Source organism: Eutrigla gurnardus (assembly GCF_963514095.1).
Source record: "Eutrigla gurnardus genome assembly, chromosome: 21".
Lineage (NCBI taxonomy): Eukaryota > Metazoa > Chordata > Actinopteri > Perciformes > Triglidae > Eutrigla > Eutrigla gurnardus.
In genome coordinates, this window is record NC_139932.1 from 15,378,192 (window position 1) to 15,439,139 (window position 60,948).

General features: G+C 44.0%; 1 protein-coding gene across 5 annotated transcripts; it reads right to left on the minus strand.

The window, feature by feature from the left end:
* Positions 1-25,034: 25,034 nt before the first annotated feature.
* Positions 25,035-60,685, minus strand: gramd4a (GRAM domain containing 4a). 5 transcript variants are annotated; one of them, XM_084039358.1, is made up of 20 exons: positions 60,358-60,685; positions 54,592-54,805; positions 49,045-49,165; positions 37,300-37,420; positions 36,332-36,393; positions 34,387-34,522; positions 33,840-33,865; positions 33,587-33,678; positions 32,782-32,873; positions 32,249-32,297; positions 32,057-32,128; positions 31,924-31,967; positions 31,724-31,833; positions 31,146-31,300; positions 30,921-30,938; positions 29,993-30,137; positions 29,746-29,839; positions 29,376-29,466; positions 29,199-29,267; positions 25,035-29,086 (listed from the first exon to the last, which is right to left on the minus strand). In XM_084039358.1, the coding sequence occupies exons 1-20, from the start codon at positions 60,384-60,386 to the stop codon at positions 28,976-28,978; spliced, it is 1,851 nt and encodes a 616-aa protein (XP_083895484.1). In that variant the 5' UTR covers positions 60,387-60,685; the 3' UTR covers positions 25,035-28,975. The 5 variants fall into 5 exon arrangements, with proteins under 5 accessions (XP_083895484.1, XP_083895483.1, XP_083895486.1 ...); XM_084039357.1 differs by having other exon boundaries at positions 34,387-34,525; positions 60,358-60,684; XM_084039360.1 differs by lacking the exon at positions 30,921-30,938 and having other exon boundaries at positions 60,358-60,683.
* Between the last annotated feature and the right edge of the window lie 263 nt (positions 60,686-60,948).

The window sequence follows — 60,948 nt, forward strand, 5'->3', positions numbered from 1 at the left end:
GTTTAGCTGAGGGGGAACCAGAAAGTGGGCGCTATGCCTCCGTGGTATATTGTAAATTTTATTAGACAAATTGATGAAATAAAAAGAATAATTGATCAATAATGACATAAGTGTTGGTGGTTAATGGTTAATATTGTGGGTAAAATGGTTTCTGTATTATTAACTAAAGTTGACCAATCCCAACTGAAGGCCCGGCTAAACAAGTAATCTTTTTTTACTCAAGAGCGAACTGCACAGCTCAACGTTTACTGCTGCTTCATAGATCCGTTTTCAGCGGAGGCCGTGTGGTGCTGTCCGTGGTGCTGAAGTAGTAGACGGAGTTGTAAGTGCGTTTTTTCTTGCCCTTCGGTCAGGTTCCTCTTGGATCTGTTATATATTGTAAACTACGTAGCTATTTTTTCTGCAAATAGTGCCGTTATCCTCCACTTTGACTTGATTTTTGTGATTTTTACTTCATAAAAAGGAAATAAATGCAATGGAATGGAGAAGGTTTTAAAAATGACGATTATTAAAAAAAACACTTGAAAACTTAATGCAGACTAAACCGGTCTGATGGGGAACACATGTGTTTGGGTTGGACTCGGGTATTACACAAGCACTTATCACCAATTTGGCGTGACTATTCTGTGTTAGTAATTTGAGCACCAGCCTGTGAAAGCTTATTGTGAAATCACTTCTTTCTTTTTTTATGTTTAAAGGAACCATTTTTCCTTATTATGTTAATTTCCAGTAAAAGCCAACACTCAATAGAAGAGACCCTTGAATCAGCATTAGCACAGCAATTAGCGGAGCTACACATCCAGCATCTTCTTAATCTCGCTAATCGTAATAATGGTCTGGAAGCGTTGCCGGGACGCTGCATTCACTTCACAGGAAGTTTATTCTAATGTGCACCGGGGGGGGGGGGGGGAAGCCGCTTCGCCCCTGGGTGCTACTCATTTTTGAACGGGGTCGAGTTTTCACGCTACAGTTGCATTAAAAAGGACACGTAGTTATACTTCTGTAAAAATAGATTAATGTCAAGCCGTCATCTTGGCGTGCTGCCAGTCTCTGGAGGCCTGTCAGGATGTCTGGGAAGTGACAGCCGTAAACACATCAACATGCCGAGGGTGACAGCATGACTCAACATCAGAATATTAGTGCTTTTCTCTCTAATAAAGCAGTGAAAAACATATGTTCATATGTCCAAATATTTTTGGAACATAGTAATGTTAGATTGAGGGTGTAGGAGCTATGAATTTGGAAAAAAAATCATCTTGACATTTATTGCCAACTCATTTTGACATATTTAAAATGTTCATAATAATTAGCATTAAAGTGCTTCATCAATAGACAATGATAACCAGGCAATTACAAACTAATGACTAATGACATGACTCGGTCAACCCATCATTCATAGCAGCGTTGCTTTGGAATCACATGCAAATGATGAAGAGTGTCGATACACCGTTAAGTATAGATGATGGGAATAAAAGCCGAGCTGCCAGCGAGGAGGGGCTCTAATAACATAATCAATACATACAGCAGAGGCGTCACTCAAACATGTCAGTTGGAAAGAAGGTTAGTCGACAAGTAATCAATAAGAAAGTCCTTCAAATCTGATGAGACATTAATATTTCAAAGTTGTGTCTCTGGGAGACGTCATGATGTAGACCTTCATCCAAACAGCGTGGTCACAATGGAAAAGTACTCAAACCAGGTGGAAACTACAGTAATACAGTAAAAAGGTCAATTATTGAATGTGTACTCAACCATAATGACATTTGTCATTTTTTTAAGGTATTTACTTTTAATGGATTGCTGTTTCCTGATTTTTTTGCACTTATTTTTGTGTGCTTCTTGTAATTTTTGTTGTATTTTTCTCCATTGTTAGCTTCGTTTTCTTTCCTCCTTATGTTGAGGGGCCTAGTATAAGACTGGGGATTTATTTATTTTTATTTTATTTTTTTATTTTATATGCAGACACACGAGACTTCAGAAAATTCAGATAATCTATATAATAAAAAATATAAAATAAAGTGCCAACCTCTCGAGAAACATTTAACTTTCTTTTTTAGTATTAAATGATAGTATGATATGAGTAAGTATGATATACAGTACAAGTATGTAGATTACTGGCTAATATCATTTGTGTGTAGTAAGTGATGGATTTGGAACTGTATTAATTACTTTTTCCAGAAGTAGTCCCGTTGTAAATCCTGGATTATGGATAGAAACGGAGGATGCTCTCATCTGGATTTTAATGGGGATGTCTCAAAACCCAAAATTATCTTTATGCCACTTTAAACACAACATGTTCCGACATAATGAAAATGGGTAATGTGAATTACTCCAAATATGTAATTAAGGAACCCCACCTCCCGACTCCTCATCCTCCCTGCAAAGTTGTGTTAGCAACACAAAGCACTAGCAGAGATGCATGGGGTGGGGGGGGTCATTACCTCGGCTAGCAAACAGGTATTCAAGTGATTAACAAGTAATGAGTCGACTGCTCCGGCAGAAACAGAGTCCCCCTGTTTGTGCACACATTGTCGTGCTGGACTTTGTTTTCTGCTCAGCACAGATGTTATTGTGTTCCTAATGGTGCTTGAAGTAATTACACCCTGTAATGTTACTCGCCGTCTAGTCGTCTCCGGCGAGCCTCAGCATGGAAGCTCAGAAGTGCCATACACAGACACCATTCTCCCCCTAAATGACGCCATTAGCCGGGATGCTGCCGCCGCCGCTCCGTCTTGTGCGGGAATATGAGGCACGCTTCGCCGGCGGCCTAACCGACTGCACACGAGTCGGTCAGTGGGAGCAAACACACAAGCAATTTATTAGCAATAAGCTTCGCATGACGCCAGCGTGTGTGAGAGAGAGACTTTGTTCTGTGTTTGATAAAGTTTTCAGCAAAGATCTGCATCCAGAATAAAGCATCGCTGTTGTGAGCATGTTAGCATCCTGACGTTAGCATTTAGCTGTATCTATACACCGTCTCAGAGCCACTAAACTCCGCCGCCATAGTCGGGAATATAATTTATTTTGTGCCTGAATATTTCTCAATGAAAATACGATTTTTAGCCTATTAGAGTCGGTTTGCAAGTAAACACACAAAGAAAACAGAAAACTGCATCAATCAGAGTTTATCAAAATCTTGATTTAAAAACGATTTATTTATGATGCCAAGCGAGTCGATCAATCAAAGTCAGTCCCGAGGAAGCAGATTCTTAAAGTTTACACTTTAAAGTTAAAATAAACTGGAAGACAGCTCCTTTTTCAACAAGTCCTGTCTGACCTTTAACCTTGCCATTCATATGGATGTTTATATTGCCTCCTTGAACGACGGGATAGAAAACTCTGGTGTCTCGGTGTCTGTCGAGCCGAAGTGCAGCACAATCCAATATTCATGCACCTCAGTGTGACTGAGATGATCCGTCCTCTCTCTCCGGTCTCCAATCATTCTCACCACCCAAAGTCTCTCAACCTCCCCCGAGGGATACATCTCCCACCTTTTTCTTCCCTTATCCGTTTGATGCCGTGACAACGTGTTTTCTACTTGATGACTGTGGATGATTGAGGCGCGTTGCTCCGGTGTCGGTCCTGCTCCGGGGGAGACGGCAGCAGGACACGGACAAACAAAAACACTGTCACCTTCTAAGAGAGGGGTTCAACTGACGTTGGGGGGATGAGTGTGAATGCCTGTGTGTGTGTGTGTGTGTGTGTGTGTGTGTGTGTGTGTGTGTGTGTAGCCGTCTCCCCCGGGGGGGGAAAGGACATCTTATCTCGGCGGCGTCGGGGTGAAAAACAGGCCAATATGTTGGTGCAAAGATGTGCCGTGGGTGAGAACGGATACGAGACCTTTCTGATTTACCCGCAGTGACAAGTACCATAGGGTGTCCTACTTCAGCGCACAAAAACCAGCCGCCGCCGTCCGACTCTGACATGGAGGCGGAGAGGAGAAGGGAGTGATGGCGGAAGGGAAGAGACGCTCTCTAGAGTATCATAGCATGACATGTTTATCCGTGGCAGTGACAGAAAGCCAGCTGGACAAACAGAAAGTGGGCGTCGAGAAGACGTGGATGGGTCGTGACGTCCGGCGTCTCTAAAACAGAGTTGACCAACTCACTAGAAATCTGTTCATTTAATTAATTGTTGCTGTTCTTTATAACTTTTTTTTTTAAAGGTTGCATAAAAGGGCTCAAGTCTGCAGTATATTTTTTAATTTTCTGCGGGTATGTTCAGACAGACGGTACAAGAAAAATAAAGTCTTTTTTTAACATTTAAGCATGAAAACATGTTCTTGTAGAAACCCCAAATGCAAGAATGAAACTGAAAATTAGCATCATATGTCACCTTTAAGTTAAGTTAGGATAGCACACATGATAGAACAAGCAGCCAGAAATCAGTTTATCATTCTGGACAGAACGTCTGCTTCTCCTTTGATTGAAATACAGCAAATTCTGTTTGTGCAATTACATGGAGGGGATATTTTGTATATACACAACAAACATTTCCTTTGCTCGTCATGTCAAAGAGCAGACTTATAGACTTAAACGATCAAACGCCAGAGAAATCAGATCCCACCCGAGCCTTCGAGTCTCTGATCTGCTGCGTCGGGAGCTTCACTCCATCCGTCCTCAACGTCCCATTCATACAAGTAAGTCATCGCTTCCGACGGTGCAATTGTGCATCTCCAGGGAGCCATCGACGCCGCTTTAGCATCACCGAGCTGCATTCACAGCCCTCCTTCCTGATAGGTGGAGAACATCAAACCGGCGCCCGTGTACCAGGAAACAAGAATTACACTTCATTTGTATTTCCCATAAACGCATTCAATGGTGCTCTCGTAAAGAGAATAGATCTTTTTGAGCATGTGAGATGGAGCCATGTCTTCCAGGCAGCTGAACTGGGAGGAAGTGAGAGATGGCAGGTCCTTCAGTGCCCCCTTCAGGATCTTCCCTGCACCTCCAGCCCCCTTCTCTCTCTCTCATCTCTTCAATATCTTATGCATTTGTCTCCCCCCCTCCCTCTCTTCTCTCTTTGTTGGAGTATTTGCCAGTGGGCGGGGGGAGGGGAGGGGAGGGAGGGGGGGCATTAAGAAACAGCAAACAGGCACGTCGGGTCTGCAAACACTGGCTGCGTCTACAGGTGGTGCAGAGCTAACAGACAGGAATCATTACATTGTTCCACTCACAACGCCGCCGTTCCGCTGGGGACCGAGCCGCCGCACACACTCGCAGATGGGCACACACACACACACACACACACACACACACACACACACACACACACACACACACACACACACACACACACACACACACACACACACACACACACACACACACACACACACACACACAGCCTGAAATCACATATGGTGTGTGTGAAAGAGCATAAGCATGTTAATGCATGCGTACAGGTACACACACACACACACACACACACACACACACACACACACACACACACACACACACACACACACACACACACACACACACACACACACACACACACACACACACACACACACACACACAGGAAGTGAGAGTTTGTCAGGGAGGATTATTATTGCTTTGTCTCAGCCACAAATAAATCAAATGTACAGATGGAGGAGGTGGAGGAGGGAGGAGGAGGAGGAGGAGGAGGAGGAGGGAGGTAAAAGCAAAGACGGCGAGCTATGAGTGAGGCAGGGACAAACATAAACCTCCACTTGTTATTGTACCTGAGGCCAAAGAGTCCCCTCGCTCTGCAGCCTGGCTAATGGAGCGACATTCGCCAGCAAATTTCACCGGACACATTTACATTTGCTGCCACTCTGACCTCGTCATAGCACATCTCTCCCTCATTTGTCCCCTACGTGTCCATGTGTGTGTGTGTGTGTGTGTGTGTGTGTGTGTGCGACCAAGGATAATGACTGCATTGATCAGAGACGTCCCCAATGGGTGGTCTTGTTCCGTCAAGGCTGAGAGGAAAAAGAGAGAGCAGGGCCAAGAGAGCGGGATGCCCTCTGTCGCTTCCCGCCTCATCGCATTAGCCAATCAAATATCCATCTTTGGCTGTCGCCCTTCCTGCTCCATGCAGACTATCAAAATCTAATCTGCTGCCCCGTTTTTATCGCCTGTCATGTCTCCGTCCCCTCCTTCCTTCATCATTCCTCGCTCCGGCTCCCGAAAAAATAAAATAATAAAAGTAGCGTCTTTGGCTCCTCGCACGAGTCGGCTCGGTGGCTGATTTACACACCACACCGGGGGGTTGAGGAGGGGGAGGGGGGGGGGGGATACTGCATCCACCTTTTTGGTTATTCAGGCGAGTTACCCAGACTGACTTGAGTGGGGGATATTAGACCCTGCAGCTCCTAGTGCCACATACTGATGGGCAACATATTAAAAGGTAACGCCTGAATAATGGAGAAACGGTGAATGTTTCTAGAATATGAGCTCTGTCTGCAGCAGGGATTTAGAAGATTAACTTGTATCGAGTATTTCAACAATAATCATAATAATAATAGCTGGCGTAGTTGCACTGCTGTTTGATGTGCACCTCCTCACATCCTTGTGTTTTTGTCTACCGGTTTGCGACGCCATTAGAGATCGTTGCCGTTGGAGACGGAACGAGGAGACGGAAGACTCAAAAGGCCTTTTTAGAAACGCGTCGAGGGGAAAACATCCTCGGTGCAAACTTTCTGCTCGCCACCATCTCTCTCTCTCTCTCTATCAAAGACACAAAGTGAAAGCTACCAGTCATTACATGGAATCATAATATGAGAATATATGGGAGACGCTGAATATTTCTAAACTCTCACAAAAAAAATGTAAAGAAATTTCATATCAGCCTTGTAGCACGCTAACAAATGACTTGGTTAAGTTTCTAAAAAACATTTGTTTGTGTCAACGTAAATAAATACTTTCTGACGTAACGTTACATAACAATGTTATGTAACATGCCTAAAGTCGACGTTTGCTTTCCCGCGGGACACGAACAGCGGCCTCCTGGATGAAAGTCCCGTGTTTGTTCTCATTTGTTACAATCATGACCCATCAGCTCGGTGGACTACGTCACCCGCTCTGACTGAAAAAACGACGTTCAAGTATCCGTTTGCGGTAAAGTACGATGCTAACATTTTCCCCCAGCGACTGGGTTGCATGAGCTTTTTCTTCTTTGCGTCACTCATTTCTAGAAGGCTCTTAAAAACAAGCTGGTTTTCTATTGAACAGTTTAGCTCGTTGAAAGGAAGATGAGATGAGGACTCAGTAAGAGGCTGTGAATGCGATCGCAGATACATCTCGTTATTCTATCGTATCGTCACGGCGAAGTTATTCAACACGATTCCTTTCTCACGACACTGAGAATAAAGTTGTATGTGGAGGATTTAGGCATCTCTCTTGTCATTGGGAAGGAAGAGGAAGAAAAAATAAAAAAATAGGCGCAACACTTTGAGGTCTGACAGCTCTGGAGTTCCATTAAGAATTCCTCTAAATTTACAGTGAGAGCAAACCGCCACAGCTTGCCGCCCACAGAAACAAGGCAATCACTCACCTCAGCCCCTCTACGCAGCCAGCCAGCACACACACACACACACACACACACACACACACACACACACACACACACACACACACACACACACAAAGACAAATGTTCGCACACACATGCAGACGGATTCAGACTCACACACACACACGGCCAGGGGAGAGTGCAGATGATAGTGCTGATGATTTCTTGCTGCTGACAGTTGGCTTCTCCTCTAAGTCCCGTGTGTGTGCGTGTGTGTGTGTGTGTGTGTGTGTATGTGCGTGTGTGTGTGTGTGTATAAGGATCCGTCATGGAAAAGGTTACGCCTGATGCCAGGGCAAACAAGAGGCGCCGGATCCGGCCGCAAACCACCAGCCAATCTAGAATCCACTTCACCTCGGAGACACATCCATGTTAAGGAGAAACTCACACATATGGCTTGTTTGACGCACACGGAGGGATGTCATATCTCCCCCTTCCAGCGTGACAAACACACACACTCCTTCCTGCAGGTCAGGCGGCGTGAGTCAAAGGTCAGCATGCATCTCTTCCCGGGTGCTTAAAAAGGACTTATTTAATGCTGATGACATTCAGAAATATTGGATGTTCTTTGGTTTCTAATCTCTTCCTCTGAACTCCCAGAAGGAGCATTACAGGGTCATTAAAACTCATCGCTTTATGGCACGACGCCTGCAGGAGATGCGGGAGGAACCCAGCGTTTTGGCGTCGGTGATACGTTTCTGACATTTTGTGACTCGGACAGTCGCACAAAAGACGAGGAAGACAGCCGTTTCAGGACGAGACGATACAGGTAGATGTCTCCAGCCTTCTGGGCGGATGTCTCCCAGCCACGCATGAATATCAGACGGCCTCTTGTAAATCAAACAGAAGTGTGTTAGTGGGCACAGAACAGAATTAGGTGGGAAAGGGCAGATAATAAATTGAGTCTATTTTCACAGCCAATGCCAAACCCCCCCCCCCCCCCCCCCCACGTGAGAAGATACAGGGAGAGTACTACACAGGAACCTGTTAGACAGGCCTAATGGCTTCGATTTCTCTCACCTCGGTCTTCCTTCTACACACACATGCACACACACACACATTCAATAAAAAGGGTAATAATGAGCACACGGAGAGTTATAGTGCTGGTTTGATCTCATCATTTCACATTCCTTCTCTCTAATGTTACACTCCGCTGACATGCGGTTACCACACGGCAACCTCCGGCTTTAAGAGTACTCTCTACTGGCCATCAGGGGGCGACTCCTCTGGTTGTAAAAGGAAGTCTGATTGCATGGACATCTATATATGAGAATATTACTATTATTATTCAATCTCTAGTTTCTTCTTCAATACAGCAGGACGTTCAATTAGTACATTATGGTTCCGTTTAGAGTCGAATAGACGAGAAAGCAGCGTATGCTTTATGGTTCGTCTACCTTGTGACTCGCAGGTCACTCGTCGTCTGGGTTTTCAGTTCACAAAAAGGTTAATTGGAACATTTTTGTTGCCTGAGATGTCTCGGCAAGTTTCCCTCCAGCCTCGAGGCACCGGAGCGGCAGCCCACAAACCGGCGGGTGACCTCGCGGCGACGACGTCCACTCCTCACGTAACGTCACGCTAGAAGAGACGCACTAGTGCGGGAGAAGGACGCGGAAAGGAAAAGATGGAGCCTTGGGTTGTAATGCAGCAGACGTGAAGGGGGAGGGAGGGGGAGGGAGGGGGGAGAGAAGGGCGATACAGGTGAGAGAGAAAATCAACCACCTCTCACAGAGACAATCAATAAGCTCTCTTCTCAGTCTATTTCCTTTGGGCTGGCCTGGATAATAGCATTGTGGCAGAGCCGCCCGTGTGTGTAGCCTGGGAATGGGCTCAGGGTGACGTGATAGTAAAGTATGAAGCCAGCACTGCCCTGGGACTCACACTAATTGTTACTTTTGTCATAAAGAGGACGGAGGAATCGGAGAGAGGACTTCCAGGCACAATGTCAGGGGAGTTTGGCTAAAGGCAGATGAGCAAAAAAAAAAAAAAGGAGCAATTACTCATTGGGTTTGATTTTTCTATTCGAAGCACGGAAAAACACTTTGTGATATTTATGTATAGGATACAGAGGTTTATGTAAGGACGAGTATGGGATGAGGTCGAAAGTTTGTTGGAGACCTGAAACAGCGACAATTTTTTTTTATTTTTTTTTACTATAAAGTCTGGCATTTTACAATATAAAATAGCCTAACTTTACAATATTAAAATACGATTTCTTTTAAAAAACACTATAATACTGTAGTTTCATAGTTTTGTCTTATTAACATTCAATAATATTACAAATTTCCCCGCTTTGGAGCTAATAAGGATATTTTATCTCATCTTATTTTAACATGATTCAAATTGAAATGCGTTTCATGAAACAGGTCTGAAGTACTTAAACTATAAAAAAAGACAATTAAAAAAACTGCATCCAAGAATACAAATGGAGGAAAAGCATCTGCTTAAAAGTGTAAAGAGCCCGTGCCCAAAACGCTGGAGAACTGCTGTTACTGCTATATATATATATATATATATATATATATATATATATATATATATATATATATATATATATATATATTTATTGCAGCTGTAGCTTCTTAAAAATGAAAGACAGATGGAAAGTAAGAAAAGTAAACGTGACAGCTGCGACCCAGGCGTCGGCATGCAGCCTCTTTCATGGTCGACACTTTATAAGAATGTTTTTTTTTGTTAATGCAACAACCCCTTTTCTCAGCAGAAGGCCATGATTAAAATCTCATCTCGTCTTATAGTTTCCATGCATCATACGCCTGCCTGTCCCTCTGAATCTCCACCAGGAGCACGAAATAAAACCCAGTGTGACACATGGGGGATGACGAGGGTGGAATTTCCACTCCGGTGCAGGTGAACCCGGTGATTCATTAAAAGGAACCAGCAAGTCAGCAGGAGTGCTGTGGCGAGGAGGGATACTTTGAGGAGAGGATGGGGGGGGGGGGGGGGGCAGAGCGGAGGCTGTGGTTTCCATCCATATGGTCGGGCCAGTTGGTCGGCGGGGCAGCAGTCAGGTCTCAGCCATCACAAGCTTCACCACGCATGACATCACACACCTGAACGTGCACCCTCGCAAAGGGGAGATGCAACAAACATCACATCACGGAAGCCTCGTCGGATTTCACAACATTTACAAAAACACCAAACAGGAATCTCACTCTTTGGATTATGCTACCGAAAATCTATCAGGTGACTTTGGGAGACTTTTCCAAAAGGTCATTTCTGGCTTACGACCGAGATTTCGACCAGAAGACAGTCTGTCCTAGCCAGCCGCTATTAGCTTAGCACAAAGACTGGAAACGGGTGGAAACAGCTAGCCTGTTAAAGATGGCAACCTTTTACCTCACTTTTAATTAAAGACATTATTCGTCAGCAGTATGTTTCCCGTCTTTGTGCTAATGAACTGCTAGGTTTTGCTTCATATATTCATATGTTCTCATTTATTGGCAAGAAAGTGTTCGTATTCGTGACAGTCTGCATGAATCAGTTTCTCCAGCTGATTGATGAAGGTCACTATTGGATTATTCAAATAAAGTTATCATCATACCGTTACTAACGAGGCACTAATAGTCTTCTTTTAGCCCCAAAATAACGAAGGAACTCTCGCCAAATAATCAATTCTAACGATAAAACAAATAGGACTTCAGACATCAAGATGCCCTTTAGTGAATGTCTCCTTTGATGAAATCCTGATCACTGGGTGGCTTACCAAGGCCCAAGACCTTCTGGTCGTCACGGCGACTGTACAGAATAAAGGTAAAAGAACCGGCGTGGTCTTCTGCTACGTCATGCACCATGTTCTCGCTCCCCTGATTGTGACTAATAGTATTTTGACAGAGCGCCCAGCTGGTGCATCAACAGTGTGGGGTAGCGCATCTGCTATCCCTTTCAACTTCAGCCTGACCTGTCTGAGGGAAGCTGACACACACACACACACACAAATACACACACACACACACACACACACGTACAAACACGCATGGCGGGAGCCCGCCGTCCCACGCAGGGCGGCTAAGCGAGCGAGCTAACGGCCCGTGACCACGTTGTAATTATGAGCCGTCTTCTAATTATGGAGCCGAAACTTTGATTTTTCTTTCACGGCCGAAAGAGGCGGAAAGATTCCCGGAGACGAAGAAAGAAAGGAGGGAACGGAGACGGGGAGAAGGAGCTGCAGTCCTCTCAGCAGGCCTTTTCCACGGGGGAAAGTGGCAGCGAGCCGCCTGTAAAACAGAATCATTACGCCGTTAACCCCCAATCCATCTTCATTTGGTCACGCTGTAAGGAACTATATCAGCGAAGAAGCTTCTCCAAGTTGACTGTGGAAATGGGGTGGAGCGAGGGCTACGACCAGTAAGCATCTCTCTCTCCCCCCCGTCCTCTGTGGATCCGTGGTTGGGGGTCGCGCCAACGAGAGGTGACTCGTGGTGGATTGTGATTTATGTGGCGGCGGGTTCGGGTGCGCGGGAGAGAAGATGGATCCGAGGCGTGACCGGAGGAGACAATCTGATTACAGCCTTCTAGCTCCTTTCATCTTCATCTTCAACAACTCGCCGCTTCACTCGCTCTTTGGACCCCCCCCCAACGCCATGTCGCCATGGTAACCTGAAACCCAGGTGAGAACCTGATGACCATGTGGATGCAGAACCCCGTCCTCAGAATGAAACTCCCGTTTAGAGAGAAGAAAGAAGAAGGTCGTCTTGCATTCAGCATGGAGAGAATTTGAAGAAAAGTTTAGAAGAAAACCAGGATGTATAGTTTGGATGGAAGTTGTAGGCCTGTCATGTAATCAGCCAGTAAACAAGACTAGAAGACATGAAGGTTGCGAGGAACATGCAACCAAAAAGATGGAGACATGTCTTCAGGAATTTGTTTCATGCAGAAATATTTCCACCAGGAGTTCATGACGCCAGAACTTTTTGGGCTAAAGTGTCTCCAAATCCTATTTTCCCAAATTCCCATCTTCAACTCTTTTCCGACAAACCACATCATGAGCTTGAAATTAATTTTTGCACAATTTAAATTCTATTTCCCTATACAGCTTTTTATAATACGCCATGCTGACGGCCGAGACAGCGGAGCATTTAAAACATCTGGACATGTTGAATAAGCAATGAACTGCACGCAGGCGACGGTCAGAAACGGCATATAGATGCACACATACATACATGCAGGTGTGCACGTGAGCTGACCGAGCCCTGGTGTGTTCCAAGTCTGCCACCCAGTGGTGAGATGAGGTACTGAGAGGTGCAACTTTCCTCATTTCTGCATGACTTTTTAAAATTACAAAAGATGATATCAATTTGAGATGATTGGCAAAAATGCACAGTCCTGCTTTCACTCTGAGGTGGGACGAGAGAGGAGGGGAGGATGAAGCTGGAGGAGAAAAACAGCCGATAAAGCACCTGCAGGCGAGGGAACAAACGGTTTAAACACTCGAAGGCCAGCAGCCTAATACACATATTTACATTGGTGCAGACAAACGCTGACGACCAGAACGCAGGCCGTAATGATAAAGGTAAGCAGTTCTGTGCTCTTCCCTAAATCACAACACGGACGTAAATATGAGGAGTTGATTGTCTGGTCTGCAGCCCGGGGGGAGTAGTGAAATGTTGGGCTTCTCTGGATTAGATCATTCATCACCGTCATCAGTATTGTGCGTATTACGGGGCTGCAGAGAGATGTAAAAAGTAGCTGACCACAGTGGGGCAATCTATTCCTGACTAAGGCTTTGTCAGAGACACAAAAGAGCAAAAAAAAAAAACCCTGCTTAAAGGTGCTGGGGGTAGCAGTTTTAACATCAATAAATCATTATCGCTGTAATTTGAGACATTACAGGCACTTTTAAAATGAAAGTTACAGAGTGCTCCACAATCAAAGGGCGTTAAACACCGACAGCGGCGAGATTGAAACAGAATGAATGAAACGGAATGAGAGAAGAATTTGTCAGAGGGATGAAGAAGCAGAGGAGGGAGGGAGGGAGAGAAATGGAAACAGCAGCTCTGTGTCGGGGCTTCAGAGGCTCATCTCAAATAAAATGCAAGAGTTCGAGGGTTCAACAACACAAAGTATTACTTTTGTTTCTAAACTCATGGTTGCTAAAATGGTAGAAATACATACTTTCTGGGTGAAAAGGCATGACTAGAAAAGTTAATTATATTGATGCATGTTATTATATTCATTGCATTTGGCATTCGAGCCAAACTGAAGCCAAGATGATATTTCTTTTTTTAGGAGACAAAGTCGGGAACAAAGTTTTGCTTGTAAAAATGATAAATTGTGTTTCTGGAATGCAGGTTGTGTTAAACAAAGTGCAGAAAAGTCTTCTGGGGGGATGTTGGCGGTAATCCGTTCTGAGAGGGAGGATAGAAACTTTGTGCTTCAGAAAGTAGAGCGAGGAATCAGCGTTTGGAGAAAAACCACAGGGGACCAGATTCAAGTTGGTCAGTGGGATTAAAAGAAGAATTCTGGGTTTGCTGTCAGATTATCTGACAGTAATCGTCAGCACAGTCGCCAGAAAAAAAACACGTTGGCATCGCATGTTTCTGCAAACCACAGAGAAAGAGCGATCATTTAAAGTGACGTCAAACAGACACACGACTTTCACCCTGGAGACCGTTGTTCATGTCCCCTTTGAAACCAAATGTAAGACTTTTTAGGGTGAAGGTAAAAGGTTGTTGTCCATATATGGTCGTAACATTACGTTAGATCGTTACATTATCGTTTGAAATGCAAACAAACCAGCTGCTTCATACGTTTCTGTGAGCGGAACTGCAACATTTTTTGGGGGGCGGAGTTAAGAAACGTCCAAATTCAACGTATCCTGTTCTTTTGCAGTGTTTAATCAGAAGCTTCATGAAATGCAGGGAATTATATTTAGTTTGGAGGCGACTTTTAGCTTCATTGACTTCAACATTATCACCAAAACTGATAGTATTCTTTTTGCTGATTCAGTTTTAATACATGCTGAATTCAGATTTGTCAACCTGTCCAACGTTCACACTTACTATTATAAAACCAGTAGCCAAGTTCAGAATTCATATAATTGTTCCACATTATATTCTAACAGATCTTGTTTTTTTCCCCTCCGAGCGATGAAAAATGAATTGAACAAATATTAAAAGAACTTCCAACTGGTTGATAAACATCCACACAAATGGCTCGTTACCCGCCGGCCTCAGCAGAGAGCCGTGGACTCGATTACTTCCACCTTTTCCTTCCGTTCTCGTTTGAATGTGACATGAATGAAAACCACGTTGATTACCTCCAGCTCTGGTGCAGCGGCACAGCCCTCCAAACTCAGAAGGACTTTGTGTAATTAAAAATCCAGACAGCAAAAAGCTTGGGAAATAACTTTGAGTGTCAGGACGGAAGAGAGGAAAATGAAAAAAAGGGGAGGAGGGAGGGGAAGAGGAGGGGGAGGAGGAGGGGGAGAGAAAACTAAGATGGACAGCGTTGGATGGAAACCGAAAAGACTGCAAAACAGCAGTGACGGATAACTTTCACTTGGCACTTGAAAAATCACGTTTATCATCGTTAAACAAGAGAAAAAAACAAAAAACAAAACCTCCATCCCTCAGCTGGAGGAGATCAGAGTACCAGTTTCATTCAGGATGGCTCAGAGAGATTAGGTTTTACTTGAACCTTGAAAAGAATATTTATACTGAAGGGAAATGCAAATAAATGTGGAAGTCTTTTTACCTTCTATGACAGCTTCACCCTTTTCTCATCCGTGTCCATGTAAATGACTGTATTGTCTGTTTGGAAGGGATTTAATGTGTCAAGATTTGTGTCGTGGTATTCTTTTTAATCATTATTATTATTTATTTCGCTCTCAATTTGTTCCATCATCACCTGCTGAGCACAGATGGATTCACTGCCTGCAGCCAGAGCCAGGATTTTAATGAATTAAGGCAACAGGACTCAGTTAGAGTGAGATGTTTCCTTGTATCCTTGTGATTTAAATGAGTGAACTGCCTGCATTCCCACAAACAAATGGCTTACGTAATGGGACATTTATTAAAAAAAACAACAAATAAAAACGCTAATGGATTATTCAGCTTCCAATAAAAGGCCCAAAAAAGGAAAACAAATCTAGACATTAGAATGTCTGTAGTCATTAAGAGGAAGTAAGACGCCGAGGGGCAGAATACACACTATAGTGAATTTCAGCCCAGCAGCACATCAGAAGAAACAGCAGCTAAGGAGGCGTGGCTTATAACCGTCACCTGGTTCAAACCGGCCAATAGGAACAGAGATGCTTAATGAGGAGAGGAAACAGGTGTGTTTTTTTCTCCTGAGAGATATTTAGAAATAAAAAGGTCGTCCGATAGCTTCACATCTTAGATCATTTTCTTTATAATTAATGGACTAAAAAATCTGCATTTTAGTGCGAAAGCTTCCTCAGAGCGTATATGAGCAGCAGTGAGTGTGTATAACGACACAAGGTCAAATGAGTAATCAGCAGAAAAACAGATTCACCTGTGAGATAAAAAGGACAATGAGATCCACCAGATTAAAGTTATAGCATCCAAATAAAATAATGCAGGAAATACTGTGATATCAAACTTAATACAAAACAAATACTATATTTCCACCATCATTGCCACAACTACCATACAGCGTTTCTTATGAACTTCATTCAAATACAATTTAAACCAACATTTTAAAGCATTATAAAATTGAGATAAAGTTGATAAAACGTGGAAAAACATCCACATCAATCAGCTTGTTGAACGTCATCACATGATCTTTGGTTTACGACTATTAAAGGGACACGTCACAACAAAATCCATGTATTTGTCCCCCACCTGTGGTGTTATTGCCTGCATTTGGAGATGTGTGCTGTAGAGATGTCTGCCTTCTCTCTAATCTAATTTAAATAGATGGTTACTCAGCTTGTGGTGATCAAAGCGCCCAAAGAAACGTGTTGCATCGAGGGAAAGAACTCCAGATCCCCCGTCAGACAACCGTGACCTTAGACAGATGCTGTTTGCTCTTCCTTCAGAGAGACCGAACCAACGAACGCAAAAACAAATTGGACTGTGGAAGTTACCAGAATAGAAAACTAATTAAACCGGGAGTGAAGCCTGGTGTGCTAATTAACCACATAAGAGCCGATTAATGGCGCTCTTTGACACGTTATCAAAGATAAACATCCACGTTTATTTATCGGCAGATATCGAAGGTCTTTTCTCCTCCAACTGGAATGGAGAAAAGAAAAAATGCTGACCCTCGTCTCAGGTTATTAGCCTATAAAAGGACGGTCCATGCTCCAAACAAGGCCTCCTCCATTCAAACATCTCCTTATTCATCCAGAACATGTATTCATGTCTAACAAAAGAAAAGGCTTCTAATTATCGTCTGGCCCACCCTTTGATGGCCTAACAAATCCGTCTCTGTTCCAGAGAGGTAAGCCATGCCTTCGACGGTCGGCATGGCGACAGAATAACGATGAGAACCGTTTAAGAACTCAAAACAGCCGAGAGACGAGACGTTCATCCAGTCGCCCGAGCGTTGGGTCGCGACATTGTTCAGTTATCTGTGGGAGTCGTCTCTTGATGTGTTCCCTCCCTCATCTTAAACATCTGCCAGTCACACACACACACACACACACACACACACACACACACACACACACACACACACACACACACACACACACACACACACACACACACACACACACACACACACACACACACACACACACACACACACACACACACACACACCAAATAAACATCATTAAAAGCAGGCGGCGGCTGCCCCCATGCGACACCCGCCATGCGTGTCGGGTAAACACCACAACAGCTCATTAGCATCAAAAGTCATCAAATCACAGTGTGTGTGTGTGTGTGTGTGTGTGTGTGTGTGTGTGTGTGTGTGTGTGTGTGTGTGTGGACTTCATGCATGAGTGTCTGCATGTATGTGGCTCGCAGCGATGGGGGAAAACAGTTCATTGTGCAATGAGCAAACTTCTGCTAAAATATTCATGAGCGGCCTCCTCCCCCTCCTCCTCCTCCTCCTCCTCCTCCTCCTCCTCCTCGAGGTGCAGCAGGTTGAGTCAGGTCGAGCTCATTTAAAGAGCGGAGCGAGCGAACGCGGGAGAGGAAGCTCAGGAGAGCGCCGGTTTGTCGAGGTCAGCGGTTCTGAACCGTTCGCAGCGGTGACGCAAATGTTGGAAGAACGACATTTGAGGGTTTATGCTTGATGATTGAAAACGTTCCAAGAACGCCTCGAATAGAGTGGTATAAAGAAAAAAAAGGATGGTGTTATGGTCCCCAACAATGTATTTGTACTTTAGACGCGCTGCAATTTCCCCGTGTGTGGCCCTCAGCCACCTGCCCAGTCGTTGCTATGGAAGATCTTTAAAAACAAGGCACAAATATACATTTCTCATTTTTAAAAAGGCTCAAAAATGGTGGGAACGTGACTCAAATAGGAGTAAAAGTAAAATAGGAGCATCTATCAAGGACTACTTTCAGCGGTGGATTAATACACGTTTTGTGTGAGCTGTGGCAGCAGGACCGATTATTATTATTATTATTACTACAGATCATTGTTGGTTTCTCCCTTTTATGGGATGAACAGCTGATGAGGAAAACATACAAGTAATTTGCTTTAAAGACATCATCAGAAGGAGACGCGGTTTAGATCGGGTCTTGAAAGCTTTATGGAAACTGGACTTATTTAACTTGTAGGTTGTTAATACTGAGAGAAACATGTGACTCCTGGACCCAATCGGCCCTCGAGTGATATTTGAGTCGTTAGCACTTTGGGGGGGCAAGAGGGTCCTGGGCCATCCAGTGAACCAGTCCCATGGGTGTTGGATGGGTCACCTGAGAGTCGTTGACTCACTCGGGTCACATGAGTCTGAGTGTGGATGTTGTTTATGCGTCTGGGGAACTGATCTGAGGACTGTGTTGTAGAGGTTACGTCTCAAACCACCTCCTCTGTTGAGAGATGGCAGAAAAGAGGCTCCTTTCTCAAACCATCTGTCTTCCTTGGCCTGAATGTGAACATCGTATATCAGGATATGATGCAGGGAGCCAGCAGGAAGTCAGCCAGCTGCTGCCAGACAACAACCCATGGCCTGTGTATAAAGAAGTCACCATGACGACACACAGCGGCGTGCGGACTACGATTTTGCCAATACTCCTATAAAATCCCAATAAAAGATAAGTGGACAAGAAGTTCTATAAAGTATCTCTATGCTAAGCTAACATTAGCTACCACTACAGTATCCAGTAGGCGATGGTGCATGCTTTAACGAGGAAAACTGTTATTTCTTCTGTGAAATATTACAATGAATTAATGGAAACTAATATGTAGCCAGTTCATGTAAGGAATATATTCAAAAATGCAATAAAACTGTGTCTAAAGGCTTTTATGGAGACAAGAATGGAATAAACTCACACATTAAAAATATATATAGAAGTATATAATAAACAGATGTAATATAACAAGAGCAGAGCAAACAAAAAGTCCCTCATTAAAGCAGGAATATACAAACAAACCAGTTCCTAACTTTTCTCTCAAATACGAGGGAACGTGATCGACTTTCCATCTTCAGTTTATAAATCTATGTCAAATGTAATTTTGCAGCACAGATCAAACGTGTTGAGTGTGTGTCGGCCTCCAGGTAGCAACACAACACACACACACTCCCCTTCTCTGCTTCCACAGTCTTCATTATACAGCAAACAGCTGGAGGCCGCGGGGAAGGTCGCCAGTGTTTGTGTGCAAGGGTGTGTGTGTGTGTGTGTGTGTGTGTGTGTGTGTCCTGAGGGAAGGTTTTGGACCTAATTGGCACCGGCATGTCAAATGTTTCCGTGAACCAAGCTGGCACCCCTGTACGTCAAAACTCCCCCCAACAAGCGGAGCGGTGCATGAATGCGAATAAGTCTGCCGACCCCTGAGTGACTTTTAGCGTCCCGGCGCTGCGGGCAACGAGGACGGAAGACGGCGGCACCGGAGGGATGTGGAATCAGTTTATTAAAATGGACGCACACCAAAAAAGAAGAAGAAAAAAAAAAACACACATAATAATGTGGTTCAGGGAGTGAAATGGCTGCTGGGAGGTTGCATTTCCAAACTCAATAAAGTGATGATTCTCTACGTTTATCATATATATATATATATATAAAAAGCTGCCTCCTCATTCTATTAAAACAGTAGAAACTATTAGAACCATCGGCTCCACAGGATCGATGATTAGACTTTGTCACACCTCGCTGGAGAAGTTTCCCCATTAATGAGGAGAGAAAAAGGATTTTCTCAAATCTGCTATAAATCCTTAATGAATTGAGATGCAGAGCTCCCATTAATATTGACCGTGATGCGGAGGGGACTTTGGCGACGTAGAATTATTTGCTAACGAATGAGATTTAGCTTAATTAATGACCTCATTAACATAACTACTTATGTTCAATACATCACAGATTTTTTTTTTTTTTTTTTTTTTTTTTACAGACACGAAGCAGCTCAAGTGCCTCATTTATTATGATTCCTTCCTAATTTATATCACGTTTTAATATCTTATGATTTGTTGGTGAACATTTTTAAGATGTTTTATCGCACATATTCAGATCTGGAACAATGTTAGTGTTTCTATTATGAGGCTGAAAGAATACGTTTGTATTCTCACAGCAGTGGAGGTTATTTCTGTCTTTTCCCACCCAGACGTAATCTATTTAATTCATTCATTCTTTATGTTCTGGCGCTTTTAGTTATTAATGGTGACTCAAGTTCTACATATTTTCAAATATTTGGGGGAGGATGTGCAGGAAAAGTACAAATAAAAATTCAGTGATGGGTCTTTTTTTAAGTCCCCAGGACAAGAAGACGACTTTTCCAACAGATTATAAAAAGATATATATTTTCCAATATATTAAAAAGATATATATATATATATATTTTACCTAATTATCTTATGCTGTAAGTGCAAGTACGTGTAAAACAAATGCATGAGCAGGGCTGTAGCTACCGCTGAATTTTATTTTTTCTTCTGGGGATTTGAAGAGTTTCAGCAAAGATTTACTTACTCCATTTACTTATATTTATATTTTAGGCTGATTTAATATTTTAGTGTGTATTTTTCCGCAAGAATTTCTTCACCAGAATGGTTTTCTCCAGACAGCGTGGAGAAGGCTTTAAAGAAACAACATTTAAGGAGAAGGGGGCTTACCTCGACGTAGACACCAACAAGGTTTCATCCATCATGGCTGAAATAATCAAAACGCCGTCCTGTCTGACTTCGTAACATCACCCACTGAGCTGCATCCACTGTGAAGCAAGAGACACATCAGCTGGTTTACTACACAGTATTAACTCAGAATAAACAAGTTTGTGAGGTTTGTCACTTTTAAAAGGCTTGTTTTTGAATGGAGTTTGGCTCGATCGCAGCTATGCTAACAGTGTAGCTGCTCCAGCAACACTTTAAATAATGTAATGAGACAAATATGGCAGCCACCTTGTTGTTTGGACACCTGGTTTCTACACAGTTTGGTTCGGACTCTGAGGTTAGAGCTCCGTTTAGTTTTTTGTCAAAATTCACACAAATTTTCCTCTGGAGTTGAGGTTTTTTAACCTGCACAATTACATTTTTTCAAATTTGCATCTATTTGCATCTTTGCATTGGCAAGATTTGCTGTGTGAATTTGGTGAACACACCTTCAGGCTTCTGATTGACAGGCATAGCAACAGTAACTATGGTAAGTTGCTGAAGGGGGCTACTTTAACTCCTGACCTTCTTGTATTTTCTACGTCTGCAGCTACAGCCCTGTAAAAAAAGAATAAAAGAGTCTGACTAACTTCTAATCACCTTTAGTTATGAGCGATGCTTCCATCAAGCCATTATCACCAGCCAGAGGCTATTACAGCGTTTCTATGGCTGGTGTGTTTGTCTCTCACGCTTCTCTGGAAGCCTCGACTCAGCTCGAAAAGCCTCATTTGGCTGTAGTTAAACAAAAATAATAAAACAGTGTGCGCTGGGTTTTGTGAATTAGCAGACAATGTGGCCCCACAGACAGAAATAGCTGCTTCCTCTCTGCGTGGGCGTACCTCTCGGCGCAGGAAGGTTCACCGGGGGGGTAACGCCGAAAACCGAAGAAGACGAATCGCCCGCGAAGACAAAGAGCTCCTGCTGCTCGCTCCTTGGAGCCGATTTGGGTCAGAATCCAATTTTAAAAAAGGCGCGTTATTGGACTGCGTGCTGGCTAAACGTTGATCGGTGTTCTGATCCAGATCAAATTTAACAGCTGTTGCTTAGCGTCTGTGAGGAGGAGGAGGGGGGAGATGGGAAATTACATTAGCGGGAGAAGGCCAACATTATATTACATACTGTGCATTCTGTTTTCCATAAGAAAAGCATTTTATACGATAGTTTTTGTTGCTATTGGGTGATCTCTCTTCCACATTCACTTGCTTTATGTGTGTGCACATTAGAATGATGGCCATTAGCATCCATGATGAAGACAAGCACATGCATCAGGCTAAAACAGAGGCCACGCTGGGTGCTGACAGCTGCTAGAGGGGAGAGCTATGGCCAGAATGGGCCGCTATCCTTTTCATCATTTAACTAATGACTGATGGCCGGGCATCCAAAAGTCTGTCCTCTCCACACCACCACACACAGAGAAGGAGAGGTCACCTCAACCCACCACAGCTAGGAACACACACATTAACACACCGCCGTGTTAGCGGCTCTATCAGAAATACTGCAAACACAAGCTGGAAAGTCTGCATGTCTTACCTCCAGACCAGGTGGGTAGGAAACCAAACTCCACATGCTTTTGAACTTTTTAAAAAGAAAGTTTAAGGTTGTTCTGCCCTGAAAAAAAAAAAAAAAAAAGTAAAAGCAAGTCAAACTATAACAGGAGTCTCCTTCACGATCCTGATCCGAGGTCTAATTAGGCCGGATAAGTGGAAACACCTGTGCAGGCGGACGGTTCAATAATGAGCTGGCAGATGGGAAGCAGGAGCTGATGTATAATGTCACTGAAATGTGCATCGAGCTTGGAACAGATACTTGGTCGCCATAGGATGAATCTTAATGACTTTGGGAATGACTTTTCATGTAGCGCAGAGCGGAGAAAAGCGTTTAAGAATTAGCTGTCGGATTAAATCACTGCCGAGATTAAGGACACATGAGATTGACAAAGTACAGCCAACTCAAATTATTAAGATTATTGTTTCGTTTTTGTGTTTTGGTTGAACTTGTAGTAGAACCGAACGCTGAATGAGATGTTTTTAGGCGACCAAAAAAAGATTTTAACTTTCACATTAAACACATTATGAAAGGATTAAATTTGGAAACAAAAACGAACACATATCCCAGACTGGACAACGCTATAAAGCGTTTAAATAAAGATTTGTGTGCTATTTGACTCTAAATGGACCGTAATTCACCGAATGAACATCATGCTGTATTGAAGCAAGCATGAAATGAGTGTTTGACACCATAAACTCATGTTTATTAAGGAAATATGTGAGAAGAAGGGTCATTGTCTCATTAAGTTATGATCAGGAGTCGCCCCCTGCTGGCCAGTAGAAAGAATGCAAATCCAAGGCACTTCTGTTTTCATTACCGGAGGTTGCCGCCTGATTTGGAGGTCAGAAGTTCACCTCTGTGGAAATTCCATATTTACTGCTCTGATAATATTAATGATAATATTTGACGTATGATTTGGTGTCGGAGCGTGAAGGTCAGCTCAGGTTAATACGGCCTTCAGCTGGCGGACGTCATCCTCTTGCTTTGAGAAGGTTTTATGACTCAATCGGACAAAAAGCTGTCAATATGTTTTTATTTGCTGAATTTATGTTCCAGCCGAAGGAAACCTACATTCCTGCACCGGTGCCACCGACTTCTTTTAAGCATTGCAGTCTCACGTTAGCTTCCAATGAGGATAACCAGGAAAAACGTACTTTACATTAAAGGTTACAGATATACTGAGGTTCTGATGCACAAGGACACACAGTCGGTCCGTCACACTTTGTGGTGCAAATTGTTAAATGGTGCCACGTTTTTCGGCGACGTCTCCTCTGGGTTTGACTAAAAATACACCGAATCCATCAAGCAGAGCGGTGGGCGAGACAGACGCCTCCGAGTGACTCGGCGGTGTCATTTAAAGGGTGTCTCGCCTGCCTTTAACGGCATGAACGTCTGCGACGCCCCTCCTCTCCCGGTGTTGAAACGGAGCGTTTATTGAACAAAGGAGTGGGAAAAAGTCAAAGCTTCGGTTGTGTGAAGACTTTCACATCCACAAGTCTACGCAGATCAGTGAGGGAGAATCACTTTAGGTTCAGGGAGAGTGTGCGTTTAAGCTTCGTCAGCTCCTCTGTGGGAAATCTCCTCTTTTCTTTGCCTTTCTTGTAGAGCCAGGACTGATTTTCTGTTCTTTTTGAAGCTAAACCACATTGTCTTGATATTTGCAGTCGATCTCTAACCGAGCTCTCAGGTTTGGAAGGAAATCCAGTGGAATATAAATTATACATTTGTGGCTTTTATGCATTTCTCCGCCAAAATGTGCTTTCATATTGATATGGATGCAATAGTTCAATGCTTTGGTATCTGCAAGAACTTCCACTCGTTCAGGTGGAAAGATCGTCTCAGTGTCGCACGTCGTTTGTTCTTCAGATTTTCTGTCAAACGGCCTTTTCTAACATTCATATAGTTTTTATTTTGCAGCCATATTCTCCACCTGCACAGGAAGCCTTCCCATTGGCTCTCGATGCGCGCTCACAGACAGACATTTTCACAGCTTGAATCCGCTTTATGGAGGTAATTTCCACTGTGGCATAAAGGGAACCTGTCAGCCGTGGCCTAATGCGAGAGCTGAATTTAGCTCAATTGCTCCGGACGCAGAACTTTTTTACAAAAGGAAGTCATTATGTGTGCCCACATCGAGATCTCAACTGGATTTCTTTTCCCCTCTACAGCTGAGAAACACCTGAGACACGATGTCTGATTGTTTTATTTCTTTTCTCCACATGTAGCTCAGAATATATATTAAAAATTCAGAATGAACTTCCTCTTCTGGGTCACGGACAAAAACAAATAGCCTTAAAATGTTGCCTCACTCACTCACTCGAGATCACAAGAGCAAGACGAGAGTGCAAACATGTCTTCATCCACCTCCTTATTGATTCTCTGGCCATCCAATCACCATAGAAATGGAGTTAGACTGGTAACGTGCCAAACCGCCCACTTTCTTATCCCTACAGAGAGCAGAAGTGCTGAAATATCCTTGAGCAGCTATCTCTGACCTTTGACCTCACTGTGGAAGAACGGAAGAAAAAAAAGGATTATTCTCCCGGCTGACTGAGCTCAAAACAAAGTGTCATAGTGACCTCATGTGGCCGTGTAGAGGCACTGCAGTCTGGAGAGAAAAAACACTTGAATGTTTGTCCAACTATCTGAACAAAAATACATATTTATAAATAAATATAATTAAAAAAAGACAGACACAAGAGCAAAATACCTTAAATTCATTTACTTAAATTAAAAAATGTACAACACATTATCGTTTTGCAATAGACATGTCTTTTAAAAACTCAGCAGGTTTCGTTTTCTTCACTGTACATTTCAATCATTTGTATACAAATTCCTCTTTGACGAAAAACAAAATGAGAAAAAAAAAATGAGGAAGTTGATCACTGTGTCACAAATTAATTACTCTCAATGATTGCAGTTTCCCCTCCAGTAACACTTGGGCTTTAATTAGCAATTCACTGAGACTGCACACGTTTTTATGAGGCCATAAAACAGGACTCTTCTTAATTTATCTAGTAACGTCTTCAGTCATAACGTCAGATTACGGCCGTCTGCAGCCTCGAGACTGGTCATCTGTCTCCGGTCCAGTTAGTGCTGTACACTCGGTGTGGATGTTGAAAAATGCTTAATAAACAAATCAACAGGAAACTGCATATTTAACAGGACAGCGAGGACAGCAGCGTCAACGCGAGGGAACCTTGAAGGACAACACCGGTGTTTCTGACACACATAACAGTGGAACTGTGTTCGCCAGCAGCGAGGTCGTCGTGTGCAGCCGGCCGGTAAATTAATTAAAGGAATATTTAGACATTTTGGGAAATGTGTTTAATAGCTTTCTAGTAGTGAGGAGTTCATAAAGGGACAGAAGTGTCTAACTTATCCGATTACACTGAATAAACCCTGCTTGTACATTCTGATGTTAGTGAACCTACCTGACTGATGGTTTTTAATAACCTTTAACAAACCCATCATCTTCGTTTACAGACGGTTGTTATGGCTAAATAATTGGGAATATATGACTTCATATGCTCCCATAGTATTTTATTTAAATTTGACATCATAGAAATGACACAATCCCTAAATAAACGTACATAAAAAGTAAACCAACATAACTTAATCATTTCCACCTCTACGAGTAAATACATCGCTACAGCCGGCAGCACCAACTGTCCAAAGATGAAGCTAAGCTAACTGGATGCATACGGACATGAGTGGCATCAAACTTCTCACCCAATTTCCCAAAATGTCGCACTATTCCTTTAAAATGTGCTGGCCTCTTTTCTCCAAAGTGCCTTACAGTAATATGAGTTTACACTGTAGGGGTCAAACACACTGGTGTTGCCATTTCCGTCCACCATGACCATCGCTGCTCCGCGGTTTTACCGAGACCTGCACTAACACTGTGACCAAGCTGCGTTGTCGCCCCCTAGTGGATTTAAGTTGAGCAAAAATAGTCACGCGGGCGGTGCACAGCCAATGAGATCTGACGTTAATTCAAGAACAGCAGTCCAGTCTTCATAACTCCAGAGTCAAAAGGAATTCAAACTGGGTCGAGAGAAATTAAAGGAAAACAACAACATATTTTACAACCTTCTGTAAACATGAGCGTAGGCAGAATATGGCAGACAGAAAGTTAAAGATTTGGCAAAATAAAATATATAGAGATTTTAGAGGTGATACATTCTGTGCTTTATCCGAGTGCAGCCTTGTCGGGTTCTCCCAGACCCCCATAGCGGATTCTGAAAAAAGGCTTCAGGGAAAAGCTTTAAGGGGCTACAACGTAGCATCTAATCACACAGTGAGAGCGTTAATGATTTCACCTGCTCCAACATCCCACAGGTTTCCCCCCTTCATGGATCCAATTCATTCCGAAACAAAAATAGAAAATCCATGACTGGGAAGGCAGCTTATTAATAACAAGCCAAAAAGAAAAAAGAAAAAAAAATCATACAAATGGATGTCAAACAAAAATCTCCATCCTTTAATTAATTTGAATTTAAAAAAAATAAAATAAAGTGGTTCTTTGAACCGGTCCATTGCTTTCTCTGGCAACTTCATATCCAGCTCAGCTGATTTTTAATTAGTAACGAGGATAAGAGGACTCGTACAGACGACAGAGAAACCTTGACATTTGGAGTCAGATAACGGAATATAATCCGGGTTTCTGGAGGATTGGTGACACCAGTGTGATTTAGGACCGTTAAATATAAAGAATTTACCCAGTGAGGGACAATGACTGGAATAAAAAAATAAATAGAAATGTCAAGGTCTCCCTTTTAACAGTGTTCTGTAAGACTGACACATTAGAAACTAAGGTTTGTGCTGCTGGGCGTACAGTTAATGAAGGTGGATTAGCTACTTTTTGTAAGAGAAAGGCCCTCCGGATCCCGACCTCCCCTCCTTCTCAAGTGTCTGATGGAGTTTGGCATCATAATTCTACATATCAAAACCGTTCTGCAAGAGTGAAGGCCTGCTTTCGTCTTGTGAACGGTGTCTTTGTAAATAAAGTGACGTAACCATATATTTCATATACTACTGTTTACAAAAGCTTACATTTAGATCTGGAACGAGTGGAAGAGCACCTACGTGATCTCTACTCACTGCTGCGTTACAGAGAAGTGGAAAAATAAGCAAAAAAAATAAAAATGAGGCATGTCTTCATAGCTCATAGTTGTGGTTTTTTCCGCATTGATCTTGGACGATGAGGTTCAGATTCAGAGTTTAAAGGCTGAAATGTGTGAAGGAGCGACGCGCTAGTGGTTGCCTTTTCAAGTACCTTCTTCTGTCACGATCAGGTCAAAGGTCGCCTGGCTCGTTGGAGATGTCAGTCTGCTATTAATACAAAGTGTGACAAAAAAAAAAAGAGAAATACCTAAGTGGTAACTTTGAGACCGTTTGCCAACACTGAGCGTATTCTGTATTCAAAAAGTCTATCCATCAATGTGAGGAACTCCAGTTAACATTCTACTAAAGTGCCGGGAGAAAAAAAAAAAAAAAACCCTCTCTCTTTATGTAGATTGTGCCTTGAAAAGAGGAGTGTGGACACGGGAGGCTGCGCTCTCCGCTGTGTCGTAGCTCTAAATGGCAGTCGGCGTGGTAACCATCTGACGGTGGTTGTGCTCTCGTCTTGGACGCAATCAGCAGCTCCAGGACCACCAGAAGGCTGTTTGTTACAAAGAGATCATTTTTCCAAAAAAAGAAAAGGCTTTTTTTTTTGTCACGACACGTTTCACATTCGCACACTCACAAACACCGAAGCGGATGCTGAATGCACGTTTTTTTCTGTTAGGTCGACGACGAAGACTAAAAGCAAACCGTTGCTGCTGAAATGTGTGGAGGAAGAAGAAGAGAGGGGGAAAATAAATTATGGACAGCAGCAATGTAAACTAACAGAAAGGCTCCATGTCAGTCAAATAATGAGCTGACATATTCACAGCTAATACACTTTTTTTTTTAAAACTGACCACTCACACACAATGTTGGGCTTTGCCACGAGGCGCCAGTTCCATCTCTAAATGCTTCAACATCAACGGTTGTTCTTGATTTATAAAGCGAAGAATTTACACATTTGTTCCTACAGATATCTGGCAGTTAAAAGAAACCTCCTGTTTGTCTTCTACTCGTTGCATGATATTCATTTGACAGCCAGGTGGAGCCACTTCTTGAAACCTTGGCAGTCCCTCCACTGACTCGCGAACACAAAGAGAAAACAGAGCCAATTTCTGCCCAACACAGTCACTCACACATGCAAACACAGAAACCAGTCAGCCAGGAAACCAGTCAGCCAGGAAAACCAGTCAGCCAGTCCGTTGGTCGGTCAGGTGGGAGAGGAGAACCAGCCCCCTCGCCGGCCTTCTGCTGCCTGATAAAAACCACACACCGATCCTCGCCACTCCTCAGAACCAGTCGGCCGACTTTGTTCATCATCCAGCACCCAGAGAAAGTGTGTGACGCGACACACACACACACACACACATATGTCCCCTCCAACGAGGAAGCTGATGCCCAAACAGAGCAGAGGAGTGTGGTGGGGGTGGTGCTCTTCTAAAAAAAGAAAAAGGAAAAGAGTCCAGTTGAATCTCAGGAGGCTCTCTGCACCAGACTCCAGGCCCCAGTGTGGAGGTCTGTTGCTGGGATACAGGCTGTCTAGAGCTCGGCGCTGGCTGGCGGTTTGGTGGTGGTCATCATCTTCATGTACTGGGTAAAGATGGCCTCGAAAGCCTCGTCTCTGTGGATCATGGCACCAAACACCAATGGCTGCAGGGGGCGGAAATGCTCGGTAATCAATATCTCTTTCTGATTTCATGGAATTGAATCCAAAACCACCGCGTGAACGTAAATAAGGGGGAGGAATCTCCCCGTACTTTACCTTCTGAGTGGAAGGAGTCGCTATAGAGATGCCCATCCCACTTCCTGGTAGGACTGACAGTACTTTGTACTAGGCATTCAGAATAAAGAGGATTATTATTAGTTTTAATATAGCACATAATCATGTACAATAACAACAAATAATGTGTTTTCATGTACAGTTTCTGGAGGGATTTACCTTCTGGATGTCAGTGATGTCCACCAGCTTGATAACTTTATTCTTCTTGGATGAGCTGGATCTGGAGCTGGAGCTCTCAAAGCACAGGTAACTGACGAAGAGAGAGAGAGAGAGAGAGAGAGAGAGAGAGAGAGAGAGAGAGAGAGAGCTCAGTGAAAGGCAAGCAGAACAGACGACAAAGTGAATGCACTTCCTGTCAGTCACACATCCGAGGAGGTGAAGACATTTAGAGATCAGAGATATTCTCAGGAGGAGGGCCGTCCTACTTGATCCGCCGTTGACTGACTGACACAGAGAGCTCCTCCTCCTCTCTGCTCCACCTTAAAGAGGAACTCTTTTCTCCCCCAGCCAGTTGGAGAAAGATGCTTACTTCTCCGTGACGTAGAGCACTCCGTTCCTGATGTAGTCTGTGGGCATCTTCCTGTCTCGGTTTATTAGGCAACACCTCCAGCCGTTCTCACACACTGGAAACACACAGGGAGGAGGAATTAAAGAGAAGATTGATGGACACTTCAACATTCAATTGCTTTTAAGCAAGAATTGTGGATATTTGGTCCACTCGATAAAAGACGGGTAACATGATGGCTTTGGTTTTAAGCTGCAGTAACCCCTCTCACCCGCCAGAGGGCGCTCCGTCTCCAGCAGGTTGAAGATCTCATGAAAGGCTCCCTTCTTGGTGCTGTGGGAGCGCCCCGCCTCCTCCTCCCTGCTCACCCCACATGGGATGGTGGCGAGGCTGCTCCGTGAAACCACCGGCTGGACCTGGAGAGAGGAGGAGGAGGAGGAGGAGGAGGAGGAGGAGGGAGGAAAAAACAGATGACAGGACGACGGAAATAAAAGAGAAAACGCCATGAAGGAGACGAGAAGGGGATGTGGGAGAGGAGGAAGGACAGGGATAAATATTTAAAACCAACTCTCTCCACACAACAGACGACATGTTCCCAGAGCTGCTGAGGAGAGTGGCCGGGATGAAGACGGCTCAACTTTCAGTGTTGCATCGTTATGCATGTGCACTTGTTGGCATCAGGCATTAGTTAGTGTGTGGAAAAGATATATATACGGAGACTAAAGATGTACATGTGGGTGATCTTCTTTTACCCGTCCTCTGCAATAGTGTTGATGGCAGTCAACCGACATTTAAAAACAGGGTTAATCATTACGACTAACGGGGAAAGGGAAGGACTTCATGAACTACCGTGAAATGATGGGCAAGGTGCTACTCTATGTGCACTTTAACTATCCAATAGAAACACTGCTGCACTGTTACAGAGCATCTATGTGAATGGATCAAAAAGATTGTTTTTTATTACTATTATTAAGTTACATTTAATTATTTAATGTTAAAAAAAGCATAATTATAGAAAATATGACATTATGACTATAAGTCATGGTGACATTTTGATCCATTCTGTCCACAAACACCGACTGGCAGTACTGAGGTGAGTCTCACATCTTGCGTGCACACACATGCGCGCGCACACACACGCTTTGAGGTGAGCTTGGGCGCGGTAGAGGATCCAAAGGGAGACACACCAGAGTCCCTACCTTCTCAGAGCCAGAGAGCTGAGAGAGAGAGAGGACAGAGCACACCTGTGACTGGAGGTCGCTCGCTCACTCCGACACCAGAGAGAGTACACGTGAGCGAGCTGTAATGCATGACAGGACTGGGGGTATTTTGGTACTTTATTGATGGGTTTTTTCCTCTTTGTCGGAGGGGAGGAGAGGGCAGTGATGTGGGGAGACTTCAGTGGGTGGATTCTGGGTCCTTACCCGCCGCGACACAGTGGCGTTGGTCCTCTCTTTGAGCTGGGGGTCCGTAGGAAGGCTGTTCCACACGATGTAGGGCGTGTCGTACTTGTCCCGCAGCTTTGGACAGCTCTTGAACAAGAAGTCTATGATGAAGAACTTGATACCGGCGTACAGGCCTGGAAAGGAGAGAGGAAGGAACAGGCAAAACAATTAAAAAAAATAAATGTATGGAAGGTTGTGAAAAACTGTCCACAAATAATCTTACTTTTAAAGCCTTTTTTGTCATTTATCTCACATCATTCAACTTCTTTCACAAGATTTCCTTATTAATATCTTTTTAATATCAATACCTATTTAATAGCCCACGGCACTTAGTTAACAAATAACAACGGCAGCTAACAATGTCAGATAAGCATGCCAAGAGCCTGCAGCTGCCCCTCGCAGGCAGAGGGAGAACCGTTACACAAGGGCTGCATGAATGCATTTGTTTGTGTGCGCTGGATCGGGTGCAAGTATTTGCATTCTTTTGGAGAGGCGATGCTGCGTGTACAGTATGTACAGACGGATGAAGGAGCTTAGTCTTAGCGTGAGACTCTCACCCATCATGAAGCCCATTAGTTTGTATGGCAGGACGCAGGAGGTGATGAAAGCCACCCACAGGCAGATGTAAAGCTTCCGGGTGCTCTCCGGCTGCACCCACATGAAGAGGCTGAGAGACGAATACACACAAACACACAGAATAACTTAAATACAAGTCAAACTCCACATTTAATAAAACATATTTGCTTTTTAAACTTACTTCTTTATCTTCTCCAACACGTCTGACATTTTACCAAACAGGTTCTGTAAGGAGAGTTAAAGCACTGAATGAACCAGAACCGTCTCCCCGTCTGTGAACACTGATTGGACAGGTTCCATTTACTGTGTTGTACCTGTGCTTTTTGAGCGACGTCAAGTACAAGCTGGAACTTTTCAGATACAGTCAGGTCTTCCTTCGGAGGCTCCTGCAGGAGAACAAAGAGCACAGATGATACGTTATGTTCACCCCCACTGGTGGAAACGCTTTCCCTCCCGACATACAGAGACAGGAAGCAGTTAAAACAGGAAGTGGGAGGTTGACTCACCGTGGGTTCAGAGACCTCAGGCACAATGCTCCACTGGATCCTCCAACCTCTGGAAGATAGAAAGAAGACTCTTCAGCCTCCACACGTCTCCAACATCTTTACAACCTGCATCACTTTTCAGGTGCTCCAGTTTGATAGTCAAACTCTAGATGGATGACTAAACAAAGACTAATATGCACCTAAAATGTAATTGTCCATTATTTTGTCTGTCTACAGTTATGGACACTTGTTTGCTATGTCTATAAGCACGGGCATGTGTCGATGTTTCAATCATCTGTCCTTTATCATCAACATCATCATTTGCTGCAGTACATTCATGTTTGTGTGTGGCTCATACGGTGAAAAGAGGTCAGCGGTGGTGCATCTGTTCATCAATAGAACAGCTGTGGCCTCAGTTAAGTTTAATGAGGTTTTATTACACAAAGCACGACGTAAACCAAAGCTGAATACATAAAAAAAAAATTCAAATCAAGCATGGCACAATGACTTGCTTCTCTAATATCGGCCTATCCACAGAAGAGGAATGTTTTTACCTGGCGATGAGGTAATTTAAGGACAAGCGCAGGATAGCCAGGAAGAGTAACATGGGAATGGCCCAGCCATGCCAAGCAGCATTCATGTAGATCTGCAGGGAAAACACAACATCGAACAGTTTAACATTTAGTTAAGTGATCACTTTACACATCCAAGTCTGGGTAAAGCAAGGAATAAACACGAATACCACAGAGAAATGTGTTGTCAACCCCCAGACAAATAGGAATGATTAATAAAAAGAAAAAAGATTAGACTTTATCCAGACTTTAAAAGGCATTAAACACAACGCCTCGCAGGACTGAAGCCAGAATGAACCCATAATGCAGTTGAGTTGTCATAATTTGAACACTATCAGTTACCAAGCTTCATGCTGTGTGGCATTATGTATGAGAGAAAGACAAATTGATGACAAGATGAACATAAAGATTCCCTTTAATGATGATTTACCGACTAGAAGCATTTCATTTCTGCTATATTGCTGCTGGAAGACTCTATCAGAGCCAGCTTTCAACACAAGAGCAGGATCGTCTACATACGGAGATTGAAGATCGGATTAAATATAATTTAACGTAATCACTAACTGTGGAGATTAATGATGATCTGATTAGACCTCTGCAGTCCAGAACCACTGTAATCTATCACCGTGGAGCAGACATGACTGTATCGTTTCATTTCATGTACGACCAAATGGGTTCATCGGCCAATTTATGGATCTGCCTTCGAGCCGAGAACTTGATCAACATAGCATTAAGTTCAGCATTATAGAGTGATGTGTTAGCAGGTATAAGAAAGGTGCAAACTCACAATGAAGGCAATAGCTGAGGTGTAGACGGAGTGCCAATTGGATAAGGCGGAGAGGTTCCTTAAGAAGTTGGTGACAGGTCTGGCTCCTCGCTCTAAGAAAAGACAGTAGCATGTTTTTCAGTGGGTTTAGGACACTTTAATTCAACATTTAGTGGCTGCTACTTAGTTGCAAACATGAATAGTGTACTGGCAGCAAAGTCAGTATTTCTTTGCTTCTACGGTTGATTTGTTTGTGTGTGTTGTGAGTACTCACTGAGTCGCCTCATATTTTCTGTTAACCTGGATGGGAAACACAAACAGTGACGGTCAGAGCATGCACAGGGCTCTAAACACGTGCACACAAAAGAGAAATCTGCCTCATGCGCTGGAGGAGGTGGCGGCGCGTCGGCCTTCATCAGCCCGGCATGAGTCACTAGCCTTTATAAAAGCAGGAGAGAAAGAGGGGACAGAGAGAGAGATGGATTCGAAAAGGGCCTTCAACTTCTTCCGTCCTCTAAAGCCTGCTCTGAATACATCTCATATAGCAAGGAACATACAGCAAAGAGAGTTCAAAGAGCAGGGAGACGGCCACGGTGCATTAGAAGGACATGTCAGAAGGTACGCACACCAGTATACGATTTCCAAAGTGCAAATCCGAAGTCTAAAAATGCAATAAATAAACAGAAAAACACAATCAAAGACAGCTGTTCTGCTCCCCAGCTGCTGCCTAGCTGTCTGACTAACCCATCTCCTCCAACAAATGCACAAATCGATACCCGAGGACAGACACTCCGTGTTCTGTTCCAAAGCAAGCAACCCACCTTTTAGCACTTAGTGGTTCCTCGGCCTCCACGGTGCTCTCCTCCGGCTGGAAGCGGAAGTCTTCGATGTAAACCCCGAAGCGCTCGTAGAGCCACTTCTGCAGCCGCGAACTCCAGACCTCCTTCTGCTGTTTGTCTGCTAAAGAGGACAAACGGGCGTGAAAAAGGACCGGAGCAAATCTGAGATACGGTCAAGATACTAGTATCATAAGAGCAAGTTTACACATTATACCAGTTGGATCATTCTAACTCGTTATTCCCGATTCTAAAATGTGTGCCTGAGCAAAGAACACGACCCCCAGCAGCTCTGGGGTAACTGGTAATTATACACAAAGTGACTGTGGCTGTAATGAGCAGCTGTCGTGAAGAGCAGCATGTGTGCACGCTGTGTCACTGGATAAATACACACCATTTTAAAAATAATATATAACGTAGTTATGGCAAAATGAAAGCTCTCCTGTTTTTATTTATTTTTTCCCCTGATGACTGTGATGGGAATTTTTCATAGTATAATTAGTAGTTTGCGTAGTTTTAACTCCTACTATTCCATGTGTCATGAGGTGACCTGTATTCTGCACTTATGTCATGTCATGTCTTACATAAGTTGTGAAATGCATCTTGTGACACCAGCACAGCTGGCAAGTCAATATGGATCTATGGACACGGATGAGTGGTTCAAAAACCACATCCTGGACAAAGTTCTCCGTCTAGACAAACAACGGAACAATGCTTCTCTGATGACACATCACAAACATCTGTATAAAAAGCCCTTCTCAAGACTGAAGACTTGGTCAGACTCTTCAGGAGTCTGCCCCTATCTGGCCAGATAGTTAGCTCTGGAGGTGTATGCTTGGACACCCTGTTTGCGAGGGCTTTGACTTATTAGACTTTGTCTGTTTACAGTCCGTCTGTAGCGACTGCTAGCCTGTTTTTGGACTCTTTCTAGAATAAATCACTCAAAGCTCTGTTAGGAGTTGTATTCTTATTTCTCATCAGGTGATCATAAACCGATTTCCACCACAATGACGACAACATTCTGTTTGAAGCCAATTTAATATGTTGTGTACAGATACCAAAGTCTCATTAACCAGAATTTCTCATCATCAACAGTTATACTCACTCTCGCCCTGACCTTTTAGCCCCCGCAACACACACACACACACACACACTAAATCCTGTCTGGAAAAACAGGGACACACACACACCTCCGACACTACTTGGAGCCCACGCTGTCAGCCCTAGATGAAGTGATCTACCATCATAACCCATATTCCAAAATAAGCCACTCTGTCTCTTTCCCTTGCTCCCTTTCTCTTTCAAAAAGCACGCACGCACGCACGTCACTGGGTGGATGGAAGTCTTACCATGACTGTTATTGTCATAGTTGTCATTCAGCCCAAAATATACAAAACACACACATTTCAGAAATACCATCTGACTGCTGCATGAATGAGCTTCCCCTCTTCCCTCAGTGACGTATTTTAAAAACACACACACCCTTATGACTGACACACACACGCACACACACACACACACACACACACTCACACACACACACACTAACAATTAACTTCCCTAGTAGAATAATTTGGATTAATGCAGACAGCTGTTGCTTGCTTGCTCTTGATACAACTAATTGCACACCAGGAAGTGCCGTGTATATTTCTTTTGCTACACACACACACACTGCTACATGTCCTATAATAACCCGCCAACACTTCCGACACACTCCTGTGCTGTTCCTGTGGAGCACTCCACCGCACACAGCCTACATCCCCACCTCCCCTGCACACATGCACGCACACAAGAGTCCTCTTGATTAACTCCCACGCTCGCAAGACGTCAGAGTCTTCCTTCCCAACTCACTACCAGTTAGTCCCCCTGGACTCCCACTCACACACACCCTCTCCCTCCCTCCCTCCCTCCCATCATCCCGAGGGTTTACCTGTTCCGTTGTTTGAGGGCGACTGCTGTTTCCGGGGAGGCTGTGGCGGAGAGTCTTCTAGCCTGGAGAGGAAGATTTGTGGAGTGTTAGTCTCACTTCTCCATTATCAGAGCGGCAGCCCCACTGTGCTGATATTGCATTGGATAAATCAATAGATGACTAACTACTGACACATATGGGGATAGATAGAGAGAGTGAGGAGGAACGCTTTCAGTCTGAATCTGCCTTTATTAAGTCAACGATCTGATGGTGAAGAGGCTCAGGGAACTACCGGTGACTACCTACACACTGGCCAGTAAGCTCTGCTGCCTTGCTCAAAAACACCTGTATAGCAGCCACAGAGAGAGAGCGCCTACTTTTCTCCATTTGGATACTGATGTCCATGGACTGACTGGAGAAAACTACTAGGTCATATTATTCTTAGGTTACCTCTTAAAACAAATCCTCACCTGTCCGACATTCTTGAGTTCATGTTTCTGAGCTGATAATCACTCGGAGAGCAGTGGAGTTTCCCACTGGCAGGCACCGAAGCATCATCTGACCCCATGCAGACCCGTACATGAACACCCCGGGTTTAAGGGGGGCTCGCTCGGTGCCAAGAGGCGCAGGCGTTTCTCGACACCAGCATAGCTACTGTGTCAGTGTGCACTGGGCGACAGGCCGGCGCATGACCCGTTTCTGTTTTTTTCTCACTTTCCATCTCCCTCAAAACACACACACACACACACACACACACTTCCTCATGGATTCCCCGCCCACCAAGCTGCTGAGGCCTCTATTTATAATCAAAAGCTTGGGTAGCACCGAGACTGACACATGCACACCATCCGAATGACCTGTGGTAAACTCTGCTGAGTTGAAATATTACGTGCAGTGTCACCACATCCCTTCATAATTACTTCCCCATCCTCGTCTCCGTCAGCCGCGTCATGCACGTGACTCTGACTCTCTCTTTTTCTGTGCCTTACCTGGTCTTGAGCACATCATTCATCTTCTGCTCCAGGTCTATCCTCTTGCTTCGTTCTCGGTCCAGCTCCTGCCGAAGGGAGTCCACATTGGTCTCTTCCCGCAGCTTCCTCAGCTCCTCCTCTGAAAAACATCAACACTGGAGATCAGCTTCACGAGCCAGAAGAGCTCAACATATGCATTCAGGGTCACGGAAAAGCCATCTCAAGTATGAAATTCAAACTTTATGCAGATACACAACCCACAGAGCACCTAATCTATAGACCCTTTTACAGCCGAGTGTGTTATCATATCACGATGTGAGCTGGAGGCAAAACAAAGAAAAGACTGGAGGCAAACACAACAACCACAGAGAAGTGGGTTAAAGTTACACGTCGAAAATGTCAGCTGCGTTGTCGAGTGCCAGAATCAATATTGCATACATTGGAGATGATAAACAGTGATTCGAGGCTCTAGCGAGCTACAATATTGGCAAAGCTTTTCAGCGATGAAGAGGATTTGTTACTATAAGTTTAGGTTAGCCCGAGCCTTCACGCCTGCTGCACCACAGCAAAAGTACCACAAAAATGGCAGATTAAAAAGAATGCCTCGACTCCATCCATCTCCCTTCACCTTCACCCCACTCTTCCTTCTTGTCAATCAGCTCCGAGCATGAAGCGGTTTCAGGTATCAGGGCTTTCTAACCCCGGGGTGCAACATCAGCGGTGTTTCCTCTCAGCCAATTGTCCCTGACTAAAGGGACACATGAATATTTGAGGAGACGAGGCAATAAAAGCATGCGCACGTGAAGAGGCACAAATGAATATTCCTGCAGAACGAAGCACAAGGCAAAAGCACGGCTTAAACCCTGCTCAAAACACCAAAAGTTTACGCACATATATATTGCAAAACCCAGACCCAGGTCCATTACTCACCACTTTAACCGGAAACACCATCATATTTAGGATCTCTAGGATAATGTGCAGCATGACACCACCATATTGTATTGATGGATGTTTAAGTAGTGCCAGTAAACAGATTATTATCTCTCCAACGTAAAACACAAGCAACATTACCTCAACCTGGAGAACCCTCATTCATCGAAGGGACCAAACTCACAGCGAGGGAAGTGATAACGCAGAAAATGTATATCACCTGGTCCCCCCCTGCCTTTCCCTGAGATCATTTCATCACACAGACAGTAGGGGTTTCACATTACAAGAATTTAGCTGCCAGACTCTCCTTCTCATCACCTAATCTCATATCCAACTCGTCTTTTATCTCTTCCCCTTAGGGCTAATGAAACATTCATTAGCGGCACCTCCTGCAGCTAAAGCATCGGACACAACAACACATGTGCACCTTAGGAAGAAAACATGTACTGGATCTCCAGATCTGATGTTCCTTTTTTAAAGTCAAGTCTACAAGTCCTTTCCTCTCGGACGGCTCAGTTTTCCTCACCCCCCTATTTGCTCACAGAAGAATGTGTTTATGGTACGGTATTTATGTAAACAAGACAGAGAGAGTGGGTGTGTAATAATAAGCGAGAGGCCGGCCAAAGGTTGCTGAGCAGCTTAGCGCTGGCTGGGCTGCCCTGTGCCAGGATATTCACTGTCATCTGTAAACCTCTTAGACAAATGCCTTGCAGCAGCAGCGAGGCACCCTGGGTGGTGTAGGCTGAACCAGATCAGATGTTGACGCTGTACTGAACGTGGCGCTTAACAGCAATAATACTGTCATTTACTAAATATTTTTTCCTTTCCGTTATCAACCATCAATTGCCCGAGGTATTTAACCCCAATATTGACTTGTCTTTTACTTCTGTTTTGGTCTCCACCACCTCCTGAGTCAAGTCTCTGACTCTTCAGCGACTAAACCCTCCACTAATTTCAACAGCTGACTTCCATTTGCAGCTGTGGGTCTATCAAACACAGCTGCCTCTGCACATGGCAACAAGGTTGATGAGAGTGGCAACACTGAGGCCATGAAACCAAGCTAAGCAGAAAAAGATGCTAAATCTGAAGGTAACTGCAGAGTCTGTTGATTGAGTCTCTGTGGGTCCAAAACGCAGCATTATTATAACTGCTTCAAATTTAAGAATAATACCTAAAATTACCACATTTGTGATGTAATGTCAATTTGTGATTTACAGTAACTGTATTTGAACAGAAAACGATCGTGAACACTACATTTCCTACACTCACATGCCACCGTCACTCATTTGCAGGAGTCCATACCTTAAAGCCCGTCGATCCGGTTCACCTTTAACCTCACCACAGGCACTCCCTTCCTCCTCCCCTCAACACAATTTCCTGGCCCCATAATATGCTCTACCCCTTCGCTCCACCTTGTGCAATTATGTTTATGTATACACATCTCAAGAACTCCTTTGGCCTTTCTCCACCCTTTTCCTCTTCGAGGTTTCCTTCCTCCCATCCGGACCAAATCCCCCCCTCCAACACCGGAAACCGAGGTGCCTCATTCCGAGACACAAAGGGGGCCACAAGTGTGCGATACAGTGGGACGCGATATATTATATTTGTCAGACAGAGACAGATAGAGTACAATCGTTTTCCTGTTCCGCAGAGTCCCTCTACATCAGATAGCGTATTAATAATACTGTCAACACACCAGCTCTGCTTCTAAAATTGGATTGCCGTCATCTATATATAAATCTTCATCCTGGGTTACCATATCACAGGGTCTCCTTGGCCATTATGAAGGATGGTAACTAGGCCATTTATCTGTAACAGACACAGGATTAGCTAAATGTCATGCCAGGAGATGTCCCTTTTAATAGCGATGACCTTCTCTCCCATGCAGGGTTTCCATGAAACTGTAATGTTGGAGAAGAAAATGCTAAAAAACATACATTTGATTAGAGAGAGTTACGGACATGATTATCTGCCAATCAAGGTTGGAAAGCAGCAGAAAATGTTCGTCATGTGGAAGGCAGTTAAATAAGATGTGACGAGACCGAAGCATGTTTGGTTTTGGGAATAAAGTATATTCATTTACAGATAAGGTTCAAGTCAGAAGATGAAGGTGACAAAATATATGACAGGGGATTTTTGTTGTTTACATTTTAACATCGCCATGGGTTGAAATAAAGTCTGCATACATCTCAACAAAATGGAATAATAAAACTTACAGAGCCTGTACTTGACCATCTTATTAGAATGCTATGAGTTTGGGGTTTACTTGCACAGGTTTAAGGTGTAATTAATTAGTTAATTATTAATCTAATAAGATAGAGGTTATCTAGCAAACAAAGACTAATATCGTGAGGTTTATGAACTGACACAAGTTTATGTTGACTGATATTACAATCAACACAGTGGTCATCAAATACCTTAGTTCACTGTACCACCTCTGTTTGCTCTAATTGATCTTTAACCCATAAATGACTGAAGCTGACAAACTTACTGAGGTTGAGGTTACTTTTGTGGCTTTTGATCTTATCGACAGCTCCGCTGTAAAGCAGCTCAAAGCTGTCGACGGTGAAGTCCTCCATTTTGCAAAAAGCCATCCGCCTCTGCAGTCGGCCGGTCCCTGGGACGCTAGCGCAGGAACGGGACGGCAGAGCGGCCGCCTTGGGTCTGTCTTCAGATTGAGCCATGGCTCCTGGTCCGGTCCAGCTCGTTAAGCACCTTCTGCCATCTAATGACCTCGAACCTCCTCAAAACTCATCACACCTGGTAAGTTGGGTATATGCTCCGTGCTCACATGTCCGATCCGTGAAGGGAGAGGTCAAGGAGATGGTGCTAATCGGTCACCAGCAACACTGTTCTGAAAGGCCTCGGCAGGCTGAGGGATGGTCAGGGATCGGAGCTGGTCTGAGCGTGTTAGGCAATCGGTAAAAAGAGAAGGAGGGCAGCTGAGGTAGGGAGAGGTGGGGCTCTGCTGGGTGGCCAGCAGGCTAAGAGGGCCTGGAATCTGAGATTTCTGAGCACACCGGAGCCGTCAGACACACACACATTATGCATGTTCATGTGTCAGCGTGGCTTTATTAGAGTGGTGGTGCCCACATGTGTGGCCATGCGTCGTGTGTTTTTGTTCGGTTCATATTTGTGTGCAGGTGTGTGTGTGTGTGTGTGTGTGTGTGTGTGTGTGTGTGTGTGTGTGTGTGTGTGTGTGTGTGTGTGTGTGTGTGTGTGGAGATACGCGTGAGTGTGCATGAGTACTGTAAACACGCCAGCAAAGGGAATCGCTTTTCATCTAAGCAGGCAAAGTTTTTAAGTCCTCAAAGGAAAAGTACTGTGTGAGTTGTTCAATCCAGGCCAGAGACAATGGCTCCTTTCAGTAAAGGAAGGTGGGGGTACGGGGGGGGGGGGGGTTCAGTGAGGGAGTGAGGGAGAGAGCGAGAGAGAGAGACGGCTGTTTCGCATTGGCCTCTCATTGTTCCTATTCTTTACAGTGTTTGCCACAACACTGGTTGACTTGAGCAGAAAGGAAGGTTGAGCGTTGTGGCCTCCAGCCGATGTGCAGACGCAAACACAACCATTCAAGACACTGACTGAGGAAAAGGAGCAAGAAAACGGTATAAAAGTCAAGTCTGGCAAGTGGAGAGTTTGAGAATATGTAAATAGCAATATGGATACACAATTTATCCTAGTAATAACATCATGTTTATAATTGTGACACATGTTCTTTCAGTTTTTAATGTAAGTGTTAAATTAGCAAATATTAGGCCTGTATGAGGTTTTTTTCTTTCATATTTTTCCATTTTGTTTAGTATTATACTGTAGTTCAGGTTGTACTCGAGATAAGTATTCTATTTAGTTTCGTTTCCTTTTAAAACCATCTTTCCTCCCTGTGGTCTCCTTCTCGCCTGGCTCCGATATCTCTAGATGGTTTCACTGTAACATCAAAACAACGCTCACTTTCCTGTGACGTACAGTCTGACAGGAAATGTCTCAGGAGGGGTTCGACTGCTGGTCTATGTTACTATGCATGTTTGTGTGAAATGCTGAAATATTTATGTCCGGGGGGAGAGAGACATCCAATAAATAATCTCCATAAACAATGTTCCATAATCCAATTTGCTGTCAGCAGGGAGGATAGCGTGTGCGTGTTTGGAGAACGGTAATGAGATAATAGATTTCATTGCACGAGAGATATCTGGTCAAGACTGCAGCCTCCTCCAGCAAGAAAACACATGACATAAACAGTTCACTGCAATTCTGCAAAGATATTACAAGCCTTATATTTCCTCTTCATGTCATTAAGCACACAGATTCAAGGTCTCGCTTGAACACACAGACAGAAAAACACACAATATTTCACGGTCAAATGACTGGGAACGCACCGTCTTTGCACACATGGCCACCAGTTGCATGCACGCTCAGCAAAACTCACGAGGGTGCGACTAAATGAAAATGTAACAACGGGGAAATCGCCTACAGTAGAGTGAGGGGAAACTAAGATATCTGCACCGACTGTGCTCAGACAGCGAGGACACATAAATTACAGGTCCATTAAACATGACATTCTCTTTTTCCAATTACAGAAACATCTGCGCTGTCACGACCCGTTCTGTCTCAAAGGCTTAATTTCCTGTACAGAGCTCACCTATGGCCGAAAGGACCGTCTTTGAGCGGGCGCCGAGCGAGCTGTATTCATTATCATGCAGCATGTCTTGTAGCCGTCTTTGTAGGAGAATTAATCACCATCAGTGTACAAGTAAGACACAGAATACTCAATCACTGGCATAATCATTATAAAAAAATATGAGACTTTTCAATTACTTCCATTTCTCCGCTGTACACCGACTCTCCAGATAATAAAACAGGCACACAATATGCCCATCAATTACTTAAATCCATGTTTTGTGTATTTTACTTTTCTCAATAAGCTGTCAAGCAGTTAACTTGTTCCGTTTTGTCTACAAAGACAACCTGTAGAGTGTTGCAGGAATGAGTGCAAAAAAGCCTGAAATGAGTTGCACTTCCGATTCAGTCAGTTTGGTTAGATGGCTGATATAAGATCTGTGGTTAACACAAGCTGAGAGGTTTTAACCCTTTGTTCTACCATAGAAAATAAGTTAATAAAGTTGGCTTAATGAAGATTATCTGGCTGAACAAAACATGTGATCGCTTATTTTCTGCAAATATCCAAAATTTTATGGAAAATCCCATTAGCAGCAAGACATATCAAATAAAGAACCTTCCAGAGATTAATAGCCGGCTCAGTGTCGTGGCTTGCTGTCAGCTGACCGTTGAAGGGATCTGAGCCATTAATATTAGTAGCAACACCTGTGCTTGTCCTGCTACGCCTAACTATGCGAAACGAGGCTATGAAGGGAATTACTTGACATTTGTAAACTCAGTCAACTAATAATGATGCTCAGGTGCAACAAAACGTACAGAATTGGATCAGATCAACTATAGTCTGCACTCAGAGAGGTCTTATGGGGTGGCTTAAATGAAAAAACCCAGATATCGGCGAGTACCAGATGGCACGGCGAACACCACGTTGCATCACAATCCATGATGGTTGTGCTGCTGCCGCATTGTGCATGTCTGTGTGTGGCCTTTATGCGGTGCCCCCTCTGCCCAGTGTGAAGTAGGGCAGCAGCTAGGACACCGTATTGATCAGCAAGTCCCTGTAGTGCACAAAGCCTGGCCTGTTCCCCCACAGTGACCTTCAGTGCATGACCTCAAACAGGACAGCCTCTCTCTCTCTCCCACTCTCTTCATCTCTCTCTCACTCACACACAGACACACCCTCACATCTAGCTCTCTCAAATGCGATGGAACTAGCAGTCAAACCATTACACCCAAAGACAGCAGGACCTGTCGACAGAAAAACAAATCTGGGTACTCCATAGCCACAGTAGGCAAAAGGAAAAACCACACAGGAGGACACAAGGGCAGAGAGAGACATTTGGAGGTAGGAGTGAAAAGGGAATACAAATAAAAGCAAAAGAGAACTTAAGCTTAGCACATATAATTACTTCAGGTTATTTCCACTGGCACTACCCTTTGCTGTTCTATCAGCAGTAGGCGGATCGGTTTAGCTCAGCTCTGTCACCCACGGGACATGTTCCAGTCGATATATCCCTCTGTTTTTACATCCATTACTACAATAATCACAGAACTATCAGAGGGTGATCACTCAGGGAAACCGCGTTCTCTCGATTGTAAAGGCCGTGCTGTTTGTAAGATCGGAGGAACACAAAAATTCACACGGAAACATCCATCCATATATTCTCCGACGGTGTTAGTTTTAGACACGCACACTAGGAGCGCAGTTTCATGCAAAAAACACCTGCATAATTTATATTTCCATTATAGTTAGTGTCTTCTGTGGTTGCTGTAATAAATCTGCAGAAAAGCACCATGATAGCAGTTTGACCATAATGAAGGAATGGTTGACCAGCTAATGATCGGATCATTATTGAGAACTGAGTGGATTTAGAAATGTTCCTTAGCTTTGGACTTTCAGAAATAAAAATAAAATGATGCTTGTGAAATACTGAAATTCTGCCTATTATAATAACGCGGTTAAAAGCAGGCAGAACAGAATCATTCCCGTTACTGCAGATAATCCACAGGCCTCACTGCAGGCTGTGTATCAGGAGCTGCAGTTATGTCTAGATCTGTGGATTATCCTGCACGTGTAACCACAACAATGTGTCTGAAACACAGTGTTATGTTGTTAAAAATGTATTTAATAAATGCTTTGCACAACAAAAGGCTGACCCAAATGCTTCAAAGCTTCAACTGTTGCTATGGTAATAGGAGGTCCACATGGTATTCGGAAGGATTTTTTTTACAGGTGCTATCACTAATTTATATGATGTGATGGGATGATCTCAAAACCTAAACTATCTCCATAATATGATGTTTTTTGTGTTTGTTTTATTTGAGTGAACCACCTCTATCACTGGAATTACTCAACCTTCCCTACACAGACGGACTTAAGAGACAACTTCACTTGATCAAGGTAGGATGAGATGAATACACATTTATTCATTATTAAATGATTGAGAGCACGATGCCGGTCCCTCTAACTAATCTGATTCATGCATGCACGCAAACATAAAAAAGGAGAGAGAGAGAAAAGAAGGAGGAGAATAGATGAAATTAAGGAAATAGGACCTGGAAAGAAAGAGAAAGAAAGAAGAAAAGTGAAGGAAACACAGCCATAATACAGCTAAAGTCCGTGTGTGTGTGAGCCTCCTTTTATGTGATCTTGCGTTCGGAAACATGGTTACAAATTAACCAATTAAGTACCCCAAGAATAGCACTGGTCAGTCACAACGAAGGCTAAGGGAAAAGGCATTCACACACACACACACACACACACACACACACACACACACACACACACACACACACACACACACACACACACACACACACACACACACACACACACACACACACACACACACACACACACACACACACACACACACACACACACACACACACACACACACACACACACACACACACACACACACACACACACACACACACACACACACACACACACACACACACACACACACACACACACACACACACCATCTGGAATGGAAACTCATGCCTCCTGTGAAGGCAGGAGACAATATTGTTAAGCAGTGTGTTTGTTTTAGCATACAGCGTGGGCTCCCGGCTTTATTTTAAGCAGCAGTGAGGGAAACGCGTCAGCGAGAGGGAGAGAATACGCCTAAGCTCAGAAAGGGATCCAAGAAGCCTAAATGAGTTTTCGAGGGTTGAATGCTGACGCATAATTAGAGGAAAAGGCACAAACCAACACATACTTCAAGGACTGGAAGGAGTCTTTCCTAGTTTGGCTCAGAGTTGCTTTAGTGGCATTTTAGCCCTTTTAACTTTAGGAAAGTGTGTTAAAAGGAGGCCAAAATATGGTCCTAATTGGTATCAAGCAGAGGGTCTCGTCTAGAGAAGCTTCAACTAACTAAGATGTGCTGGCTGTTGATGACAATGGTAACCTTTCAATTATGGGATTGTCTTATATGAACTATGAGTGATTGGCTGCAAATCATTCCTTTCAATATCGATCTAATCCTTTTATTAATCATCTCAATGCATTTGCTTTCAGTCAATACCTCTCTGTATAATAGGTTTCATTATAAGTTATGTTGTTCTCCTCCTATATCACCCATGCTCCAGAAAAAGCCCTTTCACAACATATAAACCCTCCCACAATTAAATCGTTTGTCGCCCCCACTAATCCGATTAGCTCCAACCAGAGATGAACTGTATATAAGCATATAAACCAGTGTTCTCGACACGTAACAGAATATGAACGCACACTCGCGAGGGTCGTCCTATAGCGGGCTTTACTGTGAGGCGACACACACACACCCCCAGCAGTCCATTGTTCAGCAAGTACATAAAGCGCAGGAGAGCGCAAAGGAAAATAGTAGAAATAGAATACACAATAACTAGAGGACGGGGCAGGGAGCTCAGGATTCCATTAGGTGCTAATGGATTGTCACGCTTCAGTGTTCCCCACAGTATGATTACAGCGGCCGGAGATGGGACGAGGGGTCGGGAGGCACGGGAGAAATGGATAACCAGACAGCGAGAGGGGAAGGCAGAGGCAGCAGACTGCTACGAGAGAAAAAACACAAAGCACTAGAGTGTAATGTCACTAAAATAACCCCAAATGTAGTGCTACACCACGGGGCAACATGCATGAAGGTTCCTCCCTTTACGCCATCTTAGGTAGAGCATTGAACACATCTCTGTACTCCTTGAGCTGACACTCTCACAGCTGTTGTAGCTGCTCGGGTGTTTTATGTGCAAGCATGTGGGTTTGTCGGAGCTCCGTATAATCTCACACACAACGTCGCTCGGCTGTGTGACGGGAAAAGCATGAAGTGAGAGCATGATGAAAGAAGAGAAGGGGATAAATGAGAGAGAGAGGGGGGGAGGCAGAATGTGAAAGAGCAGCTCAGCGGGATGGAGAGGAAAAAGGCAAAAAAAAGGAAGCTCCAGGAGGAGGGGAGGAGGAGTAAGAAAGGGAAGAGCAAACAGGAAGGTCCATGAAGGAGGAGCTCATACAGCTAGCATCCTGATGGTGATGGTGTGACAATGAATCCAGCTCTTTTAGTTCAGGCACAGGCATTAGGAGGGAGGACATGGCCCGAGGTATTCTCTTTCACACTCCATCTCCCTGTCTCTCACTCTCCCTCTAATAGCAGTGTGTGGGGGGGGGGGGGGGGGGCTTTGCAGTACATTACATGCCACGGGACTGTACAGGACAACCAGTACCCTCATCGGATACACCAGGTTAGAGAAGGTTGCAAATGTGTGCGAGTTGAGTGGGTGGTCTCATCATCGTCATAGAGGTAGTTTCACATCACAATGCCTCCCCTCTTTCTCCCTGCCGTCACCCATTCCCTCCCCCCCCGGGGACTATACAGAAAACAGACAAACAGTATATCCTACTGCAAGGAATGACTATTTTTAACTACACTGGAAGCGAAACAGACCATTTTCCTGTTGGTATTTGGAGTCCACTATGTTTGTCGGCTCGTTTTTTAAAGGTGCTGGGCTGGTAATGTATATGCATGTTCTCCTGAGAACAGCTTCTGTTACAGCAGACGACAGACGTTGTTTTATGATGTGGCCAGCAGCTTGACAATAACCCTTAAATCCCTGTGGACACTACTGCATAAGCAACAAATGAATGAATGAACGGATGAATAGGAAGCCGTGTAGGCTAACTGAGGATGCTTCAGCTCGTGTCGCATGGTAAATTGATTAACGTTAGCTCAGCAGATGCTCGCTTCCATTATGCTTTGCGTGTAATTTCAAACGCACGGTTGGCAAAACAGGATGTTATTGTTCTTACTGCCCATTCTAAAAATCAGATTAAATGGTTATCTTCAGTCAACTTTGTGCTCCGATTTGCTCATCAACCTCTGAAGTCGTCTGTGAAACTGGAGGAGAAGTTTATTCACAGAGAGCCGGCTGCTGAGCTCTCCTTAGATAGAATATCACTGACATGTCATGTTGCACACAGGCACAAGACCGACCTGCTGCCACACTGTGAAACCACAGAGCAGGCTGATATCACAAGATGCTTAGGGGTTTAACACACAGGATCTTCTGTAAAGGACACGTTACACTTTCCCCCACAAAGAGATCAACAAGAAATGCATTGAACCTCTGTAGCAACAGGAGCTAGAAGTCATGAAAAGTACATCCCTCTCAAAGAAAACACGACGACTAGGAGCCAGTTTATTGTGATGAGCCACCAGTAAGCACCAGCATGGGGGTGTTGAGGTCGAGGTATTCATTTCAGCTACAGCAGAGTTTAACCAGAGCCTCTAATCAAATAGAGGACGCTTCCTGCTACGGTCACCTTTTAGCGTACAATCAGAAGCTGTAGGAAAGGCACGGTAGAAAGAGGCAATATCTCCACAACAAAAAGGCACGACTGCAAGACAGTTTTCCCCTCAAATTTTCTCTCGATGCTGCAGACAATCTCACCACCCACATATCTATAACCGTGAGCTGAATGCCACAAAATACAGGGCTTTTCTCTGGGAACTGACAAGAGGGACTCTGGGTAATCTAGGAAATCTCTTTTTATATACACACACAGCTATTTTTCCAAATACTTGTGTCTATTCTCTACATTTTTAAACTATGTTTGTGTGATAACTCTTAAAAAAATCTATTCAATCGCTGCAATCTGAGTGAATATCCCCAAAAGAAGACCAGAACGTGTGTGAAACTGTCATCTGGTCCCAACCCGCCGTTGTGATGTGCATGTATACTCACGTAGGAAATGTTTCTCCAATAAGGCAATTTCCAGGTGACCTTTGACTTCGTTGAGTCGGTCCAACTCCGACCTCTGAAAGTCCTGGATGGCCACAGCCATGGTGGGGGACCCCGAACCTGCCTGTGTACGCACACACACACATACACACACACACACCCACACGGACATTTGCATTCCCAAACAAAGACAACAAAAGAAAGAGAGATTTGGTTTTAGATTTACTTGACAGCAAGATACATGCAAGAAGAGAGCACAAGCAGGGAAATCCCATACGATACAGATGAGCACGTCGTCATGACTCACGCGAACGCTTCCCCTCCCGGTTTAAGTCCAGCTGGAGTGAGCTAGGACGGCGAATAAGAGGAGAATCCCCCCTCTACAGCAACGCCGATGACTCACACGCCCGTATGACTAGGCGCTTTAACACCGACACACAAAACTAGCATCACAACCTGTGTGCAGGTGGTCCGGGTGAATGGGAATGACTGAGAGGTGATGGCTGTGTGAGAGAGGAGAGGAATGAGGGGGAAAAAAGGGGTGAGGAAAGGAGAGAGCGAGAGGAGGGGAGGGATGGCTGTGCTAGCGGATGATGAGCACTGCAGGAAGAGAAAAAGCTGCTCGACTACAGCGAGGGTCCTTTAAAAGACTCCTGCCAGACGAACACACACACAAACACACACAGACACACACGCTGCTGCAGCTTTTTCCCGACAGCAACCAGGATGGTTTGTGCGCCTGCATAGACACACCGCAATGTCTTTAGCTGATGTGCTCTCTGCAACGATAAAACATGCAGGAGGGAGGGAGGGAGGGAGGGAGAGATGGCACGAACCTAACACTGACCTGAAAAAAAATGTGCTTTGGAGGAGAGCCAGCACCTAACAAGATAAGCGAGCGGGGAGACATGGAGTCAGAGATGGAGAGTGTCCCTAAATAAAGAAAACAAACGGAAGCCTCTCCTAGAAGTGTGTCATGGAGAAGAGAAGGGATGCAGACTGAAGGTCACAAAGAGAAAGAGAATGGAGGTGTGAGGATCAACCGGAGAGGAAGAGGAAGGGGCGGGGAGGTTAAGTCCAAAGATGGTACATAACACAAGCGCACCTCCGTGCCGTTAACTCTCAGTCAGAACCTTCTGGTTGTCAAAAGTAGGTCAAGCCCTGACGTCACGCTGGACGATTATCGGCTGATTAATTATTGTGTTCCCCCTCTCGCTCGTTCATGTGCGTGGCTGAAGTGAGCGGAGGAATCTCACCGTGTCCCGCCGGAAAACTCTCTTTTATCCTTTTGAAACATTTCATTGCAGTTAAAGTATTAACGCTGTGATATTCATGGCTTCACACCGTTTTGGAGGTGGACGGATTCTAAATGTAACACTAATCTATGTCTGTCTGGTATAAAACACAGGTGAACAGGTGACAACGCGTACGTTCATTGTATTATGAATCTAAATTACAAATAAGCTGCAATCAAATACTGAGTGTTACTCATTCTTGCCTTTTACCGTCATGAAGTCAGAAACATTTCACTGAAAACACTTTCAGAGGCATCCAGATACTTATTAGCATCCAACACAATATTGGCCACGATAATGATCCTCACATGTCCACGATAATTAACAATTCAATATTAAAACACCCATAAAGAATGTTGCGCTTTGTTCAATCTCTCTCTTTCTCTGCCCCACAATCAACCCTCAATCATGGAGGTGCAAAATATCCATGTTGTCTCCAGTCCAGAGATATTTATATCTACGTGCATCTGTCTCTTCAGCTTTTTTTTTTGGTATGATCATTTCGTACATCGTTGCTTTTCTTAAAGCAATATCATCAGTCGGGGAATTTCCATAATCGCCCAACCCTCCACACCATTATAACAAGTAGATTAGACCACTTGCTCTCTGGCATCAGCAGAAAAGTCCCTCTGCTGCCTCCAGCTCAGTCAAAACTCTGCTGCTAGGAAACACACTTCAGAGAAGGCGGCTTCCCAACACTGGCTTCCTGTTGCTTTTTGAATTGATTTTAAGGTAGTGATTAAGTACAAAGTCCTGGGAGGCCTCGCCCCGAGTTATCCATCAGATCTCTTATTGCCCTTTATCCCTTTCTACGCCCTGTTTTTATTGGAAAGGACTTTGTAACAGTGTTTTTTTATTATTATTTTTTAATAAAAAGCCTACATTAATTACTCTTTTTGACACTTCTCAAGTCCAGACTACATCTAACCTGAATTTCATCAATCATTCAGTGAAGAATCTCCTGACTGGATAAATATGGGATGCGCTGTGATCCAGACTTCAACTCACAACTCAGCATTTCCACCTCTCCACTAGCTATGAAGCCAGACATTCTTCCTCTCTCTGCACTCAGCTTCTAGAAGGACACTGTCCACGGTCTGTACAGAACTGACACAGAAATATCTGGTTCATCCTGGAGAACATCTCCAGGGATCTCACACACTTTTAAATACTCTTTTCTTCTACATTGTGAGAAGGTGCACTCAACAGGAGAAAAGGGAAAAAAAAGAGGGTGTGATTTCAAGGCTTTGTTCTGCTCATAAACAGAGACTGTGGCGGGTAATTCACATTTTATTAGATGTGTGGGTGTAAAGATGTCCAGGTAACATAGCCTGTAGCAGCTGAGGCCACAAAGTAAAGAACTCAGTGGGATTGTTGAGCTAGCTGTAATGATAAATCCTCTGCTGGTGGTTATACCCTTCTCAGAAGACGTTATTATCCGAACTGCCTGTCCTAATTTCACTTTTACTTTTCTTTTCCCGACACCCAGCCTGGTTTTCTGTAAACCCAAAACACACTGTTTTGTATGTGTTTTGTATGCTGAGATCAGAGGGGCATCTCCTACCACAGCACAATAATTAGGACTACCACAGTGATTCAGACAGCAGTCTTCTTGGTTACAGACAACCACATTCCTCCACAGCAGCATCAGCTGCCAGCATGGATCCTCAGTGCTATACAGCTAGATGGCAAAACCCCACACCTCCTGCAATTTTGGCTGGATTGAAGTCAAAACCATGAAAAACAACTGCGGTTGGACTTCAGCTTACATTTCAATGGAGAGATTACTAGTCAGAACAATGGACTGTTTTTGTTTTTCCTATATAGATTTAGTTTTTTACCCTTTATGAAACTGAAAGGGATAAGACACTTGATCTGAATTCCTGAGGATATGATTACAGGCTCAAGCATTCGTGACCCATCAGTGAGAGTGCTGACTTCTGCATGGAGGAGAGATGTTCAGCACGGGTGGCTGGTTAAGTGGCTCCTCCTCTTCATATTAAATACATGATATTGTGGCTTTGACAGACTTTTACATTTAAAATGCAAATGCATCTAATCACATTTGCTTAGGATTGTAAATAGGCTGAACAGTCAACATTGTTATTTATCTAGAACACCTCACACACCATACAAAATAAAAGCCCCTCCCTGCCTCTCCACACCTACAACCTCCAGCCTGTCACCAGGGAGAAGCGTGAGAACACAGGGGGAAGTACATGTGAGACGTGCCGTTCTATTTGCATTACAAATATTGCAGCAAGTTTTGAAAAGTATAGACACACTGCCCTTATCACTGTGACATGATAAGGAATGCAGGGGTGAACATTTCTATTTCCTAGTACATTATCTTAGTGATTATTTCATCCTATACAAGCTCTTTCTACCCTGTCCTATTTTTTCACTGTGTACTTTAGATGTAATATAGAGAACAAATAAGATAACACACTAAGTATGACAAAAGCAGTGAGGAAGCCACCAGGTCTAGCAGGAAAAGAAAGGAGAAGCCAATGAGGTCGCATGCAGTCGTCCGAACACCATCTGCCCAGTGACACGCTGCCTACTTAGTATGGATGACACGGGCTGGGTTGTCAAAAAGTCCCGGTGCATGTAGCCCAAGGGCATACTCTGTCTTCCTTTGAAGATGTGACGTAATGAAGGTGAGGTTTAGAGGCACGTTATCATGTGATCTGCTCCTGGAGGGTGTCTGGCTGGGCTCCAATGTGCCAGTGGGGAGCTATAAAGGGCACTATGCGGGGAAGGTTTCCACCAGGCAGTGGCAGCTTTTACATATTGAATGCAACAGTATGCTGTGTGTGTGTGTGTGTGTGTGTGTGTGTGTGTGTGTGTGTGTGTGTGTGTGTGTGTGTGTGTGTGTGTGTGTGTGTGTGTGTGTCCATCAGCCCCAGCAGGGGCGGGAGCTATTTTCTATTTTGGGGCTACCGAGTGTGACTCATCAGTGCCATGATGTGGGCGATGGCATCCCAATGGGCTGGTGCTCCCGCAGGCAAACATCAGCACACACACACAAACATCAGCACACACACAAACACCAGCTCACACACAAACACCAGCTCACACATACACACACACACACCAGCACATCACTTGAAAACACAGGAAGCAGGACAGGCGCATACATGCAAATACACACATGCTCAGACAGTAAGCTGACGGGCCCAGAGTCAGCTAAATCACTGAATAATAAATATATATTGATCAAGAACGTCATGGTCTAATGTGTTTTGTCTCTAAGTAGCACTCATTCACCATCACGCCTTGTGCAGCGTTCAAATGGGATGCAGACGAACCCACAGAAATACTCAACAGTCGTTTGAGGAGACACAAAAAGCGAAAATGAATGGACGACTGAGAGCCCTGGGGCCGTCATTCAGGAGACGATACAATCGAGTGACTAATTCAGAGTTTTTAATCCCGGCGTCCTCCCATCACTGCATGTGAATGATAATGACAAGAACACTGCAGTTTTAGTGACTCACAAGGACGAGGGAGGGCTGCAGATTTGATAAAATATGAACAGTATTTTGGGTGGGAGGAAGGAAGATCAGAAAACATGATCTGGATCATTTTTTTTCGTCAAGGCCGGCGAGTTTGTCCCTTCTCTTCATTTCCTCTTCATCCTGTCCATCTCCTCTCCTCCGAGGCCAATCTTCTGAGGCTCAGTTCCTGCCTCCTTTATCACTTCCCGCCTTAATCTTTCATCTCCTTCCATTTTTCATTCACTTCCTGCAATCCACTCGTCTGCTGTCAATTGCTATCTGTACTCCACGTCTCCCAACGGAAAACCTGCATCGCTGTCATCTCCTCCATTTATCTTTATCATGACAACCCCTCCCTCCGTCCTTCTCCCTTTCTCTTTGGAGTAACCAAAACAAGTGATAAACATGCATTAAGCTAAGCTTATTCTAATGATGCTCAAAACGACATCAAAAAGGTGAGACAGCGGCCTGTTTCTTGTGTTCGGAGCATCCTTTTCAGACGAATAATTAATGGATGTATTAAAAAAGTCGAGGCTTAAAGTCAACAAGACAAGACAAAAGCAAGATAACCATTTTCTGTGATAAATATTGGGAGTGTGACATAGGTCAAGAGAAACAGAAAGAAAGAAAGAAAGAAAAGGGAAGGCCAATAACCTCCGTAAAATGTATCGGGGGAAAAAAAGAGGAAATGAAACGATTCACTTTCTGCTTCCTCCATTTAACGGGACACACGTTTAGGAACGGTGAGCACTCACAGGGTCTCGCAGGATCTCCTCTGTGTCTCGCGACGCTGCTCTGGGTTTCAGCGGCACGTCGTCGCTACATTCGGTGTCAGAGGCGGGCGGCGACTCGGCCAGATCCGGGAAGTCGTCTCTCGTCCTGGGGCCTCGGAAGCGGATCTTGTCCAGGCGCTTTAGCATGGTCAACACCGCGGACCTGGGCTTTACCTTAACATGGCGGACGGCAACCCTGTGGGGACACAAAGCATAAGCCTTCAACAACATAAACTGTGACTTTTCACTGTGATGACACCGATTATTTTACTAAAAGAAGCTGCTACTTCTTTTTGGTGTTTTATTTTGGAATGAATCTCAAGACTTGCACAATGAGAATTGTAAACTTGTTGGACATAGACACAAATTTGAATTCCCCTTTTTGCCCTGAGCAGAACCCAAGCCGACCTCTGACCTTTAATGCCATTTAAGCTCTAACCTTGTGGTCCCCCCCCCCCCTTAGGCCGACGCAGGAAGATGGAACGAGTTTACACTCCTCTGGCAAACGGTTGAACAGCAGCAGATCTGCTGACCTAATTCATTGATTTAATTTCCATAGCGGGAGCAGTGGCAGTGGGTGTGAGAGGCTGTGAAAGGCTGTGTTTTGGTATCAAGGCATGAGGTGTTGTGACGACAGATAGAACGAGGAGGGGGGGGGGGAGCTGCTTGTGTCATCTTACAGAGTCACAGGAGTCAAGATACTGCAGCGTTTCCTCTGTGTTCAGGAGAAGGGGCCTGATTCTGCAGTATAATGAATCCCAGTGATGGAAACAAAAATCCAAACAGAAAGTAAGGCAATGTCAACCAACATCAGCACAAATCCGCTATAGATAATGAAAAGCATTGAAATGGGAGCCGTTTTTTAAGCGACAACAGGTGCCAAACTGTTACTTGGCAGTACAGATGCACTGCCAAGTAACAGCTGATCCCTCCGTCCTTTATTAGAAAGGCTGACGGCATGAAGGAGCAGAGAGATTCCCCTGTAGTACTACTCTATTGTCACAACAATCCGTGAGCCTTTCCAGCAGCTATAATGTCAGCACGAACGTGGACATTTCCGACTGTCGAGATTTGTCATTTGGGAAAGGATAAACCGTCGCCCTTCTTCATTTAATCCTCAGAGATTACTTAATCTGCTTCACTGGGTGACTAGCTGTCACACTACAAAGATGGTAATCTGACTGCTTTTTGTGAAGATTGGCAAACGCTGACATGCTCATATCTAGAATCTAGACAAATAAGGGTACAACCCAAACCCCTTATTAGATCAAGTAACAATCCGATGGGGTAAAACACACAATTCAAATTCAGCTTTGCCACATGGGAGGACCTCACTAATGAAATAAATACAGTCTAAATAAAACTGCGAGTGGACCGTACTTCACATTATCTGTGTAGGACGGACTACGGTGTGAGGAAAGCATGTAAATATAAATATTTCCTCGTGCAGACAACCCACCCACACGGACAAGTGGAAATTGCAGAGGTGACTGGCGGGTTGACCTTTCCCACCGTGAGGTGTGAGTAGAAACGTGGCGAGTGGCAGCTTGATAAACATTTCCCTCGTCTCGGCAGGACGTCTGTCACAATGAAATCTGTTCTCACAATCGGCACCTGAACCATAAAAACCGAGGCCAGAGCAACAGTGACTAATGCAAGCATCAGGTGCACATTTACCAATGTAAAAAAACACACAAGAAAGTCACATTTTCATTCCGAGTTCTATTGAAAATGCAATAAAAACAAACAAACAATGCATTGTGTCAGTAAGTAAGTGCTAACGTCTATTCAACACAACCACAATATATAAACCGTCTCCTCACACAGCAGGCTAGCTTTGTTTAGGATTTCTTTCACCAGTCCAGAGGCAATTTCAACCACAACATCATCTTAAATTAGAAGAAAAGAGGAGACAGGAGGAGAAGGAGGAGTAAGGAGCTTTAGCTCAAGGTCGGATCACTATGTGAATGTTACACTGGGAATACACACAAACAAAAAAGGACACCTCCATCACTTTTACTTGAGTCACTGCCAACACACTGGTTTGGTGAGATGCTGGCGCAGTCTGAAGACAGCAGAGACTTGCACACACACGCATCCACATCAACAAAACGACAACGAAACAACACACAAGCAGACGGATGCCGTTTGTTTATTAATGCATACATTAGTTAAGGGTGAGTAGCTCGACAAGCCCGGTGTGTGTTGGCTGTGCAAGCCTAAATACTGTTGGGAGTGTGCTCATGTCTGTAATCTTCTGCTAATGACCCATAGTAGCTCGAGGTTACTGTTGGTCACACTGCAACAGCCAATCACGGTCACCGGTGGATATCAGGCTGTACGAGGCAGCCTAATGCACTTTGCTCTACATTTCTCTGTTTTATAAACAGAAGATTATCATGTAAAGGAATTTCCAAATACTGCAAGCTTCTAGGGGAGCTGATATGATGAGTTCATCAAAGTTCAATCAGCGACTGTTTTGATAATCAGTTTATCTTTTAAGTCAAGACAAATGAAAAGTAAGAATGTGCCACCTTGTGTTTTTGTATGTCTGTAAATTGCCTATATGTATGTTCATTGTTGGTCAATAACGTTCAAGACACTAGATGACTCGTTCTTGAACTAATTAATCATTAGTTTCTTAATTAATAGATTAAGGGGCTGTGTGATATGGTCAAAATGTTCTATCACAATATAAGTCATATCTCAATTATATATCTTATCACAATACAGTTATTTAATCAAATAGTCTATATGAACACATGGTAATACTTATTTTTGTATACTCCTGTTTGAATTAAATGCTCCGAGTGTTGTATTTTCTCATTTTATTAAGAAATTTAGTGCAAAAGGAACGCCGCCTTTTCTACATTGTGCTAAAAAATAGTTGACCCATTTTCCGTCTTTTTGACCACTTGTTTTGTCTCGAGATCATAGCATCGTGTTAAGTATTTTACTTTGTAGCTGAGCAGTGCTAATGTCTTCACCACGCCACGCTGCTCACTGATCAAGTATCGCCTGCCATGTTTTCAGATACACACCCTTGTTGAGAACCATAATAATGTGAGTGCTATTACAGTCATCACAATATTGTGCATTAGCAACAGGGCATGGCTACTTTCACCAGCATATCGATTTGTGTGGCTCATAATGCATACGGAATATTAGGACGATGAACTTTTATGTGCTCAGCTGTACACAAACACACTTTACTAACTATTCAGGTGCATGGCCTTGCCGTCGCCCCCGGCGATCTACATCAGCAGTATAAGAGGATACATGGCCACATGAGACGCGAGGAGCCCAACGCTCCTATAAAACACCCATCAACCATGCATGAAAGGGAGGGGGGCAGTGAAAACACTCCGACATCCACATACTTATGAGTACAATACAGGCTCTTGCACAAGTAGGCCACTTTCTGGGACATTAGGCAGTTGGGTTTTGTTTTCAAATAACAGAAAGTTTGACAATAACGGCTTGTTAGTTGGAAATGTGGCGTTTCCACTCCGGTGACGGATGCAAACCTCGTTTCCTTTTACAGGTGCTGCAGAGTCGAATGCACTGCAGAAACCCCCGTCCTCATACATGGTGCACGGTTTCTGTAGAAACAGGCCTCAATATAACAAGAGGCTCGCCTGTAAAGCTAATTCCAACTACATGTTTCATAAGACTCTGTGAACCAGGAGGATTAACTTGACCATATATCATATTTCTATTGACAGAATAACCGAGGAGTCAACATTTGTTCAGCTCATTTTGCTGTATTCACAGTGAAGAACCCGATCAGAACAAACACAATCCAGCTATTGCCATGCTGAATAACAACCGTCTGTAACGAAACAAAATATGCCACCAGGCGCCATTCCAACTATAATATTGTCTAATCAGCCAACAGGCAACCTCTGCATCACCTCTCCAACCAAACTGTTAATCAAATACACGTTGTTATTCTAAGTATTTTCACCCAGGCTCATTCTTATTTGATGTCAGCCCTGGGGATGGAGCGGGAGGAAGGGAGGAGAGTGCAGATATGAAGAACTGTAATTAGACCTGTTAGACCCAGTCTGCTCTGTTTGCAGTCGGGGGTTAAACGGGGGTCACGGTAGAGTCCCAGTCATCAAAACTGGAGACAAGAACAATGAAAAAAGGAAGAAGAAGAATGCACTTTTATCTAACCCTCTAATGCAAACCCCTGGGCAACTTGTAGCTGGCTGAACAAAAATAAAAGTCTGTTATTCCTCGCATTTTTTAAGTCAACATCGCTTTCAGGTTATTATTCCTTTTGTCAGTGCAGCTTCTGCATGGTTAGTTAGTGTTTCCACACAGTTCCAGGGCGTGATGTGATGCGTTTGGCATTTCGCTTGCTGTGCAAACAGATAGTTTTTCCTTTTTTTCCCCTGCATTTCAGTCTCGAGGCATAAGACTTACATCACTGTCTTGAACTCCCACAATAAAGTTCATCACGGTGAATTTCCATAATCCCAAATATTGTCCTGAGTGACTTGAAAAAGCTGCCTGGATAGAAAAACAAATAGAGCCGGGTTTTAAAATACAGGATATAAAATTACATGTTATTTCGCCTTAAGTTATGTATTTATGAGACCTTATGATTTCTTATTAAACATAATTTGTTTTTCTCCAAAAAAGGACATTCGCTATTAAAACACACAAAAACAAGGTGTGTCTTATCTGTGAAACTAAAATCAATCATTTCATAATAAAAATGCCAAAGTGATTCTGTCATGTTTAAGTGCCATTTTAATTTTTAATGACTATTGGGATATCTTACCCTCCTTATTCACAATTATCTTGTAAAGACAGAAACAAAGTGTGCCCTTGTGGTGCATTAAAAAAAAAAAAATAGGCCATATACTACGTGAAAATACTTTATTGCCCTTGCACTCACTGCCTTCAATGCAGCATCCCTCCTACTACTATTATTATTTCACCATGCAGTTATATAAACAAGGATATAAACAATCAATAAATTCCTTAACAGGGTCAATCTGTCCTCTCTCTCTGCAAATTAGATGGACAGCGGGGACAAACTGTCACCATATTTGAACTCCGTGTGAGGCTAACCAGGCAGGATCGATATCAGGGCAGGAATCGAACATGTGTCCTCAGACTCCCCGCCGATGTGAGTGGACACATCATTTAGGTTTTGGCGGCACCTTTTTTTTCTCCTTTTTTTTTTTAGAACAGATGTCAGGGATTCAAACTGTCAGTGAACACACCACACGATCACTTTCAGGCACATTGATGACAGAAAGCTGTGATAGGTTCCGGGTCAAGTTTCGTGTCGTTATTATGAATTTTTTCCACATGATTTCAATTTTTAATGGTTGTTAAAGGCTAACAACGTAGAAACTGTCCTTTTAAAATAAATACATTAAAAAGAACGTGCAACAAATGACGGTTGACGTTCACGTCACGACTCCCTCCAACGTACAGTTGAGCGTTAGCTAGGCCAAACGGCACTGTTGAATGCAAATGTGCCCGTTGTCTTTTAACAACTGAGTACTGAATTTAAACGCTGGAGTTTCAAGTTAACGAGTTAACGGTTTGAATAAACACCCTCAACACGGTCGGACATTTTCTCACATCTGTAGCACAACGTACACAATCTGTACACAACGTGAGAAGCAAAGAATCCGCATTTTTTTGGCTGAACGAAACATATTATTTATCTTTCTGACAACAGCCATCAGCAGAACGTTGTAAAAAAAAGAAAAGTCTTCTTACCCAGCACGTAAATCGTAGCAAAGTTTCATGAACACTGAAATTGCCTTGAGTCTGCTTTATCCGACAGTACACCTGCTGCTCAGGACGTCTAAATTAGCGCCAGCCTCAACGGCGAAAACCGCTCGCTTGGTACCTCCATCCTAACAACATCCGCTCGTTTCTGTCCACCGACCGAATGTCGTCCCCCGCTGAGAGTCGAGCGGTTAGACGGGCAAACGCCGAAGGAGGGGCGGACAAATACCAGTTGCGTCCCCCTCCTGTCCGAGAGGCGAAAGAGCTGCTCTGACCGCGGCACCGTTGAGCCTCGCAGATACTAGCTCGTCTTCTTCGTCTCTTGTTGATTTCGCAGAAACGGGCACGCGAGCGCGGCCGAGGACGTTTCGGCAGTGTTCGGCGCTGCTTTCTTAAAGGGGCCGTAGGCGGCGAACGAGCTTCGGCAGTTTTCGGCGCTGCTTTCTTAAAGGGGCCGTAAGCGGCGAACGAGGCTTCGGAAACCGAAGTGAAACACACATACAGCCACCTCATACCACCGCCCTGTGGCTGTCACTGTCCCTGAGTGTTGCATTAGAAAAAAAAACACGTGATATAACA

Excerpts from the sequence above, each read along its gene's own strand:
- gramd4a (XM_084039357.1), bottom strand. The coding sequence starts at position 60,386 with ATGAAACTTTGCTACGATTTACGTGCTGG. Across the intron at positions 49,166-54,591 it reads AGGAGATCCTGCGAGACCCT|GCAGGTTCGGGGTCCCCCAC; the intron begins GTGAGTGCTCAC and ends GTGCGTACACAG. Across the intron at positions 34,526-36,331 it reads GCCCTCAAACAACGGAACAG|CAGACAAACAGCAGAAGGAG; the intron begins GTAAACCCTCGG and ends TGTCCTCTTTAG.